At 34.5% G+C, this 72,089-nt stretch overlaps 5 protein-coding genes across 14 annotated transcripts in view; 4 read left to right on the top strand and 1 right to left on the bottom strand.

Moving 5' to 3' along the window:
* LOC105203197 (protein sprint) overlaps positions 1-13,241 on the top strand; it is a 228,264-nt gene extending 215,023 nt beyond the window's left edge. For 5 of the 7 annotated variants that reach the window (XM_039454557.1, XM_039454556.1, XM_039454553.1 and 2 more), the window contains 2 exons: positions 4,525-4,717; positions 12,920-13,239. In XM_039454557.1, the coding sequence (XP_039310491.1) occupies positions 4,525-4,717; positions 12,920-13,188 (462 nt within the window). In that variant the 3' untranslated portion in view covers positions 13,189-13,239. Of the gene's footprint in view, positions 1-4,524; positions 4,718-5,733; positions 11,331-12,919 lie in introns of those variants that run through there. The other 2 variants (XM_039454559.1, XM_039454560.1) reach the window with 2 other exon arrangements.
* A 100-nt stretch (positions 13,242-13,341) lies between these two features.
* LOC105203194 (dynein heavy chain 10, axonemal) lies at positions 13,342-14,116 on the top strand. Its single transcript, XM_011171962.3, has 2 exons — positions 13,342-13,678; positions 13,770-14,116. Exons 1-2 carry the CDS (start codon positions 13,603-13,605, stop codon positions 13,901-13,903), a joined length of 210 nt encoding a protein of 69 aa, XP_011170264.1. The 5' UTR covers positions 13,342-13,602; the 3' UTR covers positions 13,904-14,116.
* A 5,457-nt stretch (positions 14,117-19,573) lies between these two features.
* Positions 19,574-69,134, top strand: LOC105203196 (all trans-polyprenyl-diphosphate synthase PDSS2). 4 transcript variants are annotated; one of them, XM_039454266.1, is made up of 10 exons: positions 19,579-20,488; positions 43,153-43,211; positions 44,854-44,907; positions 44,992-45,093; positions 45,207-45,423; positions 46,397-46,660; positions 57,291-57,446; positions 64,776-66,174; positions 66,935-67,224; positions 67,666-69,134. In XM_039454266.1, exons 3-8 carry the CDS (start codon positions 44,882-44,884, stop codon positions 64,932-64,934), a joined length of 924 nt encoding a protein of 307 aa, XP_039310200.1. In that variant the 5' UTR covers positions 19,579-20,488; positions 43,153-43,211; positions 44,854-44,881; the 3' UTR covers positions 64,935-66,174; positions 66,935-67,224; positions 67,666-69,134. The 4 variants fall into 4 exon arrangements, with proteins under 4 accessions (XP_025994705.2, XP_039310201.1, XP_039310200.1 ...); XM_039454267.1 differs by lacking the exon at positions 43,153-43,211 and having other exon boundaries at positions 19,575-20,488; positions 57,342-57,446; XM_039454265.1 differs by lacking the exon at positions 43,153-43,211 and having other exon boundaries at positions 19,580-20,488.
* On the bottom strand, positions 23,043-24,131 carry LOC113004250 (proteoglycan 4-like). Its single transcript, XM_026137076.2, has one exon. It carries the CDS (start codon positions 24,129-24,131, stop codon positions 23,043-23,045), a length of 1,089 nt encoding a protein of 362 aa, XP_025992861.2.
* On the top strand, positions 65,592-67,076 carry LOC113004719. The gene is made up of 3 exons (XM_026138916.1): positions 65,592-65,745; positions 65,817-66,174; positions 66,935-67,076. The coding sequence occupies exons 1-3, from the start codon at positions 65,592-65,594 to the stop codon at positions 67,074-67,076; spliced, it is 654 nt and encodes a 217-aa protein (XP_025994701.1).
* Positions 69,135-72,089: the final 2,955 nt, after the last annotated feature.

The raw sequence follows: 72,089 nt of genomic DNA, 5'->3' as shown, positions 1-72,089 counted from the left end.
ACTTCAAGCATCGTGCGCCGCGAGAAGTAATGTCATTTATACTATTGTAACAATCGCGCAGCGTAGCAAATGTGACATCATTGTGTAAAGTGTAAAGCAAAATAAATTAATACTTGTTAGATTTATAACAGTAAGTAACAAAATAATGTAATAAATTAAATTTAAAATTTTGGCTTCTATCTGTTAATACAGTCAATAACTTTATAAGCTTTGCTGCGCTAGACCGTGTCTGACGCACTAACCAGGGCACAAATTTGTTATCACTAATTGATGTATAAACTAAATTTGCCGATCATAAATTAGTGCATCGGCATGCTTTTTATTATATATCATAATTTATCAACAGATGTCAAAAGAACTTAATTTATTATGATTTGCAATAATAATATCCCATTTTTGTTGTAACATCGATATTTTTTAATTAGAAAAATTTTATGACATTTGTATTCATAATTTCAAAATCAAACCTTGGGTGGGCACAGATAAACACATCTATTTTTTAATATAATCTAGGAGAGACTTCTAAGTGATAAGTCAGGTAGTTTCAGAGTCTACTTTTATGTAACATCTATGCAATTAAAAAAATCAAATAAGTGTCACCTCTTTTATACAAGAACAATATACAGTTAATTTTATTATAGAAATCTTTCTTAACTGAACTGTATAAAAACGTAAAAATTAGATTTCATAAATTATGGTTTCAGAAACATTTCTGGTATGTTTCTGGTTTATAAGAAACGATTTATAGTACCTATGTATGCATACGAATGTATATGAAACGTATATGTACAAAAGCAACACGTGATACTTAGAATATCATAATTTTCAAAGCCAGAAAGCCATTGGTGTTGGTTGAAATTATGTCACACAATAGAACTTGAAGAACATAAAAAATTGAGTTTAAATTGGAAATATACATAGCATCACAATTATTTGCGAGATAGGTTATTTTACATTCCGCACAGCACGCAGTGCATATTGCAACAATATAATATTACAACAATATTGCGACAATATTAAGATATTGCAGTAATATTACAGCGATATTGTAATATTGCAGTGACATTGCAGAAATATTACAGCTCGATATACCACACTGTAATATTGCTACGACATTGCAGCAATATTGCAATATAATATTTCACATTTCAATATTGCAATAATATTGCAGAAATATTAGAATGCGATATACTGCATTATAGTATTGCTATGACAGTACAGCAATATTACAATATGATATACCCAGATAACACACAATATTTATGATAAATATTAATAAATATTTTTCATAAATGTTATAAAAATATTTCATACATATTTTATGTACTGTCACGCCGTTTCCGCGTGACCGGGTGAATGGCACGATCAAAGAATGCGGAGATGACAATTTAATTGTTATCCGTGCTCTCAAAATTCACCTCGCATTGTTCAGATGGCTGGGCTGCGTTCAGAATGAACGTCTAAGTGCACCCAGACATCATTCTATCCTTGTTTAATATTCGGTAAACAACAAAGATAAAACGGCATCTGGGTGTACCCGGAACGCACCCTTGCTCTCAATATCTCGAGAAGTAACTAACAGAAAAATCTATAAGTTGAGCGCCAGACGTGCTCGCCGGCACGTCAAGTCACTAATTAACCAATCACAAAAGGATTACACACGATAGCAGCTATCCGAACGCGCGAGAGTCGGCTAATTCTATCTAAAACAGCAGAGGGGCAGAATGAGGCAAAGGAGTCTCTAATGCTTGCTCTCCGAAGAAATCGGAAGATAGGCGAGAAATTCGAGTCAGATTAGTAACCATGATAAGAGCATTTATTTATTCACGCATGGTTATTACATGGGCGACAGTCTGCTCACAGTGAGTCCGGCGCTCGAATGCTAATCAAAATTAACAATACAGAGAAAAGAGTAAAGTCGAACTCAGGTAGAAATACTAGATGATAGTTGGAATATACTTAATATATATGTCATGTATTAATAAAATTGGATCTTGCCTTTACAGATCCTTCTTGAATCTAAATGTAAAAGCCAATCGTAATAATTAAGGAATTTGCTTTTTTTTCACCGAACGCAGCCATGATGATCGAAAAAAGAGCAATAACAGAAAACAAATTATATATATGTAAATTTTTAATAATAATTTAATTTAAGATTGGATTGTTGTTTTTATTTTATTTTAACTTGTTTTAAAGCCCATGATCAGACCTGTAAAAATAGCTAAAAAATAACAATTGGAACGTAAAAATTGGAACGTAAAAAAACATTATTGACATAAAAAGTACATGGCAAAAATTAATTTTGCAACTAATTTATTTATAACAGCTATAGCAATTAAGAAAGCGTCATATATGTTTTTTAGTAATTTTTCTCGCAAAATGGATTGGTGCAATCAGATTTCCTCTACAGTCCATTTTTAATAATTTGTTTATAACAATTAGTTGCAAAATTAATTTTTGTAACATACTTTTTACGTCAATAATGTCTTTTCATACTCTAGTACTATTTTCAATTGTTATTGTTTGACTATCTTTACTAGTCTAGCTAGAGCAAGAATAGGATTAATTACTTATGTAGTTTATTTTAAAAATATCTAAAGCTAAATAATCAAAGGGCTAGTGAGAGTGTTTACGCGGTACTCAACACGCCAGTTTCTTCTTGTTCAAATCAGCTTTACTTCAAATATAACTTTTTATTAACAATCTCACAAGTGTACGTTCAGCTCAGTGTTAGGGTACTAGGTTATCGTTCCGAAGATCTTAGGTTCGAATCCCGCTGGCGTCGATGCGTTTCAAAAATTCATAAAATAATGCATTATTGCTGTAATATTGTTGCAATATATTAGCGAAAATTAATCACAGGAATATTACTGCAATATCTCAGAAATATTATTGAAATATTGCAGTGATATTACTGCGACAAATCTTCGCAGACATAATATATTGCAATAATATTATAGCAATATTACTGAGATATTGCAGTAATATTCTTATGACAATTTTTTGCGGACATAATATATTGCAGCAATATTACAGCAATATCTCTGTAATATTTTTTAATATTATATAATATTATAGAATATTACTGCAATATCTCAGTAATATTACTGAAATATTGCAGTAATATTGCATGCTAAATAAATTTTTGCGAATATAATATATTACAGCAGTATTATAGCAATAATACTGCAACATATCCTTGTAATATTAGATTAATATTACAACATCATAACAATATTGTAGCAATAATACATGCTGTGCGGGATATATCGATAGTACAACGTGTGATGTATCATGTTTTAATATTACAATATAAAACATCTTATAAAATTGTTATATTTAATAACAAAATTATATCAGACGCAAAGTAGCTTTCTACTCTCCCCTTTACTTCTTCCAAATATATTCATGCCAATTTTCTTCTCTTTCTCTCCTCCAATTTGAATTCAACCTCTTTTCAAAATTTCACATTCTCCTCGCTGTTCTGTTTCTCTTTAATTTGACCTTGAATAGTTGCTTGAAGGTGACGTGAAAGACACCTTCAATTTTTTTAATGGGATTACCTACTTTTTATTACATATTCTTATAGCTTATCTCGAGACCTTTCCAAAACAGGAACGTTTATTTTCGTTGAGTACTTTCCTAGTTATGAGGCTTGAAAGCTACGGTGTACTGTAACTTTCAAGCGTCATAACTCGGAAAGTACGTAACAAAAATAAACTTTCGTATAGTGTTTTGGAAATGTTTCAAAATAAGTTATAAGAATATGCAATAAAAAATACAATATTAGAGTATCGGTAGTTCTCCAATTAAAAGGTATCGGTACTTCCCTAACATTCTATATTTTTTATTCTATTTTCTTGTAGTCGATTTTGAGAGGTTTCCAAAACACTATAAATAAGTTTACTTTTGTTAAAGATTTTCCGAGTTATAACGCTTGAAAGTTACAGTATACCGTAGCTTTCAAACTTTACAACTCAGAAAGTACTCAACAAAAATAAACTTTCTTGTAGTGTTTTGGAAAAGTCTCGAGATAAGCTACAAGAATATGTAATAAAAAGTAGGCAGTCCCATTTAAAAAATTGAAGGTGTCCTTCACGTGACCTTCAAGCAACTATTGTAGGTCAAGCTATAACATTTTATCTCCTCCTCGAAACCGTGCAACTTTTGTTTGAAACATTTTTACTGAAAATGCTTCATTAAAGAATTATCAAGGTGCGTTTTTTAAAATGGGATACCCTGTATATAGTTTTATACGTTCAAATAAATGATTGTACGTGAAAAATGTTTGGTCGGGTAAATAAAATACTTTGATGATTAGCAGTATAAATTTTATTTTATTAACAGTTAAGTTATTTGGACAAAAAGTTTACATTGTCTTTGTAAATGCAACATTCTATAAACATATCCTGGTGCTCAAATATTTTTTGAGTTATATAAAAAGATTGAATTGTCTTAAGAGAAAATTAAAAAGGAATAATTTAAATTGCATGATTTTTTCATAGAAATATTTTGTTTGTGTAGGGATGTGGAACACCGGACTGTTCGTCTGTATTGCGAATCTTAGTACCAGATGAATTGCATGGCTCTTTAAATACTAGAACACTTCCGGTGCGACCTAATATGAATACCAGAGAAATCTGTCGTATCCTTGCGCATAAAATCAGATGCACAAATCCTCAGGATTATGGACTCTTCAAATTGGTGCAAGGTGAAGGTGAGTGTATTTGATATAAATCAATATAATGTATGAAATATTATAAATTTTACTTTAATTATTACTTCTCCAATTACCACTCGTTGAATAACAATTACAAAGCGAGCTAATTTAAGATATTGAATCAAGAAATATATAATCAAGGAATATGTGATTTATTAAAACATATTTGAAAATGGAAATTACTCAGAGAAACTAGTTTTAGCTTTACCAAGTCTTTACAAAGGCTTAATATTTTTGCGGCTATGATACGCGGTATCCGAAAGATATATGATATTTAAAGAAAGCGCGATGATCAAAGATGTGCGGCGAAAGGAATATGGCGTTAACGATATGCGATCTTCAAATAAATGCTGTGTATGATAAAAACTAGCGAGTATCCAAGTTTTTCAAATTTTTGTTTCTTTATCTATATGTATATATTTGATTATGTATGTACATACCTATACAGCACAGAAGGCTGCAGAAATATTGTTGCAACATTGCTGCAACGTTGTAACATTGCTGCAACGTTGCAACAATATTGTTGCAAGTTTTGTGTTGTATGGGATACACGTATATGTCGTGCACAATTCTTTGCAAGTTAACTTATGGTACTAAATAATCTCCTTTTTCCGAAGCAAAAGCTTCATCTGTTATTCTAAAGATAGATGTATATAGAAAGTAACAGAACCAATTTTGAAAATTCAGATTTTTTTTTTTTTTTTTTTTTTTAATAATAAATGTTTTCTTTCAAAAGGCAGAGAATTAAATTGTATGTGTTCACTTAATACATTGTTATCGATTATTTTTACTTTTACATTACTCTTTTTATTACATTTATTTGTTATTATTTTTATAATGTTAACATTATATAAATAATTGCATTAACTTTATATTATTCTATTAGTGTTACTTATTATTCATTTATGATTAATAATAGTAAATTAAATGTTAACATATTAATTTTCTGAATGATAATATATTTCATGATTTTCAACAATTGCATGTATATCTTTTGGTGAAAATTGTTTTAGAAACGTTGCTCGGAGATCATGAATGCCCACAGGAACTCTCTCACTGCCTTTTCGCCTACAAGCGGATTGATGCCAAGATAGCATGGCCCAAGACCAGCTCTTAAATGTAGCATAATATTCTACTAATTTAATATTAACTACTAGACATCACTATCATGAACTGATATATCGCATTATTTTTCAACATATAGGTAGTATCTTAAAAATACTTGTGGAAGTTTATTGAAAAATGTAGTATTCTTTCCACAAAAGCCATCTCTTTCAATATTTTGAATATTGAGCATATGATATTTAATATCATATGCATATTCAAAGATATTTATTAAAAGTATTTTGACAGAAATACTTTTAACACTGTCGTTTTCATGAAACGTTTGTCATAAAATACTAAATGTGAATAAACGAAAATTTTTGTCACGCAAATGTGAATACTTAACTGCAAAAATGATGTGAGATAACTTGAAATAAATGATTGTCAACAGTAAAAAGAAAAAAGTAATTTTATATAACTTTAGAAAGGAATCTTACATAATATGTGATGTTTAAATGATAATTTTTTTTTATATTTTAACCCTCAGACAAAGAAGTCAAATTATTGGAATATCAAAATTAGTAATAACATTTTAAAAATAAATCTATATACACATAATACAGAGGAGAAGGTGATATTATGACCGCACAGATGTAGCATTCGTATTATATCTGTTAGTAAGCAAATTCTAGTATTTACTTATAGAATCATTTTGTTTAATAGCCTGCTGTTATGTAATGACGCTAATATGCCAATATACAATAGCCGACAACTAAGGCATTTTTACTTTCAAACATTTCGAAACTTTTCAAAAGTAACTAATATTTAATTACACATACTTCTTCATTCTTTTTAATCTTGAATGTATTATCATATAAATGCATGTACATTCGAGTTTTTTTATTATTTGAGTTCTTATTTGGCTGTACACAGTTCGAATTATGTAAAGTTAAACAATAACGTAGGATTTTACTAATGTGAGCCGTTATGTATACTGACATTTCAGTAGACCTAATGCAGTTTTCTTTAGTTTTCATATTCAAAGGTGTTTGATAAGTTAATTGTAATTTTATTGCTTGTTTATAGTTTACACTTATTACAGATTTTCAATAATCACTATACGGAATGTTTGTGTTCGTACAATACATTGACATATATTATGTAATATTTTCTTTTTATTTTGACTAAATATATAATTTCATAACAAAACACTAAATTTTTAAAATTAAACTCAATTTTTTAAATTTATTCTGACAGGCCGTATTACTACCTCTACTCTTCTTTGACCCATTATACAGTGACGCTATATTTTTAAAAATAATATCCAACATAATAAACATGTTATAACTTCGAGTCTAAGATTTGTTAAAAAACAGTTTGATGAATACAATGGTTAAATTTTTAATTATTAACAAATTTACTGTATAAGTGTAGAAGTGAGTAGCCATAATAGCACTTTCTCTTTTATATCCTATTCAAGTAAATCAATTCTTTAATTATTGACTCTTCTAATTCTGCTAGTCCTTTTTAATAAGATCATGTATACAGGAAATTAATATCAAAAACTTAATAAAATGTATATTTGTACACGCTTTTATATACTTTAATTTTAACATCTCTTTATTATTTAACAAAATTTTTATAAAATTTATGACATCTACTGAGGGTTAACATGTTTAATTAAAATAAAAGTTGAACTGTGCGAAACAAATTATTTACGACCAAGCGTCTATTCATTAAGCAATTCAACAGAATTGACCAGCGATTGAATAATATCAAATGTAAAGACAAAAGGAAGAAAACGTACAGCTGTGTGCATGTGTGTGCAAAACTAAACATTGAACACATATACATTTTCAATTGCACGCAGATACACATGCATGCGTGCAAACATGCACGACATTTAACGCACGCACGCACACAAACACACACACACACACACACACACACACAACATATATGAAAAATTGTATTGTATTTAATCAGTATTCAATGTCTCGTGGACGTCTGCAATAAAAAAAGATATTTGAAATTGAATATCCTGTCCTGAAAGAACAAGGTAGGATCTATAAGTCCAGAGAACATTCAGAAAAATAGTAATATTTATGTTATTAATTTATTATTAAAATTATCTTTCATTATTATTAATCTTTTATTTTATTAAGTTATTATTATTTATTTATTCATAATTATATAACTAATTGTTATTTCATTTCAGCTTTATTGGTTATTCAGACGATATGTTTAATGGTAAATTAAAAGACCAGGTTTATTTTAAAGAGATAATATCAATTAAAAGATATTTACTTTTTATTTGAAAAACATTTTTTATGCTCACTTTATCATTCTCAAACATTTGATTTCAAGAAATGAGTTTTATTATTAACATATGTATAATAGTATAAATGAAAAAACGCAGAAAACTTTTTATCAATCTTATGTTTTTAAGAAATTCTTCATCATTTTCCACATGCATCAAAAACTTCTTATTTATAGTTTATTAATCATCTATTCTGGAAATTTAGAACTTCTATTAGACGTGAAATTTCCATGAGATTTTTAACAAACATTTACTACATCAACTAGAAATCCATAATTCCGTATTGTGTACGTCCATTTATAATTTCCATTAAACATATTTATAAATGTCTATTATATGTGAATTAATTACAAATGTTCATAGAAATTTAATGGATGATTGATACATGGTAACTGTTAGTTTAATAGATTCTTTACTGATACGCTTTAAAATAACATTTTATTTATTGTATTGGTTTACATTTTATTTACTTTCATCTTTCAATCTAATTTTTGGAGCTTACCTTCATAAAAATTTATTTCATTACTTTATTAAAACAAATAAAAAGACGTATAATGCTACGCTTTTCATTCCATTTTATATTATTTTTAATTATGAAGAATAGAATCTATTTGTAGACGGTATTGCGTACTGCTTGTTCGTGTCTATTTATTATGTCGACAATAGATGTTTAATAGACATTCATGAATTTTTAAAAGACATTATGTGTGGATATTATATGAATCTCTATTGAAGATCTAACTTCTCCCGTGGAAATAGACGTCTCATGGAGTTATGAAAATTATGTTGTGTGTGAGCATCTTTATATTAACAAAATAAATAACTCAATATAAGGCTTTGCTAATTAAATTCAATAAGTAAATAATATTATCAATAAGAGCCACTTTCCTTCACAAAATATTTGACTTTCTTAACTAACGATTGACAGGAATGTTATTCAAACACTGAAGCGTATACATTCAAATTCGCAAACGTTCCGACTTATATTTCGAGTTTTTTTCAGTGCATTACTGTCGCTAATTTCGCGTATTTACGTGAATCATCGTTCGATGGTATTGTGAGATGGGTCATAGATAATGGAGTAACGTTCTTGTCAATTTTTAATTAATTATTCTATACACGGAAAATTTGTACCGGTTTTTATTGGCAATATTACACTAATTGAATTTATATTAATATTTGAATTCTTTTACACATTTTCTTAGAATTTTTTCGAATACTTATTTTCTAATACTTTAAGGAAGAAATCAATTTTTAAATTAATTTAATATTGCAATAAAATTTGGTTTATAAAAGTTAAAAAATGTACTTATAATAATAAATTAATATGTATGTGTGTATGCGTGCGTGCGTGCGCGCGCGCGCGCGTGCGCGATGATAATACGCCGATGATCTCTGGACTTAAGACCGACTTTGCAAATATTAAACTTTGTATATGTACATAGGAGAGAGTTGCTATACCAATCACGTAAATTATTTATCTCAGTATTTTATATTTTTTTACTTAATATAAGTAAACGTTTTAACAAGAAAAATGTGAAATAAAAGAGTAAATAATGTAGATAAAAATTTGTTTCATCTTTTATGCGTGTTAATAATATTTTAATGAATCAGATACATTCATGCTTATTCATCTCAAGTTTTATTCTAGACTTTTTATAGTGCATAAATCTTATTTGAAATAATATAAAACGCATCGAATGAATAGGCATTTTACATCATCATGAATACAATTAATGTTAACTATTTATCAGTTTATCCAACTGATAATAATCATGCTATTTTACTTAATTTTATATCTTCATAAAGAAATATTTATCATAGGAGATTTTATACTTATTGTACATATTTCTAATTACTTAAAAGATTAAATCTTTTATTTATTATAAAATCTATCGGTTATTTTTATAAAATTTATCAGGTTTTTTAAATCAAAGACAAATTTTATTGGAATATACGATATTGATGTAAGACTGATATGTGATAATAATTAACTTGATAATAAACTAATATGAATTCATGTGAGTAAAAATATCAGGGGCAGAAATTAATTTAAGCCAAATTTATTTCGACGTTTTTTCTTTTCATTGCTCTTGATTAGTTATGATTTATTTGATCCTTTTTGGATAATTATATATAAAATAGATATTAATTAATAATTACATTTTTTTATTATTTTAATTATTAAATTTGACATTTTCAAAGACGAAACAATTTAAAAGACATAATAATAAATTTAAGTGGGTTTGGCAACTCTTCCCTACTTAATATATCATATATATATACATATATATACATAAGAAAGAGACAGAATGATACAGGACACTTTCTCTAACATACGACAGGGCTCAAAAACGTGTTTTCTATATTATCGAATAACAAAAATGATTAACGGAGGGACTTCTGGACTCGTGTGTGGAGTTTAGAGTAGACAACAAAGAAGATTAGCTTAGATGTTCTATTTTAAGTACTTTCTACAAGACAAAAAATCGTAAATTCTAAGATAAGCGAATCATATTCTTAGACAAATTTTATGTATTTATTATTGCAAGTAGTAGACAGATTTTTATGCGTATATTTTTGTGATTTCTTCTTTATTGATTACTCTTTTTTTCTGCAAAAAATTTGCTAGGCTGATTTTTAAATTTAGAAGACTATGTGATTTATGTGTCAATAATGTTGACAGATAAGAAATGATAATAGTACATATGCAATAATGTATAATCAGTGATGTGAAATTAAAAAAATAAATATTAAGTATTTTTTTAATTCGCCAGATCGTCGGCAAGATCTTATAAATTTACAAAAATAATACTAAAAATATTTTGCTACAGAGAATCGTACAAATCAGCCTCGCATTTGTTCATTGTCTTTACATAATTTATATAATTTACATACTCATTATGTATTTAATAATAATTAATGATTTATAAATGTACATTTTTTTATATAATTTATTAAACGCATTTGTTATCTAATATAACGTGATTTTTACGTAGATGTGTTTTTACCCTTATGATGATTAACATGATAGTTTTAATGTTGATAATATGCTTCTAACATGCTAGTCAAACCGATACATAAATCGGGAAGGTTATAAAAAGATACGTTTAAATAAATAACTTTATTTGTTAAGAAATCTGTATTATTAATTAATTATTATTATTACGCACTTGTCATTAACGATTATAATTATTATTATAACATGTAAGTCTATGCTCAATAAACACTTTTCTATTAATCGAATATAGATTTATTTATTTTGGAAACCAATTTTATTAACATCATTACTTTTATTTTTAATAAATACGTGAATTAATGATATTTCCAAGTAAAGATTGTTTTTGAAAATTTATTTTGTTATTTAGAGGACAACCAACAATTATAGACTTTAACGTCATTAATTTCGCTGAATTTTAAATGTCATAGTATATCTCTCTTTTGTTCCTTACTAATTCACGATAATAAAAGTCCGATGTCCAATAGTTTACGAGATATTTTTAAAAATTTATGTGTTTGTAAGTTTGAAAGTAGTCAATGCACACTGAGATGAAAGGTTATTAGTTTTGTAATTAACCAATTTTCCCTGCGCGGATTAACTCGCCAGGGTAGTCTTGGGATCAAGCGTCTTGGCCTCTATTGAGCATTCTTGGCGGCTATCACTCTCGCACCCATCTCTCCTTGCCGAAGCTGGATTCAAGCGTGTTTGGGCTCTGGCAAGAGTTTTTGCCCGACCGGCATCCGAACACCGATCCGATCCCGTCGCAGTGGCTAAAGACAAACGGGACAAAACGTCTTTGCCTCCGCCGAACGTACTCGGCATAGCCACTGCATCCCTGCACTAAAAGTAATAACGCGTCGCAAAATCGTCGGATTAAAGGGACAAACAGCTGTTCGTCCCTCGCGTCTCGCTACCGCACCGGCGACCGTGAACTCTAGCGTGACCCAATTTCGCATAAACGCGTGTAGAAAAAGCGGACCGCCCGTCGAACCAAACAATAGCTCGCACCGAAGACTTGCACCGCGCCATCGAAAAGCACACGCAATGGGATTCAAAAATTTTGTGCATTTATGTGTTTACCGATACCAGTGTATCATTCTTTTTATGACAAAATTATTTCAAACATTCATGTTGCTACCATGATATAAATACAAGGGTATGCTCTTCCGATGGACGAGTTTAGAACATTCTTGCGCAGCAGCCTGCTTACGTCACATTTGTACAGCCTCGGCTACGTCAGATCACTTCGGCGCGATAAAATATGGCTGCAGCAGGCATGTAATGACACATGGGTTATCATTGACATCATAGAAGATGAAGGTTTAAAATACGTCGCTGGCTACGTAGCCTATAAGCACTAGATCTGTTTTTAGTGTACAAAAAACGTATGTAAAATTGCAACTCGATGAGTCCAGCCATTTTCAAGTATTATGGTTATATGTTTTTTAAAACATGATTTTAATAAAAAAATCATTTAATATTACTTTTTAACAAAATTTACATAAAATTTAATTCAAAAAATTCTTTCCACAAAAAATTCATAAAGTTAAGTCCTGTTTAGGTATGCAGGTCTTTTAAATTAAAAATCTCAAAAAGATACATTTAAAATAAATTTAATTAAATATTAAATAATTTTATATTAATAGTGAGTACAGAAGTTTTTGTTATTATCACTAAAAAAAAAATTAAAAAAAAATTTGTATCCTAATTATTTTGAAATTACATCGTATTCAATCGTATTTGAAATCACATTCTTAATTTTATAATTAACAAATTGATTGCATTTTATCGATAAATTATCACATGCTATAAAATAAAATGTTGAATTTTTTAGCCGTGAATGTCGTCGACATCAGCAAAGACGAATTTATCAACAACGTAGCGAAGGAGATTCTGACCAAAATTCCCGTTCCATACGATATTAGTAAGGTCAGGAGAAATTTCGGCGTGTCTGTGACCGACTACGATCGTTCTATTTTAGGAAGTGGAGAGGTTCAACGAACTGATAGAATTACGAGGATATTGAACCAACTGAGAAAGGTTGATAAACCTTCGAAGTTCAAACTTTCAATGATCGTAGATTTAATTGCTTTAAGTATTTAATAATTATTTAAATAATACGCACAGATTTTACATTATTTTTATTAATCATCTATATTAAAATCTTATTTTATAACACTTACTTTATACAATTATTTTATTCCGAATTTATATATTATAATATATATAATATTATAATATATATATTATAATATTAAAGGAAGAGATTATATAGTTCTAAACATCTCATAATATATTCGTAATATTTTTTCACATTTTTTATGGTAATATTATTTATAGATTGTTCTAGTTTATAGATCCTTCTCTATAATTCTCTTGAAGTCATTATCAATTAAGACTTGCCTAAATAAAATTTGAAATAAAATTTATAAGCCACCACTGGCAAAATCGGAGTAGTGCTGGAGAACACTTCCGGCACTTTATAACGGTATCCTGTCTAGAGAATGGACCAGACTGATGCCACACACGCGAAAGAATCTTGCCGGTTGGATAAGTCACTTTCAAAAGAAGATTAAACCAACACACAAATTGGGTACGATTAAGCGAAACGTCGTCATGAATTTTCATGACTTCGCGATTCCGTATTGACTTCGTCGGTACTAACGAAGCTCTTCTTCCACTAGTCCGGCGCGAACAAACTCTAGTTGTGCACGTCCCGGAAACTTATTTGGTAGCTCTGATGCAAATGACTTACCGCAAGAATAATTGGCCCGGGCAAAAATGCCACTACGGATTTGGCAAACCGTTGGTGACTTGACTGTCTCTCGTTTTTGCTAACTGGTGACGGCTTATTGTTTATTCTATACATTGATACGCCGAAGATGACTCCAAAGCGAGTCGAAACGTTCGTTTGATTGATTTTGTTATTTCAAGATGAATAAATAATTATATGAACATTAATAATTTTGATTGCGCACCTATATCCGCACTGACTTTCATTAGCTCTATTTTCAATTGTGTGTTGTTTTAAGTATGCATTTAATATATATATATATATATATATATATATATATATATATATATATATATATATATATATATATATTAATAATATATATACATACATATATATATATATATATATATATTATATATATATATATTATATATATATATATATTATTAAATATGTTTATTAAATGTTGTCATATGTATAATGGACTATGTGTATACTTTGACACATAAATATGTAAAGATAAACATCTATTGAAAATATATTATTTTACGTCATTTATTTCTATTTATTGTATTTTACACTATTTATTGTATTTTTGTAAAAAAAAATTTAAAGTTTCTGTCAAATAAATATCAAATAAAATATATTATCTTATTAATTATTAAACATTTAATAAATTGCGTCGAAATTTATTCCCAAAAGCAACATTTGCGAGAAGTTTTACTCTGTTATTTCATTTTCAAGAAAAGTACTGCGGAAACGCATCGTTTGTTCGTAGATATTTACCGTAAACATGCTACATCGAATACTACTTATAAAAAATGGTTTCAGCGATTTAACAATAGTAATTTTGATGTACGTGACAAAGAACGCACCAAAAATTGAAAATGCAGAATTGCAACCATTACTCGAAGAAGTTGTCGTTATCGACTACACTGATACGTTTAATCAAACTTTGAAAGAAAAACGACCGGAATGGGGCAATAGGCACCATAAGCTGATTCTGCTACATGACAACGCTAGACCATACGTAAGAAAAATTGATCAAGAAATATTTGGAGGGAGTGAAGTGGGAAATTCTGCCTTACCCGCCGTATTCACTGGGCACTGCTCCTTTAGATTTCCATTTGTTCCGGTGTATGCAGTCGGCCCTTTCTGGAGAGCGATTCAATTCTTATGAAGGTATCATAAAATGACTTGATGAATAAATCGCTTCAAAAGAACCAGATTTCTTCCTTCGAAAAATTTATTACGTGAAAGGTGAGAGAAAGTTGTCGCTTCCGATGGACCATACTTTGAATGAACTCACTTTATATTGTTTTATTTAGACAAATACCTCTTTTTCATTAAGAAAGGGAGACTTATTCCCATAATATAAGTATTATAAGTAATAAAATAAGATATTTATGTTAATATGCTGCTTCTATGTTTTTCTTTATATTCTATGTCTATACTTTAACTGACAATGAGATATTTTATTAAAGTTTGCGATAATCTTATAAGAAGTAAAAATTTATTTTTTTCCTTTTTCAGAAATGACTAATCAAATTGATACCAAATTAATATTAAAACGAGCAGAAAAATCAAAATTAATTATTTCAAAATTGCGACAAATTTTTTTAACTAAAAAGTAAGAAGCCGAGAGAAAAACTAAAGAAAGTTCAGCAAGAATTCAATATAAATCAAATTGTGGCATAAATATAAATACTATACGAGAACCTAGAAATAACGTTAATTTACAATTTTCTATCAATTATAAGTTGTCAAACATTTCTATATCATCTGAAAATTATAATATTGTGTACTTTATTGATTTGGAGATTTCGAGATTTGAGAAAACTGTTGATATAGATATTCTACAAATCGCTGCAAAGTTTCAAGATAATAAATTTAATGTGTATCTCAATCCTTCATAAGCTACTGATGATAAAGCATCCAAAGTCACAGAATTAAGGAATATACTTGGAAAGTCTTTAATATTTAAATGACAAGAAACCATGTAAAAAAAACGCGCTTTGCATTTTACCTTGAAAGTGATATGGAAACAAATGTACTGCTATATATTATCGTTTTGCGGATTATACTTTGTTATCTCTGTCAAGCTAGCAGATCTCGTTTTGCAAATGAGCAAAATCGAACGGGACCAAACTTAAGAACGATCGAGACCGGGTCGCCGCGCCGGTTTAACTATAAATAAAAGTAAAGATGTTTACACAGTACCAGTTTGTTCTAATTTCATTTTCCGGAATTTTAGACTCACACGACTTACTTATAAGGCGTAACATCGCACGAGTGTATAACAAAGCAGTTCTGTGAACGTTCTGATAAAACAGGGCAGCTCGCCCTATTTTAAAAAAACATTATTGACATAAAATGCACGTTGCAAAAATCAATTTTGCAACTAATTGTGATAAAATTATTAAAAATTAACTGTAAAAAAAATTGATTACGCTAATCGATTTTACGGGAAAAGTGACTAAAGAAACATATATGACTCTTTCTTAATTGTTATAATTCTTATAATTGTTATAAACAAGTTAGTCACAAAATTGTTTTTTGAAAAGTGCTTTCTATGTTAATAAAATTTTTCATGCTCCGGTCCTATTTCCAATTGTCATTTTTTTGCTATCTTTGTGTATACTAATCTGGCCGTAGGCAAGGACAGTTTTAATTATTTTTATAGTTTTTTTTTTGCATAAAATATGAATGATTTAAGAAAGAGTCCTATATGCATATTTTTTTTAGTAATTTTTTCCATAGAATTTCCTCGGTTGGCGCAATCAGTTTTCTTCTACAGTCAATTTTTAATAATTTGTTTATAACAAGTATTTGCAAAATTGGTTTTTGGAAAGTGCTTTTTATGCCCGTAATGTTTTTCATGCTCTGGTCTTCTTATTTCCAAATCTTATTTTTTTGGTTATCTTTGTGCTGGTCTGGCCATAGGCAGAGTATTAGTTATTGTATTTATTATATTTTATTATTGTTATTATTGTTTTTTTGGATAAAACATAGATGATTTAATAAAGAGTCATATACGTTTCTTTAGTAATTTTTTCCATAGAGTCGATTGGTGCAATCAATTTTCCTCTACAGTCAATTTTTAATAATTTGTTTATAATAATTATTTGTAAAATTTATTTTTACAAATGCTTTTTATGTCAACTAGTTTTAAAGAAAACAATGAAAAATTTGATTTATAATGATTTTTTGAAGTATATCTCGCGTAATATACCAGAAAGAGAACGGATAATGATGGCATTGTAAAGGAGAAAATGCAAGATTGGTCTCAAAATATTCAAGTAAAGTATTTCAGTCCGGCATGTCTGTATCTAGAGGCGCACACCGCTTTCCACGTTCCACAAGTGCCATGATTTGTTGACTTAGATCAGTTTTATGGTTTTTGAAATGATACGACAGTCGTCCTGTGGACGTCTCATGACTATTCACGAAGCTGTAACCGCCGTCCGACAAGAGATAAAGCCGAAAAGAAATCTTCGTTCGAAGTGGTAACCAATAAAAACGACACTGCGAGATAAATAATCGCCTAAATGCGACGTACCGCTCCATGTAACGTACGGATTTACATCTCCGGTGGGTATCCCGAACCGAACGGATGTGTTTTTGAGAACAAATTCCTCGAATAGTTTAAAATAAATTTTAATTTGATAAAATTTATGTAGCAATAATTGTACGTAAAACATTGTAATAATTCTGCGGTTACTTTGACGTCAAATTGAATATAAATATAGAATAAATTCTTTGATTCATGGTCGTAAGTAAATAATTGGTTTCATGAGAATAATTTTATAAAATTTTAAAAAAGAGAGAAAACGGAGGAGGCTATTTAATGTAAACATATATTGTATATATAATAACTTTATATATAATTTCAATTAGCTTACTGTAATTGTGTCCTTAATGAACATAGACAGCAGCTCGTAAAGATAATGATAATGTAATACGAATGGATCCTTCATGCTCAGGCGTTTTGCCACACTCCATCTGCGTATCATGAATTAACACCTCGTTAAGTTCCAAAGAATACTCGTACAGTCATTTACACATTAGCCTGCTCTATCTTCTCGATGCGTGTACAATTTATAATAGGCATAACATGCGCAGTTACTGAGAATGCTGCTTTTTTCCAGTTTTCCATTTTCTTAAAATTTTGAACGTGTCCGTGTATATGGGGGAAAGAGAGATAAAATGGTAGCCATAAGGAGTTTTTTAAACTTTTAGGTAAACATAATTTCTATTTGTTTTTTTAGATTCTTTCAAGCTTTAGTCATTATTTGTAAAAATTGAAAACTGTTAAGTAAATTAAAAAATTAATTTAATTTAGAGAGATTTTTTGAAGACGTGTCAATTCTGTCATTGTGCCTCCATGTGTGGATAATATAATGAAAAGTAAAGTTAAAGTAAATGTACTTTAAAATGAAAAGATTTATTGTATTTTGTAACGTATTAGGGAGAGGGAGCGGCGGTCCACCTCGGGCGTCATCTTAGCAATGGCGCTAAAAATCAACAGTACTTTTCCTCGTTACAAGTAAAAATTTAGGATTAAAAATTTGTTTGTAACAGAAGGTAAAAGTTCATAAATCAGGAATGCCCAACGTCCGACCAGCAAAATCCGTTTTCAGCTTTTTTCTCTCCGCGCTTAAGACAATCGAATCGCGTGGAGATAAGCGAAGAGCACATTCTAATCCGTTCGATCTGCAACGATTCAAAAATGAAGAATTTGTTGGCCCGAACAAGGTAGATCTCACTTGACTGTTGATTTTTCAAGAATAAAGTAAACTCAACAATTCTGTCCGCTGTAGAGTGCACATTTATGGATTAGATTTCTGCACTAGCATATTATAGTAATCAACGTTCTACCGTTTCTAAAAAGTTAAAACAATAAGTATTAAAAACGTTTGTTATTTCTAAAGTAGTAAAATATACAAGAAAAATAAGAATATTTTTTAAACCATATAATGTATAGGTAAATGAAATAAATATCCTTATACATTAAGTTACATCAATGCTTCAATAATAAATGCAACTTTATGTATAAAAGCATCTTCGTGAAAGTGTTGTTTATATTATAATAAAAAAGAAAGTAAACACCTCTTTTTGTTGTGCTCAGGACAAGTAAAACAAACATTATTTTTTATAGTTTTTGAGATGAGAAATTCAATGGTGCTCGTTAAAATTACATCTTATGACAGTAATACACACTGACAATGAGTGAATCGCACTGTGTACCATCGATACACGTATACTGAAAAAAAGTCTTGTTGCATCATTTAAAAATCTGATAATTTTAACCAATACGTCTGTTCGAAAACAGACGAATCAGAAATATTGTAGGAATTACCAGATTGTAGTAAAATCTATCCAACGTCCTGATTATAATAATTAGAGTCCTATTGTAATAACCAAAAATTCTGTTTGGTTTCACCGGAAACACTCAATCATACAAGTTTTATTAATATAATTAGATTATTTTCCTCAGTGTAGTGTAGCGTTTAATTTTGCAAGTGACTGCAACGTTATGCGTTTTCTCGATTTAACGTATTATAATTTTTATGTTTCCATCATGTAACGTAATTTTAATTAGCACCAACGGATTTCTCGCATCAAAAATATTAAGAAATAATGTTTATTTTACATTCCTAAACAAAATAAAAACAGGTTTTTTCATGACATCTTTCTTTAACACATTTCAAATGTTCCAAATAGTCTAAATTTTTGTTAATTTAACATAAAATAAATATGTTAAAAAATAATACCAATATTATGTGAAGGATTAATATAAGAAATATAACAATTTCAGCAAATCGTAAAAGCATGCTTCTTTGGTAAAATTACTATTTATAATATGTTAACATTATTTTTATAATATTTTAAACATATTATATTTTATCATGTTTATAATAATAATAACGTCACCAAGATATAGAAAATGTCATGCAAAATTTATATAAATTTATTAGCATACTTATGACATTAATTTATTCAAATTAAGATACACAGCAGCATTAGAAAACTGGAAAAGGAAAGTACAAAGTATGGGCATAGAACTTAGCGAGGGATGCATTTATACATTATAATTTGCCGATGATTAAGTAGTCATAGCAAATTATGTAGAAGATGTGCAATATATGATGAGGAAGCTTATAGAGGCGTATACAAGTTAGGGCCTAACGGTTAACTTGGGCAAGACCAAGTATCTCTGCGTGGAAGAGGAACAGAACAATTTAGATCTGGAGGACGGATAAAAAATATCATGCTCGTAGTCAGAACTACGAGTACCTGGGGGATCACATTTGATAACACAGGTACAGACGGAAAAAAAATACAAAACAGAATAGTTAAAGCAAAGAAAGTTATAGGATGCCTTAACAGCGTACTTTACTTTGGAGTAAAGAAATATCACAGAAGAGAAAATATACATAAAGCAATAGTTAAAAGTACCCTTCTATATGGAGCATGGAGACTGACGGAGAAATTTAAAAAAAGGGTGGAAGCGGTGGGAAGACGGTGGACACTACCGTTAAGCGCGATGAGCTCTTGACGCTCTCGTGCGTCACGCTACGACGCGCATTTAGTGCGCATTAAACAGCCAGCTGTGCCGTGTCGCGGACGATTTGCCTGCCCCATCAAGGATCTTTGTTAAATTAGGTAAGTCAATACGTTTATTTAATTAAATTAAAGTATAATTTTATAAAATTAAATCAGTTACATGAACAAGAATCTGACTCAATTTAGAATTATGTTAAGATTAAATTAACTTATTATTAAATTAAAAATTAATTTGAAATTTTGAAATTTATATCAAATTAGAAATTTGTAAGATTTAAGAGAAAGTTAAATTATAATTAAAATAATTATAATGTAGATTATTAAAGAAATTTAATATTTTATTTGTAAATTGACATTATATATAATAACAAAAAAACATTGTTGTTATGAGGGAATGTATTTTTTTCTTTTACAATTTTTTTTTATCCAATTAAATTTTTAACTTGGGGAAAAAAGTTGATAAATTGAAATTTATGTGTTTCGAAAATAATTAATTGAAATTAAAAATTGAATCATTTAAAATTAAATTAAAATTGAGTCCCTTTAACCAAAAAACTGTAAAGAAACTGAAATTGACGCATACTTTACATCATATCTCAAGTAGCAAAATAATGTAAAAGCGACGACAAATTTTGATCATAAAATGACCAATGAACATCATTTAAATTTGTCGTGAGAAACCCGAAAATACCGTCAATATGTTACAGCCACTGAACGTCATTTTCTGACGGCAAAATAAGACCAGTATATGACGTTAGATAACAATAAACTACAATAGTTATTTGTCGTTTAGACGTCAGAATGACGTCAAATTGCAACAACTTATTACACGAGGCGACCTCTTGATAGTTACAACATAATTAATATTAAATAATTACGATAAGAGAGCATTCATGATACATGTAGAAACGAAATGTACAAAGAAGGAAAGTAGCATCAAACAAAAGCTGCGTTGATATCCATTCTGCAACTAGTGATTGGTTTTTATTTCTCTGTATTTTTTTTTTGCTTTTAATATAAGTACTCCTTTATTGTGATTATTTAAAAGCATATTATAATAATTGAGATATTTTTTTTTTTACTTTAAATAGCAAGTTGATGTCTTAATAACAATTTGAAGTCTTGTCTGCTTTTTCTTATAATGTTAACGTGTGCTCCCGAAGATACCTTTAAAAATAATATTTAATTTTTTAAATAAAATAGTATTTGGTTTTATTTAAATAATTGAAAAAACGGAATAGTGCTTAGTATTTTTGTTTATAAATTAATATGGGAATTTTCAAGTTATATTTTTCCAAGCATATTAAAACTTCTTTATTTATAATCTTTATTTATTTAGAATATTTATTTATAATATTGTTAAATCTATATACTGTAACGCTGGTGGTTTTCGTGCGGTTCGGGTAGGTGTCAGGATACGGTTGCGGATGAGCTCGCCGGATTGGTCGGGTTCGGTATAATAATCGCACTCGGTATTTAGCTGACAAACATAGGAGATCTTTATTTAGCTGCAATATTTACACATAGCCTTATGGCTTATTGAGTCTAGCGCCTCGTGGCGAGTGGACCTAGCCTAAGCGGGGACGCGATTGGCTCGCGCTAGTCGCGGCGGCCAATCGCCGTTGAGCTGTCGGAATCGCTAGTTTGGGTGACGGTGCACGGACGACGACGCGCTTGCTTAATGAAAACGTTAAGCGAGAGCCGGGATTACATTTATACTAAAAGAATCAAATTGTGATGTCCGTAATAACACGGGTGAAATGGTAAAGCGACACGTAATAAATCTACTTACAAAAGATACATAATAAGAACTTAACTAAACGCGGTGTTTTTAAACGGACACGGTGTCCGGGGTGGTCGGGGAGTCGCGGAACGCGGGATTGGAGCGTCGGCGACGATTCCGCGTCTCGCCCGAGCCGCCTCGTGCAAAAAGAGGCGAAGTTCTCGTCAGGACGCGGATGCCCTGACGAGGCTTTAGGTTACGAGAGACTCTTCCCTGAGGGAGAGGACGGATGGGATTGGCTAGGGATACCCAGCCTGCGGACTCGACGAGGATGCTCGTCGTGGGCGGTGATTCGCCGAGGATACTCGGCTACGGAGCACGGCGAGGATGCTCGCCGTGATTGGCTGTGTACGGTGTTCGGTAGGACAGGATTAGCCGAGGATACTCGGCTACGGCGAGGATGCTCGCCGTGATTGGTGGTGTACGGTATTCGGTATGACAGGATTAGCCGAGGATACTCGGCTAGCCGGAACGACGAGGATGCTCGTCGAGGGGAGTCAGGATGAGGCGAGTATTCTCGTCCTCTTGGGAGTCGGAGTGCGGTCGAGGATACTCGACCTGTCGGATTCGGCGGACCGGGAAGATCTGATCTCGGCGTTCCCACTGCCGGCTTATATATCCGAACGCACGGTTGGGCGGACCAATCCGTGCGTTCGGTCGGCTGGCCCGGAGTGGGAGCGTTGCCGAACGCCACGGGCGGCGCGCGTGCTGCTGCGTGATCGCAACGATAGGTTAGCCCTGTGCGCGCACGTGGCGTTCTGCCGGTGTTTTGCTCGGGTGGACGGAGCGGAGTGGCAGTGCGCGCTAGGTGGAGGGGCGTTTCGTTACAAACCATCTCCCCTTTCGCTTCTGAGTGGCGAACTTTGGCCACTACGCCGGGAATTCCCGCACGTAGTGGCACTGGCCATCCCGACTAAACCGGAGCGTGAAACGGCGGTTGGCGAGGCGAACTTTGTACACTCGCGATACCGTGGCCGCGTAATACGGTACGTACACCGTTAAATCCTCCGTCACGCGCACGGGCATAGGCGGTCGGTCAGGGCGGTTGCCGGTTCTGCGGGTCGGCTGTGCCGGTGTCGGAGTCTTTCCGTCGTTGTTCGGTGCGGTTGCGGTGGTCGCGGTTCCCTGCGTCACGTTGTCGGGTGGGGCGCCGGCGGGGAACTTGGTGGTCGTATCCCTTGTCGGTGCTTCGGTGGCGTTGCCGCATGGCGCTGGGCCGCTGGTGCCCTTCGCTTCGGTGCTCCTAACCCTGGGCGGTAGTGCGGGATCGGCGATTTTCCGCGACGCCTTGGTGATGGCGTGGGCCTGTGGGTCGGCCGTCCTTGGTCGTACCGGTTGCCCTGGCTTGGCCGCGGGCAGTGGTGAAGGTTCGCGGGACGTGGCAGCTGGTGTCCTGCTCGCGGACTCCTCCTCCAGGTCTGACAACGGGTCGCCGAAGAGGGCGACCAACGTCTTCTTCCGTTGCTCTGCCGGTGCGGGTCGCCGTCTGGGTGGCGCGGGTTGCTGCGGGTTGCCGCGATGCTGGCTGCCGTTGCTCAGCAGGGACGGCTCGGCCATGAGTGCAGCCCATTTTTTCGCATTGGCTGCGGAGGATCGTTGGATCCGTACGCCAATGACCGGTGGTGGTCTCTTCGGGGCCGGCCGGGCCGTAAGACGCTTCGCCGGCTTTGCTTCCCGTATCAATCCTTGGGACGGTGCACGAATGGCCAGGACCGGTTTGGCACGAGATGGCTTAGCCGGTGCCGGTGAGTCGGTCGTGACGAGGGGCGAGTTGATGGACGTGGGCCGGTCTGCTGCCGTGGCGGTGTTCTCATCGGCGCTCGGTCCGGTCGGCCGCTGAGGGGGCGACGGGAACAGTCCTGGTGCGCTCGGTGTCGTCTCCATCATTCTCTTCCAGAGCCCGTCGAACTCGGCGTCGTTGCTCGGTACGTCTAGTAGTGCGTCCAGAATTGCTTCCATGGTGGATTCGGTCTTTCTGCAGGTTCCTGGTTGCGGTGGTCCCCCTTATATACCGGGCTGGATTGGGGGAGGTAGCTCCTTCCCTTCCGGTAGTCACGCCGTCCGGGCGTGATCGGCACGAGCCCCGCTGCTGGCCGGTTCGTCGTCTGTTCCCGCAGCATCATCGTCGGCGTCGTCTGCTCCGGATTTGTCGGTCCCGCCGTCGTCTGTCATGGCGTCCATCTCCGTGTCGTCTGCGGTCGCGTCGTCTGCTTCCGCGTCGTCTGCTTCCTCACGGTCCGTCTCTGCGTTGTCTGTCCCTCGGGTCTGTTCGTGCCGATGACCCGGCTTAAGGTCCTGCACATGTATGTGACGATGCCACTTACCGCGCTTGTCCCGCAGATCGACGACGACTGGAGAATGGATTTTTCGGACCTCCAATGGTCCGATGTACTTGGGCGCCAACTTTGAATTGAAGGATTTGCCCTTGTTCGAGAGGGGATGGTCCTTCTTCCAGACTAGGTCCCCTATGGCGGGTTTCCATGCCCGTCTCCTTAAATTATAATATCGTTCTTGGCGGTGGAAGGCTCGGGCGAGGTTTGTTCGGACTACCTCGTAGGCCTCCTGGAGTCGTCGCTGGTTGGTGGCTGGAGCGGCCGTCGGTGCGGGTCTCCCGTCAGTGTCCCGTGGTGGCGTCTCGAGCTCCCGCCCGCAGTTCAGATAGGCGGGCGTGTAGCCGGTGGCGTCGTGGACGGCGGTATTATATGCAAATTGCAGCGCCGGGATGTGCTGATCCCAGCGGCGGTGATCCCGGCCGACGAATTGTGCGATCATTGTTTTTACCGTCTTATTGGTCCGCTCGACGGGGTTGCAGTGAGGAGCGTGTACTGGAGCCGTCCGGTGGCGAATGCCCAGGTCGCGTAGCCGTTCGCGCACGTGCCCCGCCACGAATTGTGTCCCGTTGTCGGAGATTAGGATCGCGGGGCAACCGTGGCGGTAGACGACGCGGTCCGTGATGTTCTGGGCGATGGCGGTGGCGGTGGCTCGCCGCAACGGCACCAGCTCCACCCACTTGGTGAAGCGGTCTTGCAAGACCAGCAGCCAGGCGGCTCCGTTGGTGGACCGTGGGAGGGGTCCTACCAGATCGGTGGTGACCTGTTCCCAAGGCGCTTCCACGTGGGTTGCGTGCATCAGTCCGGCCGGTCGGACCTGGGCAGTCTTGTGCGCCTGGCAATTGGCGCACGCCCGTACGTGACGCGCGATATCGGAGAACATTCCCGGCCAGTAGTAACGTTCCGCGGCTCGGGCAATAGTTTTGGCGATGCCGAGGTGACCGGCGGCAGGGTGGTCGTGCACCCGTGCCAGCACGGCCCCTCTTTCGTTGCGAGGTACGCATCGCTTCCACTGCGTCTCGGCGGGTTCGTCTTTAAAGTTGGTCGAATGGAGTATACGGCGGTATAATCGACCCTGTCGGACCTCGTAGTCCGCAAAATCCCCCGGTCGGTCCCGTACGCGGAGGAGCTGGCGGCGGTACCATGGGCACGCGGGGTGTGCTTGGTTACTGCACACGGCCGGTAACCTGGATAGTGCGTCGGCGACCCGGTTCAGCTTTCCCGCGCGGTACCGGACGTCGAACGTGTACTGCTGGAGCTCGAGCGCCCATCGGCCGAGTCGGCCGGTGGGAGAATCCAGGCGGCGCAGCCACTGGAGGGCCTGGTGGTCAGTGATGACCGTAAACTCATATCCCTCCAGGTAACCGCGCATATGCCGGATGCCCCACACCACGGCCAGGCACTCGAGCTCGGTGGCACTGTAGTTCTTCTCCGCGCCGTTGAGCGACCGGCTGGCGTATGCGATGACGCGCTCCCCCTCGTCAAAATGCTGCGAGAGGACGGCGCCAAGACCGTACGTGCTGGCGTCGGTCTGGAGGACGAACCGGCGCGAGAAATCGGGGCACGCGAGGGTGGGTGCGGAGGTTAGCGCGCGCTTGAGCTCGCGAAAAGCGGCCTCCTCGTCGGGTCCCCACGTCCATCGGGCGTTCTTTCGCGTGAGGCGGGTGAGTGGCGCGGCGGTCTCGGAAAAGCTAGGTGTGAAGCGGCGGTACCATGACGCGAGTCCCACGAACTGTCGGATTTGTCGTACGTTTGTCGGGGTTGGCCACTGTGCGACGGCGCGAACCTTGTCGGGGTCGGTGCGGATCCCCTGGCCGTCCACGATGTGGCCCAGGTATTTAAGTTCGTTGAGACAGAACTGGCATTTTTCCGGATTTAACCGGAGCTTAGCTTGGCGAAGTCGCCGAAAAACTTCCCGCAGGTGCCGTAGATGGTCGGAGAACGTTGCGCTGGTCACGATAATGTCGTCTAGATAGACGAACACGTGAGGTTCCAATTCGGGGCCCAGTATTCGGTCGAGCAAACGTTGGAACGTCGCCGGAGCCGAATGCAGTCCGAAAGGCATGACGGTGAACTGCATTAGGCCCCGGCCCGGAACGGTGAAGGCGGTGATTGGCCGGCTATCGGGCGTGAGCGGAATCTGCCAATAACCTTGCTGTAGGTCGAGCGTAGTGAGGTATCGGCCCCCGCGCAGCTTGTCTAGTGTGGCGGGGATTTGCGGTAGCGGGTACGCATCCCGCTCGGTGACTTCGTTTACCTTCCGAAAGTCAATACAAAAACGGTGTTTCCCGTCCTTTTTCCGCACTATAACCACCGGGGAGCTCCATGCGCTGGTTGATGGCTCGATAATACCGGCTTCTTCCATTTTGCGGACCTCTTCATCGATGATGCTTTGCATCGCCGGGTTGCGCGGTCGGTACCGTTGTTTGATCGGCACGTCTGTTTTCAGCCGGATCTGGTGGCTGGCCTGGTCGGTCGGTCCTCGTACCTCCTCGAACTTGGCCAACTCCATGGCCAGGAAGGCTTGGAGCTCCCGCTCCTCTTGTGCGGTTCGTTTTACCATGCCCGGGGTTACTGAGTACGCCGCGGGTGGCGTTTTTCGGAGCTGGAGAGGTGGCGGGGGTATAGCGATCTGTAGTCGGGCCCACAGGTCGGTTCCTATGAGCATCGGGCTGTCTAAGGATGGAAGGATCTGGAAGGTGTGTTCGAGTTGACGGCCGGCGATTCGGAGGCGGAGTTTGACGCGGCCTGGCGTGGTGGCAGTGGTGCCGTCGGCTAGGTGGATTGCCTCCTCCTGTTCCTGCGGCCATATCCGCATCTCTTTGGCGTACCCGGCGACCTGTCGGTTGATGATGGATACTTCGGCCCCGGTGTCCAGTAAAGCGGAAATCCGGTGTTGTCCCAGGCGGACCGGTATATGGGGTCGTGGTGTGTACTTTATGTGGACTCGGGCCGAGGAGTGGTTGCGTCCCCGGCCGTTGCGGCGTTTCCCGCCCGAGGATGACAGTCCTTCGTGAGAACGCCGTCCTTCCCGCACTGCGAGCAAAATTTGCGTGCGGGTCTCCTGCATTCGAAACGGCTGTGTCCGCGCTGTTTACAGCGCCAGCAGGCGGTTGCGCGGTCGTAGGGCGGGGTGTCGGCGGGTGTAGCGGTGTTGACTTTCCTCCTCTCGGCACGGGTCTCGCTCTCCCGGGCTCTGGAGATATCTTCAAATTCGGCGGCTTGGTCGGCCAGGTCGGCGAGGTCCGTAGCGTCGTTCATGCGTACGTACAATTTGTACTCTGCCCGCAGGTTTTCGTACAGGCGGTCTACCTTTTCTGCCTGGGTAAAACCCCCGGCGCGCCGCATCATCGTAAGCAGGGCGGTCGCGTACTTGGCGTAAGCTTCGTTGGGTTGTTGTCGGCGTTCTTGTATTTCGCGCATCAGTTTAGCTTGATACCGTCGCGGTAGGTAATGCCGTCGTAGGGCGCTGGTGAAGTCGGTCCACGTTTCCCAGGATTCTCGCTCATTTCGGTACCATGCCAGAGCATCCCCCTTTAATAACTCTGGAAGTCCGGCCTTCATCTGGTTGTCGGTGTATTGGTATTCTTCCTGCAGTTCTGTTACGCGCTCTAGGAATGACAGAGGGTCGCGACCGTCGAAGTGGCAACCCCATTTGCGTATTTGATTCATAATCTTACTATGCGAGTGGGACTCGCTTCCGGTGACCGGTGGGGACGGGCTCGCGGTTTCCGGCGCGGGTGCGCCAGCGGACTGGTTCGGATTGGTCATCGTAAGGAAGTGACGGGTTACGCGGTATCGTAACTCGTCAAGTGTACCGGTTGTCTCTATTTGATACGTTTGAGCTAACAACTCGAGCTGGTCTCGCGGTAGCTGTTCGGTCCACTCGGCGAGAGGCATTTATCTCCGGGTGCGATCATCTGTTTCAAAACGGTCCCTGTTCGGGCGCCATGTAACGCTGGTGGTTTTCGTGCGGTTCGGGTAGGTGTCAGGATACGGTTGCGGATGAGCTCGCCGGATTGGTCGGGTTCGGTATAATAATCGCACTCGGTATTTAGCTGACAAACATAGGAGATCTTTATTTAGCTGCAATATTTACACATAGCCTTATGGCTTATTGAGTCTAGCGCCTCGTGGCGAGTGGACCTAGCCTAAGCGGGGACGCGATTGGCTCGCGCTAGTCGCGGCGGCCAATCGCCGTTGAGCTGTCGGAATCGCTAGTTTGGGTGACGGTGCACGGACGACGACGCGCTTGCTTAATGAAAACGTTAAGCGAGAGCCGGGATTACATTTATACTAAAAGAATCAAATTGTGATGTCCGTAATAACACGGGTGAAATGGTAAAGCGACACGTAATAAATCTACTTACAAAAGATACATAATAAGAACTTAACTAAACGCGGTGTTTTTAAACGGACACGGTGTCCGGGGTGGTCGGGGAGTCGCGGAACGCGGGATTGGAGCGTCGGCGACGATTCCGCGTCTCGCCCGAGCCGCCTCGTGCAAAAAGAGGCGAAGTTCTCGTCAGGACGCGGATGCCCTGACGAGGCTTTAGGTTACGAGAGACTCTTCCCTGAGGGAGAGGACGGATGGGATTGGCTAGGGATACCCAGCCTGCGGACTCGACGAGGATGCTCGTCGTGGGCGGTGATTCGCCGAGGATACTCGGCTACGGAGCACGGCGAGGATGCTCGCCGTGATTGGCTGTGTACGGTGTTCGGTAGGACAGGATTAGCCGAGGATACTCGGCTACGGCGAGGATGCTCGCCGTGATTGGTGGTGTACGGTATTCGGTATGACAGGATTAGCCGAGGATACTCGGCTAGCCGGAACGACGAGGATGCTCGTCGAGGGGAGTCAGGATGAGGCGAGTATTCTCGTCCTCTTGGGAGTCGGAGTGCGGTCGAGGATACTCGACCTGTCGGATTCGGCGGACCGGGAAGATCTGATCTCGGCGTTCCCACTGCCGGCTTATATATCCGAACGCACGGTTGGGCGGACCAATCCGTGCGTTCGGTCGGCTGGCCCGGAGTGGGAGCGTTGCCGAACGCCACGGGCGGCGCGCGTGCTGCTGCGTGATCGCAACGATAGGTTAGCCCTGTGCGCGCACGTGGCGTTCTGCCGGTGTTTTGCTCGGGTGGACGGAGCGGAGTGGCAGTGCGCGCTAGGTGGAGGGGCGTTTCGTTACAATACTATATTATCAAAAATGATAAAATGATAAAACAAGAGTAATTTATGTTTTCATGTACATATCAAAAAACAACTTATAAAAATTTGAAATCTTACTGTGTATATTAAATTACCTTTATAATTTTACCATTTTAGTACCCGTGTTAAGTACTCTGTAAAGAATATTTTTAATAAGATGCGGTTTAGTTTTTCATAAAATAATTATTTTAATGAAAAGGGTTATGTATATACAAACCAAAAGTAATACGCCAGTAAATAATTTTATTGTTTTAAAATATATTTTTTATTTTAATATAATCTTTAGCTATTCATATAAAACAGAAATAAACACAGATTGAAAGTAGAAGTATAAAACATAACATGACATAAAAATATAATTTTTATCATTTTTTAATAGATATACGAAATACTAAATAAATTAAAATATTTGCAGAAAACCTGAATATTAAGTTTTTAAAATAATATATGCGTGTCTAAGTATATATGAATTAAAGGAAAAGAAATCTAACAATTATTTTTATTACTTTTATATATGTATCAAATTGAATGAATTCTTTTCGGACTAATTTAACGTTTATGAAATAACCAATAGTATTTAAATATCAAAAATTGTTTTCATATTTTTCAAATATTAAGTAATTACATTTAATGATTTAATTACAATTTTATAATGTGTGTTTGTCTACATACATTGTGTACATACATACATACATTATATAATAAATATGTATAAAATTTATTCAATTAATTTGATGAATTAAGTAAAAAATCCAAAAATTATTTTCTCTGAAAGAGGTACTCATTTTGCGATATTTTTCAAAAGAATTGTCACAAATTCACGGGATAAATTTTTTACACGAAATATATTTATAACCTCCAAATTAAAAGGATACATCTAATATGAATAATATGATAAAAATTGTTTTCTATAGAAATACAAGATATTATTATCGCATCTGAATAAAATATTATGAATTTGGATTACTTTTTTGCTTTTTGTATAACAATAGCAATCTGCATTACGATATTTCCACACATAAAAAATAAAACTTTTTAATTTTATTTTTTTAAACATTTTATATGTATAGAGGTCATTAACAGAAGATAGCCTTGAATTATATTCTAACAATAGTATCTTGATCTTCGTGATGTGAAATATTTTGATTGAAAGTATCAATTTCTTTTAAACGTCTAAAAACTTGTAATAGTTTATGAGAAAATCTAATTAAATGTTTAAGAGTATTCAAATAATTTTTAAACGGGAATGCTGAAAAATTATCTAAAGGTCCAAATTTTTCAACATCGTTACTTAAATAACACAATATATGAACGTTATAAATAAGAAACTGAGTGCCGTAAATGCTTTCGCAATGTTCGATAAACATATTTGCTCATCAGCTAACTGAATACCTAATTTATTGTGTTTCTTAGAGCATAATAAAATAATGCCACAATAAAATAAAATAAAAATTTTCATAAAATGCAATAAGTATAAAATGCCTTTTAGTGATAAGGGACCCAAATAAAAAAAAAATTTTTCTAAATTCTGTAGCTTTCCAGCGTGCAAGCTCAGCTACTTCGAGATTTTCTATTAAACTCAATAGGAATAAATTTTCTATAAAAAACTAATTTCTCAGATAAAAGATTTACTAATCGACCAAGTAAACGAATATTTAAATTACCACCTACCCACATATTCAGAAGCTTTTTCGTTACGCCTAAACATACGGTATGCACGAAATCAATTGGGAATTTTGTTACTAAACCAATTGAAAGTTTTGAAAGAAGAGGAATACCTATATGATGATCTTTATCATTACATAACTGAAAATCTAGATCTGTCCTTTTTGGAGCTACAGTACTTTTATAGATAATTCTATTTTTAACATAGTCTCCAATTACTATACATTTAATACAAGCTGAATAACCGCCATGTGATTTCGTACATTTTATGTAAGCTATAGCTGGAGCGTCACAAATAAAACTATGGACCTTTACAGTATATATCTATCTATTTTTAAATAAAAATCTTTCATGAAGTAATTGAAACAATTCGTTTATGAAATCTAAGAAAATATCAAGTGGTGAAGGTTTAGAACTAGCACGATAAATAGCAATAGCAAAAGGTTTTCCTTTTGAACAATTTTTTACTAAACTTAAAATAGGCCATAACTGAGTATTGCTACTTTTAAAAAGAGAAAGTCCACCTATATTAAAACTAACATTTATTTCGTTTTTTTGTAACTGTAATAGTGTACATCTAGAAACAAATTGTTTTAATGACTGTAATGAGCCTATGTAACATAATTCTCCCTTTTCTAATTGTCGGCTTGGCACAAATAAATTTATTTTTAATAAAGTGCGACTAAGGTGAATGTCTCAATTAGTAACCATGTCCTAGTTAATGACTAGGCACATATATTTATTAGATTTGCAAGAAAATTTTGCAATACGTATTGTCAGGATTAACTTTTTAATGTTCTAATTTCAAAGTAGTACATGTTTATATGCATTTTTATCCATTTTTTAATTTTATTTTACTAATTTAAGCATATTAAATGTGAGCGCGTTGTCATTGAAGTGCATGTCATGTATGTAACGGCCGTTGGCTTATAAGATACGCGAAATTCATGACGCACTTGCGTCAATTAATGTGTGTATTTAAATTACATATTTTATCAGAAATAGTGATAAAAGTGACCACTTATATTATTTGGACGTAGAAAAGGTTAACAGTAAATGCAAATGTATTACATAGCTAGTTAAAAATAAAATAATTGTGATGACCACTAATACGTACACCGAGAGAAAAATTATTAAAGTCAAGAAATCTTTTCCTTAAACATATTTTTTCAAGTTGAAGTGAAAATACTTTTGAGAAAAATAAAAATTTATTTGATTTCAAGAAATAACGTTATTAGCTTCTACTAAGGTAAATAAATTATTTGTTGAAATTATTTATTTAATTGAAATAAATAACTTTTTAATTCAAAGAAATACTGATGGAATCATAAGAATTAATTTACTTGTTTTTCATTTAAAAATATATTTCTTTCATTAAAAAAAAAATTTTCGTTGCTCTGCCAAATTATTTCTTTGATTCTAATAAAAAGAAATAACCAAGAAATTTTTTTACATCGAAGAAACTTTTATTTGACCGTATAGCAATGCACAAATTTGTTTCATACAAACAAATTTTCTTTGACTCGAAGAATCTTTTCTTTGGATGTACCAAAAAACATACGTTTCAAAATAACGACCGACTATATAAAATAATTTAAAATATAATGTGGTTTTTTTATTTGCTTCAAGAAATAATCTTATGTTATTGTTAAATTTTAGTTTATTTAAATATTAGCTTGTTTTGCGGCTCTCCAACGTTAAAAAGTCCACACAGTAAATGATTTCACAGTTCGGATTGAAAAATAATTGACAAATTTAAGATGCACTATATTTTCGTTATGATACTTTTACAAAATTACTTTTTCTTATCAAGAATTGCATTTGTCTCATGCTCAGATAAATTTTTGCATAAAAGTCGCAAATTTATTCACTTTAACCTTTAAGTACTTGGGATTGCAATATGATACTTTGCTTGAAGTAGTCATATTGCAATCGCAGTCACTAATCGGGACATAGGTTACTAATTGGGATAAAAGAAAATAAAACAGTTACTAATATGTATATACATTTATAAATAGCAATAAATATGTTATTTAATGAATATGTATAGCATTATAAAATTATTAGCAATGATTTTCTGGATAAAATGATAGAGCTTTCCTACAATAATAAGAATTTCAATTAAAAATCAAGTTTTATTTATTTAAATCTCATCTGTAACTTTCATGATCTTACTTGTTTATTAATAGAAATATTCACCTTATTTAATGGTAATTCTGGATGAAAATAGTAAAGGATTTTTAAAAGATTATTAAGGACAGCTTGAGAAACACTATGTTGCACAGTAGCCCAATGTCTTAATAGAAAAGGCAAACTTTCTCTGACATTATTTTGAGGTGCAATTTCAATTACAAAATTATCCGCGATTTTATTTACAGAATTATCTAGGATTTTAATTGCAGAATTATCTACAATTTCATTTACAGAATTTCTGCAATTTTAACTATAGAATCATAATAAATTATTAAATAGTCTTTTTTCATTATTGAATCTTTCATTCAAGCAATCATTAATTTCAGATTCATCAAAATATTAATTAATTACAGGAATATTTTTAATTTTTATGTTTTCGAATTCTATACTATTTTCATTAAAATATATACCATTTTCATATATTAATTTTTATCTTATTATTAACTTGCATTTACTGTTGTATTTCTTTCCAAGTATCTCGTATATCTATAACTCTTTGATATAATTGACGAGTGTTTACAACATTTTTCTTTTTGTATCGAATTTTCTCAGTCATTTCTAAACAAAGCCTACACTTTTTTCAAAATAAGAATCTTATTCTAATTTTGTTCGTTCTGTCCTTTTTTAAGTTAATTTTCCATCTATCAGAAGCATGCTTTAGCCGTATCTTAATACTATCTTCTATATATATATATATATATATATATATATATATATATATATATTGTTATGCCCGACGAGCGAACACACAAAAACACTCCCGCGAGCACACAGTACGAAATAACTACACTCTCTCTTTTGTACAAAAGAACACTGACTTTAATTAAGTAATTATGTACAATTTACTGGAAGCGGAATTATCCAAATGTCGCTTGACAGCTACGTGTCCAGAACAGAACCAAAACAACAAAACGCCGGTCGCGCTTCTTCTGTCCGATCGATAAATCTTCCTTTGGCTAGCTTCTCAAGCTTGGCCGAACGGGCACAACAATATATATATATATATATATATATATATATATATATATTAAGCTGACATAACCAATGCAGCACAATCGAATGAAACACGAATAGAAATTTTTTGCTTTTTTGTTGCTAATCTGTTGCTCAATTTCGGATTTTATTGCCTCAGCTAATTCGGAGAAAATAGTGGCTGTGCTGACTTAAGATTAAAGATAGTACAGCCATTAAAAAAATAAAAAAATAAATAAAATTAATTTGTTGCTAATTAGTTACTCAATTAGTTACTCAACTTTATTGCTCCATCCCCAACCCCTGAAAAATGACTCCAAACAGTCGTACGTTAGCATAATACAATAAATTTGATAATTAATGAGATATCTCGATTGATTACAATTTTCCGAATTTGTTGCTAGCAATTTTCAACAAATCCGATTTTGTTGCTTCACCCTCGAGTCTTTAAAAACCACCGCTCTATGTCAGCACAACACTGCAAACATGCAAAATCGTAAGATATCTTGACTGATTACGTCTTCCCGATTTTGTTGCTCGCAATTTTCAACAAATCCAATTTTGTTGCTTAAGTGCAAGGTCAAGGGTGAAGCAACAAAATCGGATTTGTTGAAAATTGCGAGCTACAAATTCGGGGAATCATAATTAATCAAGATATCTCATTAATTATCAATTTTATTGTATTGTGCTAACAACTGGGTTCATTTTTCAAGGAGTGAAACAAAGTTGGGAATTTAGCAACTAATTAGCAAAAAATTAGTAGAAGAAGAATCTGTAGTGTAAAAATTTTTTTTTTAAATGGCCGTGCTAGCTTTAAACTTAAGTCAGCATAGCCACTATTTTTTCCGAATTGATTGGAGCAACAAAATCCTGAATCGAGCAACAAATTAGCAACAAAAAAAGACAACAAATTTCTATTTGCGTTTTATTTGTTTGTGCTACATCAGCTTAATGAACGTTAAATATTATGGACTTTAAAATTTGGACGGAATAGTTCTAACTTACTTAGAGCGCGTCATACGTTTTATTTTCCTTAGTTAAGGCGGTGCTGGAGATACAGTAAAACTCATTCGATATCGATACTGCAGATTTTTCTTCGATTGAAAGTCGAGCCATTCGCGAGTCATGCGCGAGGAGAAGAGTAAGGGGAATAGGCTAGTGCTCCTTGTCAAACACACTAATATGTCTTTGTTCTTTGACTTTAGCGCTATCTAATGCAAAATCTCTCAGTTACTATGTTACACAATTACTGCTCTTTTACTATTTAAACTGCTTCCACACGCCAATTTACACATGAAATTTCCAAAACGAAATTTCTCTGATACTAAAGCTTCTAAGCATATTCAAAAAGCACAGTTTTGTTTTTTGTTGTAATTTTGAGTGCAAACCATGCTTATTTTATACGTACAAAGTCTCAAATTTCTATGCATGGCAAATGTTGAATAACATAACTATATTTTTATAATTTTTTTTTGTTTTTTATATCAAATTGTTAGTATCGCACTTCGTTATTATCTGTATTATACTTTTATTCTGTAAAAATTTTTTAATTCGTGTTTTTAATAAAAAAATTTGTTGATCCGCGTATACAGACGATTTCAGCATCACTTTCCGTGATGAGATTTATAGGACTAAAGTTTCAAATATCTATTTCGTTGTCGTATTATAGGTATATTTACGAGTATGTAATTGACATATAAAAAAATTTATTTATAGTTATGAAAGTTTATTGCTCCTATCCTAAAAGCTTTTTGACGATATTAAGGAATGCTTTATCTAATTAATTCTGTATCTTTTACGAGTTTAATGCTATTCCTTTGTTCTTTAATGTGTATCATTTCGGAAACAACTCGTTTTTGATAATTGATTGATTAAACGAACTTACCTTAAGGCGATACTGGACTGACGGTGAAACTCACTCGACGTCGGTACTTCAGATTGCTGCAGATTTTTCTTCTACGAACTGTGGGTCGCGCGTGAAGCAAAGAGTAAGGGGAATAGGCTAGCGCTCTTTGTCAAACGCACTCATCTTTCCTTGTTCTTTTGACTTTAGCGCCTGTAATGCAACATCGAAGAACTAAACTAGTGCTCTGTTTCACTCAGTCTCACTCTTCACCGATTCTTACATCGATTCTGCACGCACACATAAACACGATATTTTTGATTGGAAATATCTTTTATACTAAAGCTTCTAGGATCGTTTTGAAAGCACACTAACAATCTTACGTGTAATTCACAGTATGCTGGATGGTTATTTTGTAGGTACAAAGTCTAGAACTTTTATACACAATATACATTGTCACGAGACTACTACAGAAGCACATAGTTTTGCAACTTTTTTCCGTTTTTCGTGTCAAATTGTAGCCAACGTATTATGTTTTTGTCAATACTTTAATTGTAGAGAAGGATTTATCATTCTGTGAATTCAATAAAAAATTTACTGAAATTAAAAATAATAGTGTTCAGTCGGTATCTCCAGCATCGCTTTAAGTGAAGTTCTATCGCAATTGTATGAAGCGTCTCCTCCGAAAGATCATCATGTAGTACCTTTCTTTTACGCCGTGGCGCCACAAGGTTTGCAGTAAGTTTTTTAACTACTTACCGCTCTATGTTTCCCGGACTACCTAAATCGGTCTTCCATCTTCATTTTTTCAAAGAAATTGCCGTGTGTTAGGGTTATTCGAAAGGAGAATCTTTGAGAGAGTAATTTAGTAGGGTGGGACTGATCTTTCGGAGGAGACGCTTCTTACAATTGCGATAGAACTTCACTTAAGGTAAGTTTGTTTAATCGATCAATTGTATTCCGCGCCTCCTCCTCAAATCACCATGTAAATGTTTAAAAATACGGCAATTAGAGGTGTTGAACTGTGTGGTACTGTTATTATTATCTATATAACTGTTAATTTTATTTATATATTTATATATATTACAACTTTTACTGTGTTTTTAAAACTGCTTTTGCAAAAGAACTAGGATCCTCCTTGATCCTGCGATCATAGAACTTTGCGAAGGTTTTGGAAGATGAAGTCCAACCTGCGGTGCTTTGTATTAAATCGATGTTTATGCCTTTTCTTTTGACTCCGGAGGTAGATGCGTGACGTGTGCTGTATGCAGTGAATATTGACGTGTCTATCCCGCTTTTTTGGAGTACGTTTTTTATCCATCGACTCAGCGACTGACTTGTGATTGCTTTGTATGGCTTCATTCTTGAGATAAAAAGGTTTTTTATGTTTTCTGCTACGCAGATAGTTGGGTCGTGTGAGAAAAAAGGTACAATGAGGTTTGGTTGAAGTTTTTTGGGGTCAGATGTCTGGAGTTGTGCAGGGATTTTGATTTCTATTTGGTTATTTTTTTTTCAATGTTTTGGATATTTATAGCTGTCAAAGTTTGTATCCTATGATCCATTATTAATGCTAGTAATACCGCCACTTTCTCTGATAATAATTCTATAGAAATTTTTTTGTTCGGATACCATTGTGCGATTAGTTGAAGAACAGTTTTGGGTCCCAAGTTGTATTATACTTGGGCTGTGCTGGCCGGAGTTTGAAGCATCTTTGCAGAATTGTCTAATTGAAGCATCTTCTCCTATATGTGGTTCTAGGATTAATGCTATTGCCGATCTCAAGGAGTTGATGGATCCGTAGGCGACTCCGTTTTGAAACTCACTAGTGAGGAAACGTAGGACATCTGGTATTGTAGCAGGATAAAACAGGTGTTTCTGTCTGGTAGCAAAATATCCACCATTTCTTCAGTGCTGAGTCGTACTGACGTAATGACAACGCGCTTAAGGAAGCAATACAAATGTTGAGTGTTTCTGGTGTCATATTTCTTAGTGCGTATGCCTGCTTGATGAGATTCCGCTCACCAGAAAAAGTTGGGACCATAGTGGGTGAGGGTCTCTGTTAGAAGATAGTAAGAGACTGAGCTTGGGTTTAAATATGATGGATTTAGATTCATTTGCATAGACCGAGGAAACCAGGCTTGAGATAGCCAGTTTGGAACTACTAAAATTCCTTTGGCATTATCATTAATAATTTTTTTGAGAACTTTTGGAATTAGTGCAAATGGCGGAAAAGCGTAAAACAGGTTGTTACTCCAATCTATGATGAAAGCGTCTATGGCAATAGAACCTGGGTCTTGTCTCCAAGAGATATATTTCGAGCATTTATTGTTAACTCTACTAGCAAAGTAAATATTCGGTTTGCCGAACGCTTTACATAGTTGTTCAAAGGCCTCCTGTGAGAGGCTGTATTCGATTTCTGTCTCTAAACGTCTTGACTCTTTGTCAGCGACAACGTTGTCTTCCGATCAAATATATACGATGCAAAGATCCAAATATTACGGCGTTCGCACCAAGAACAAATTTCTTTCGCTATTTTACTTAGATTTTTAATTTGTATACCCTCTATTTTATTGATATAAGAAATGACAGTGATATTATCGATCCGAAGTAGGATCTTACAATTTTTAAATTTTTTAACGAAGCATTTCAAGCCAAAAAATGCTGCTTGTAACTCAAGGTTATTAATATGATTGACGCTCTTCTGCGTTCCAAAATCTGTGAGCTCTTTCGTTCTTATAGCTAGCGCCCCAGCCTGATTGAGAAGCATCCAAGAAAATTTCCGCGACAAATCTCGGACTCAATATGGGATTGAAAACATATGCAATGTTTTCTTCCCACCATTTAAGATCATCTTTTACTCTGTAAGTTAATTTCATGAATGCTTCAAAATTATCTTCGTTATTTTTTAGCGCCAAAAATGTTTTCGCGTTTGAGATCTTTTACGTGTGCCCAACCGTATTTACTTGCCAACATGAACGGAGAGTGCCTATCAAGGAAGCAATTTCACGAATTTTATAGTTCGAGCCTATTTTAAATTTTTTCAATAAGTTGAGAATTATTTCCCGTTTTTCTTTGGGCAATTCTAACTTTATCTCGTTCGAATTTAAGATAAAATGTAGAAATTTTAGTTTTTTACTTGGCTTTAATTGATTCTTGTCTTTATTTAAATAAACCCTAGTTTTTCTAATAGAAAACAAGTTTCTCGCACACTTCTGTGCATCTTTCTTTGGTTTCTCCCAATAGAAGTATATCATCTAAATAAGTGACCGATATAAATCCTCGCTCTCGTAACGATGTTATTACTGGTTTCATCAATTTAGTAAAGACATACGGTGCAGTGTTTAATCCAAAGGGCAAGCAATTAAACTCGTATATATGATTGTCGAAAGTGAATCTTAAAAACTTTTTGTATGAATCTGCTATTGGAATAAGGTAGTATGCGTCTTTTAAATCTATTGTTGCCATAAACCAGTTCGGCTGAATGAGATCGCAGCCTGTCCGTATGTCTTCCAATTTGAAGTGTTCTGTCTTAATAAATTTATTTAATTTTTTCAGATTTATTTAATTTTTTCAGGATGAATCGATTGGAACCGTCAGGTTTGGTGGTAAGGAAGATATCAGAAAGAAATTGATCTTCCCGTTTTTTGCCTGGTTGAATTGCTCCTTTTTTCGGCAATTCCTGTATTTGTTCCGCCATTTGTGTTTTCTCCTTTTTTGACTAGCCTGGTTCGACCGGTTCAAATGTTTGAACTGGTTGGGTAAAAAAGGGGATTGTATATCCCTCAATCTATTCAAGGACGATTTTGTCCGTGAAAAGATTTTTCCAGATTTGGTAAGAACATTCTTAGACGACCTGCTAAAATACTTGCCGTTAACATTAACGGTGTCTCCTGTGTCGGCTGTGATTTATGTGACGACTGGGGCTCCTCCTCCTCGCTGTAGGGACATATGATCTGCGAAATCCCCCCGTCACTTTTTGTGGATTCTTCTGACAGAGCGGGGGGGCCTTTAGGTTTTTTGGTGTTTTAGCGGCTGTTGATGAAGCTTTTATGACTGCTTTCAAATTTTTAGATGACTTCTCTAAAGATTTTACTGTTTTCAGCGTCTCTGTTAAGTCATTTCCGAACAGCCATTCCCCTGGTTTAGTCGCCGTCAACGTTTCTTTCAGAGTAGGGTTTAGTTAGACATCAGGATGAGCCGTCTAGTAAGTGTTGTATCCCGTTGTAGATCTACCAGAATACGGATAACGTCGCTTAGCGTTCTGATTATTTCTTCCAGATCGATCGTTTTATTTATAGATAGTTTAAAAAGAATTGGTCCCAATGCCGTTAAACAAACTGACACCTTTTTTGTTTATTTGCAATGCGTTTATCTCTGGTGATAATGGGTTCCGATAAGGATGCCTTTACTTCTTTATTAAGGATGGGAGGTTCGTATTGCACACAATTTTTTGGTGTAAGATATTTTTCATACAGACTTTTACGATCTTCTTTGGGTAGACCTTCTTTTAGAACGTCATCCCATCGTGCCACTATATCAGCGTGAATTGGTGGGTTGCGTCTCTTGTCTAGCCGTTTACTCATGGCTTCCAGTACCTCTTCCCCTTAGAGCAGGGTCTGTCGCATCTGCCGTTGTAGTGGGATCCGTCGCATCCGCCGTTGTAGCAGGGTCCGTCGCATCCGCCGTTGTAGCAGCCCAGCAAACACAGTAAATAATAGTTATATAACTTGTGTGTGTCACGTTATATAACGAATTTTTACATTCTAGTAATATTGTAGTTATATAAAATTGAATTGTTGATATTACAACACAATAACTTATAACAGTCATATAACTGCCGTTTATCAGGTTTATATAACAAACATTTTATTTTAATAATATAACTGTTATAAAACTGAATTATTAATACGACTCCTCCCTGCCAAAAATGTGCGATTAAAACCGATTAAAACGGAATCCTTTTTAATTGATTTTAATCTGTTTTAATCGATTCAATCCACGAGCGGATTAAAAGGTAATCGGTTTTAATTATATACGAATCGTAATTGATTTTAATATCGCTTTCGTGAATTATTTAAGTGTAATGCATAATATATAAATTTTTTAAAATTTTAATTCATTTGCATTAAGACTCCTAAATACTCTCAGCGACCACGTTTCAAAATCCTGACATTAGTAGCGAGAAATGATATGCTGAAAGGCTAAAAATTCTTGCGTGCTATTTTTTAAATAAAAAGCTATTTTGATAAAATAATATTGTACATCATTTTTACTAATTTGTAAAATTGTTCGGAAACTATTTTTTTCTTGACGGTTGCCAAGAATTATTAATTGCCAAAGAAAAACATAGCTTTCGGACAATTTTACAAATTTCTTAACGTGATTTATAGTATTGTCATCAAAATATCTATTTAAAAATGGTACATAAGAATTGTTAGCGTCTCAACGTGTCACATTGCATTAAAATTTGATTTAATTATAATTTATGAAATTCTGTAATTTTGAATTAAAATGGATTTAACAAGTGAGTTCTGGCGCCACCACTAGGTGGCCACGCCGTGGGAGATTTTCTCGTGAGTCGAGTGCGGCCACATGCGTTATATCTAGGCGTCACGGCGGCCGACTCCCCAGCTCATACTCTCATACTTCAGTGAGACTTTTAGGAGCTGATTATTGTAACCTCGAGACGAATACTCGCTCTCACTTTTTTCAAACATGATGTGTATGTGTGGAACGCTGTTCCATATAAAATTTTATATTTTTATTTGTAAATAACAATTTGTATTGTTATTTAATTTTGTACTTAAATGAAATGTTTAATTCAAATTTAATCTTTTTTTATAATCCTTGTTAACGAAAAAGATACAAGAAATGTTTTTTGTAAATTAAACATTTATTACATTTACATTAATGTATTCTGTTTTAATAAATCTATCTGGGTTTTGATTAGGTTTTTATTTTCAATCGGTTTTAATACTATATTTTCGGTGCAGAAATTCCGATCGATTCGGATTACTTTTTTTTTTATCGGTTTTAATCGTACATTTTCGGCAGGGCTGTATAACAAATATGATACAACTGTTATGTAACTGTTATTTTTCTTATGAGTGGGAAATTACAACTAACATGGACATTACATGTAACGCGCATGTTATATTGCGTGTTACTTTCGATTTTATTTTATTAACATTGCTGTTATGTAACTGTGTTTGCTGGGAGGCTCCTTCGGGGTATCGGTTGTCTTTGAAGAGGATTTTGGAAAATCATTTTATTGCCAGTAAAATCTCTCGTGATTCTTCTGTGGCGGAAGACGTTTTTGTTTCTACACCGCGTTGATCAGAGTGTGACCAACTTGGTGACCGACTATTTGATCGACTTCTATAGGAATCCGACGAGCTTAATTCGGCGTAGCGGCGGTCTTTATTTCCTATAACAAATGTGAAAAAATAAAATTTTCCTTGGATATTTTATGTATTTATTATTATTATTATTATTTAATATATAAATGATTTTATTGTTCTTAAATTTTTTAAAAATTTTTTGAGAACTTTTTTAGTCATCTCGACTAAAAAAAAGATTTGGTGACTTGCACCGTTCTCCGCCCCACGCCGGTGTGATAATCTTGTCATCTAGCAGAGCTTATATCTTATTTTTTTCTTTAATCGTTTCACTTTCTTGGCGAATTTATATTCTTTATCCTCGCTAGAGGATTTTCGTTTGTGTTCCATATTCACACACAGTTCTTTGATCCTTGTGGTTTTTCTTTAGCACAAAGAAAAAGAATGAAGATGGAGGACCAGTTCAGGGAGTCCGGGAAACAAAGAGCAGTAAGTAGTTAAAAAACTTACTGCAAACCTTGTGGCGCCACGGCGTAAAGGGAAGGTACTACATGGTGATCTGAGGAGGAGGCGCGGAATACAATTAGCCTCCCTCTCCAAAATCGTTACATATTTCCAATCAAAATCACGATCACATTGAATTATGTAATTAGAGATCGCAATGTTTATTAGAGTCTAATTTGATATTAGGGTAAGGTTGCCGAAATTGCACCACTTTTGACATAAAGGCTTATAACTAAGAAATTATAAAGAATATCTTTAATTTTTTTACATCGTAATGAAGTACAACATTTCTCCTTTCATATATATTTTTTTCAGAATTTTATGTATTGTCATAAATTTTTAAATAACGATTTTTAAGAAGCTTTCAAATAGTGCGATTTAGGTAATTGGTCTCCTAAATCGCACCACAGGTTAATATTACTCTTCCTAGAGTAAAACGACACTTTTTCTGTTAGATTCTTTCTTCTCGAGCAAAAATGTGTTAGATAAGCATAATTTTATTAATGTTGGAGATAAATACCGTAAATTAAATATAATTTCAATCAATGTCATCATATCAATAATTTTTCAATAATATTGTAATAACATTGTTACATTATGGCAATATTGGTAAAATGTATGCTTGTATGATTATTATATTTAATTTTATATATATATATATATAGCCACGATCAAAGCAATGGTGCGATTTAGGAAACTAAGACATAGTGCGATTTAAGAGACTAAAGCATTTGGTAAAATTTTCTTTGTTTAATTTACAAATAAGAATACAAAGTTATTTGAACTTTGCTAATCTAATTTTAATAATATTGTGATCATTACAAATTATCGAAATTTTGATTATTTATTTTACCTTTTTTGTGATCGAGCTACAAAATGTGTTGAAAAATAGCAACGAAGTTACCATTTTTCTAAAAATATTAATTACAAAATTTCTGTTGTTCTTAACGTGTTGAGTTTAATAGAGGATAATGATAATATTATGTAGTTATCAAATAATCATGCAAAGAGTGTACAAGTACTGTACACAAGTTGAATTTATACGCAAGGTGCAATTTAGGAGCCGGTGCGATATCGGTAACCTTACCCTATTTCGGTGTTCATCGCGTCTTAAGTTGTCTTTTTGACTGACCAACGTACGTAACGTCATAATTTTTGCACACCAACCTATAAATAATGTTGTTATTTTCAATGTACGGGATGTTATCTTTATGTATTTTTAGGATTTTATTTAATTTGTTAAGACAGTGATATTCTACCAAATAGTTTTTGCTTAATTTCTTGGTTATCGTATTAATTGTATGTTGTAAGGTATGACCAAACAAAAAATATTTTTTTTGGGGAATTGATACATTTGATGCATTTTCGTTTATAGAATTACCATCTAATTCATTAATTTTATTGGCGTTATTGTTAATTAATTTTTTAATCCTGCGGTTGATTTTAACGAATATAGTTTCTAGCGGATATCTGTTATTAGTTAAAATTTGAATGCTAAATTCTTCTTGTGATATATAGAGTGTGATAAAAGTACCGCACGGTCTATCAGGTTATAAATCACACTTATGTATTTTTTGGCACCGAGGGTGATTTGAAAAGTAAGTAATTTATAATAATTTCTTTGCAGTTTTTCGGGTTTCGGCGGGATAGTAGAGATGCATCCGGCATTGAAAACAGTCAAGTAAGTATCACAAATTGTAATTATCAACAATCCTTTTCCAAGAACAGAAATTTCACTTAATTTACTATTTTGTATTTTTTACAGATCTATTACTAATAACACTATATTTGGACTTATTTTAATATTATTTTCTAAAGCTGGCCACTTACCTATACAGGAGAATAAAGCTGCAGATGTAATACGCAGGTATACTATACAAAAAAATGTTAACACTCTTCATATAAAAAATATAAAAAATATAAAAAATATTATATTGAAGGAAAAAAATATTTATATTAAATAATATAAACATGTTTCAGGCAAATGAAATTGGCAACAGTTATGGAACTATTATACGCTAATAACAACATGATAAATAAAGGAATATTTAATACACTACAAACAACTAAAAATAATAGATGTCTAAAATCTTCAGAATTGAAGAATATAACTTTCAGCAACAAAATAGCATTATTGTTTGCTGATGACTTGTTGCGTCATGCTTTAACCCAATTAGCAGATCTTAAAAATCAAGATGTAATAGTTGTTATATTACTTGTATATATTGTTTATCATTATCCCAGCAAACAAAAATGAATTGAAATAGCTAGAAATAAATTTATTTTGACATTTTCGAATTTGTACTTTAGATTTTTCACATTTGTTTTTTTACGTTTAGTGGAAAAAGCAATTTTTCAACTTATAGAATTTATCCGGTTTTTGCCTTTATAGTTCCTGCCAAATCTAAATATATGAACCAATTATATTAAAGAATTTTACAACATTTACAAAGCTGTTTTTTCCGCTGAATGCAACAAACATTTTAAAAAATGATCTTATAAGTAGAGCCACAATTTTTTGCCTACAAAAAGTGAACTGAAGTAGATAAACAGTTAGCAAATATTGTGATATCGAATATATTTGATACTCATCCAACCTAAGTAACAGAAACAAAATTTATATCTAAACTATTTGTGAAAAGGAAGAAAATTTGTTTCTTGCGTTTATTCAATCATATTTATTATAAAATTTAACTATTTAATTGGCTATAAGACTTAAATTTTCTAGAAATTATAGTTAAATGCTGTAAATTTTATATGTGACAATTCTTTTCAACAGATACAAAAAATAGCGAGAAACCTAGCTCATCTATGTCAGCAAAATATTTTTTTGATTGTATGTAATACGGATATCTGTATCTACATCTAAATTCAACATGATGAATAGTTTATTTCGTTTTCTAATTCATTTAAATAAAAAAATAATATAATAAATCAAGACATGAATTTATCCTAATTTAAAATAATTAGCACATTTCCTATTTCAATACATGAGTCGGATTGAATCAAAAAATATTCTGAGGCTCTAAAACACAAACTCGGATAAATTAGAATAAGTTGCAATTTTCAATTTATTTGATTTTATTTTGTTTACTGGGATTGTAAGAAAAAAAAATATTGTTTTTCCAATTTAAAATTTTTGTAATTTAAAAAATATGTATATTTTTCAGATTTTTTGCTTAATGATGTCCGCAATGGCAGATTTCTGTCAAATAGGATTTATAGGACGCAAAGATAAACAAGGGTTTCCCATACCGCCGATACCACTTAAGGATCGTACGGATTATGCTGTGACAGAATGGACGCTTTTGAACATTCATGTTGGATCGCTATTTGCAAAAAGTTGCCAAAGTACATTAAAAATAGCTGGGCATAACAAGGAAATGGAGGAAAATGGATTTGAGTTTGGGAAACATTTGGCTTTAGCTTGGCAGGTGATGCATTTTAAACTCAAATTTACATTAGTCAGGATTGGGAAGTAACTTGTAACAATTACTATTTTCGTTACATTTTTACGGTACAAGCGTTACTTTTTTTATGTTTTGTAATACAATAGTATCAAACGGTAATATAGTTACATTTTTACAGTAACGAATGCAGCCGTTACTTTTATCGTTACTTTGGTTCAGAGTTCGGCAAATAATGCACTTTTCAGTCAATTTTCAGTTATCGCTATTCCCTTTACTTCATCAACCTGCACACAGTTCAAATGTAAATCGGCATTTGAATTGCACGGAAAGTAGTGAGATAAGAAGAAAGCTGTAAGCTGAAAATCGACTAAAAAGTACATTTCTTGAGAAGCTCTGCTTTAGTTTCTTATTATCTATTCAATAGCATGCTGATCGCGCATTAGAGTCTTGATACAAATATTCCGAATGAATATTTTAGAAAATTTAATTGGAAAATGTTCTTAAATATGTGATTAATCATTAAATTACTTTAAAGTTTATTTTTGGTATTGATCAATGATATTTAATTAATTATCACTTATAATCAATCACAATCATATGTTATTATGAATCGCAATAATAAATTGTAATAAGATTTAGTATAAAAGAATCATATTCCTAAGTGTACATGAAATGTTTTATCACGCAATGTGTGATGAATAGATTTTTTCTTATCTTTTCATATCAAAGATATTCGCACGATTTGAATAAAAAAAAAAAAACATAATCGATGCATTTTCTTCAATTTTTAATATGTTATATTTTCAGTATTTCTGACAAAAATTTAATTAATTAAATAATTTTTTTTTACGTAAATTGTACGGGATTATTTCATGACTAATAATATAACTCAGGACTCTTGAAATTAAAACAGCAAACAATTAAGAATAAGGCTACTGAGAGTCAGCGAAAGTGTACCTATAAGATGACGGTCCTAATTATGAGTTAAGTTTGCAAAATTAAATGTTTTATAAATATATATACATAATAATTAAATTATAAGAATGTTTTTTGATTTTTTAATTATTTTATAATTATTGTAATATAAAGTTATTTCTTCAATGATTGTTGATATAAAAAAAAAATTAAAATGTTATTTTTTTTTAATAATTCCTTAAAGTTGCGATACTCTTATTAGGTTGTATTTAATATATTGTAATAATATACAAGCTGAAACAATATAAATTTTAATATTATTAATATAAAAATAGTTTTACATTAAAGAAATTTTATCTTAGAAAGGAATAGAAATACATATTTAATAGAAATTGTCATTTAAATAATTATTTTAAATCAAAATGTACCCATAATTAGGATCAAGCTTAGATCTTGTGACCTAATTGTGGGCCATGTCTGTTCAAGTTTGTTAAAACCATAGAAACCGAAAAAATTACATTCCAAAAAGGTTACCAGTTTTGTCAAAAAGAATAAACTAGTGACGTTTACTAAGTACAAGCTCTTATTAATTATTTATAGAATTTATAAAATCATTACAAATCAGTATTAATATATAATAATATAAAATATAATTACTTAATTTTTGTTTATTTAATGCTGTGTTTAATTTGTCATTAAAGTGCAATTTTTATTGATATTAGTAATAAATAATCTATAATTTACTATTAATAATAAATAATATAATTTATATTAAATTTCATAGCTTGTAACATTGTGTTGATTATATAATTTCTGTGCATATGCTTTTCTTATTGACTTAGAATTGGGACTAACTTATGATCCATTATAGGGACATAAAATAATTTGTCGACCCATAATTAACAATAAGACCAAAACATCAACATCTTTTAATACTTTTTTAAAATTTACAATCGGTATATTAAATATCTAATAATTTTTCTATGATATTATAACATTTGATCTTTACATTGACATTAAACGTTTTTTAAAATGATTAATCGTTAAATTTATATAAATTAATAAAAATAATTCTAACCTTAAATCATCCATGACCGTCACCTTAGGTGCGCAATCAATTGTTAATGTTCTTATAATTATTCATTTATCTTATATCTTATATTGTATATACCAGGGTGTTTGTTAATGGTTGTCTCCACGTTTTACTATAAGAGCCCGAGTAAAAATGTTTCATGTATAATTATATATAAATATATATATAAATATATATGATTATATATAATTTATATCTTATCATGTATATCATCAAGTATAATCTGATGTGAAGTAATATTTGTCCATATATGTAAATATATGACTCCATATTCAATCTTATATGATCATATACAGGGTGTCCCAGACCACCCGTCTCACCCGATTTTTTCGTAAACGCGACATTTTAAAGAAAAATGTTTCAGACAAAAGCTTTGTGACTTTGAGGGGGACATAAGATGGTGTCATTGGTTTGACCTAGGATAGTCGTTTGAAGATCACGTGAAGGTCATCTTTAATTTTTTAAATGAAAACTCCCACTTTTCAATGCATATTCTTGTAGCTTATCTCAAGAGCTTTCCAAAACGCTATAACAAAACGTTTTTTTAATCAGTACTTTTCGAGTTATGAGGGTTGAAAATTACGGTACCGTCGGCATTAGCATTACCCAAGGTGTACCGCGTGGAGGTTGCACGGTCGGATTTACACCTCTGGTGTGTGTGTGTGTGTGTGTGTGTGTGTGTGTGTGTGTTTGTTTGTGTGTGTGAATGTGTGTGTGTCAACAGAGATAAGGACCCCACGGTTTGTCACTCTCGTAGCATTAATCGACTCAAAACCCTCTCTGCTGTACGCGTGCGCGCGCGCGCGTGTGTGTGTGTATGTGTAGCTGATGTATTAGGCCTGGTGTTCGAAATGTTCACTGTTTGCTTCAATGCAAGCAAGTATTCTTTTCTCGAAATTATTTGTTGCATGAAGAATTTCATCAACATGTAGAGAACGAATAGCGAGACGTATTCTACAAATCATATCATCTCTTGTCGTAGGGCGTTCGCGGTATATCAGATTATTTAGTCTTCCCCACAAATAGTAATCGAGAACCGTGAGGTCCGGTAATCGTGGTGGCCAATGATGTGGGCCATATTTGTCTATCCATTTATCTGGAAACATTTTGTTCAACCGTTCATGGGCAACTCTAGATGTATGCGCTGGACATCCATCTTGCTGGAAAAACATGTTTAGGCGCAATTGTAGATCAATATTTTCAAGCAAGGGCGGAAGATCATTTTCAAGGAAATTGGCGTACCGAATACCGTTTAGGTTCACCTCAAAGATATGCGGTTCAACGACATGTTTTCCAATAATTCCGCATCAAACATTGACTTTCCAAACATGTTGATAGTCAATTTTTCGGAACCAATGAGAATTTTCTTGTGCCCAATATCGACAGTTCCATGTATTTACAGAGCCGTCACTTGAAAATGTGCATTTATCAGAAAATAAAATTTTCTGATGAAAGGTGCGCGATTGTTGACAAATCCAATTGCAAAATTCAAATCTGTACAGGGGCGTTCCTAGGGTACTTGGCGCCGGGGTGCCACACTAAATTTGCCGCCTCTACTTATATCTTTTTATATTCTTTTATATTTCAATTTAAAAAATAATATGTAGTTGTTTCTAGAGAACAATAAAAACAGCGTATTTAGGTTATTATAATTTATTGCATCGAACAAACGTGACAAAATAAAATTCGAACAAACTTTAAAAATAATTTTATAAAACAAATAAAAAATCTAAATATATTATACTAACAGAATAAAACTTATTCATTATATAATATATATTAACATTATATATGTATATATATTTTTTATAGATTCTATTTATTCTATTTTAATTAAATTGCACTTTCCTTGACTTTTTAATTGAAAATTCATTAACAATGTCTGTTATATCTAAGTTTCTTGAAATTTCTCGCTCTATACTTATAATAGATAAATTTGTAAGACGTTCTTGTTTCATTGTAGAACGTAAATAATTCTTAACAATTTTTAATTTTGATAACAATCTTTCTCCGGTAGCTACAGTAACAGGCATTGTTAATAAAATTCTCAAAGAAATGGATAAATTCGAAAAAATATTTTTTTTAATCATTTGATAATAAGTATTGTAAAATATCTAATGCATTCATATCAGATGCAACATAAACTGACAAATTTTCAATTTCTTCATATAAATCAATAGCGTTTATATCAGATTCTACATTAGAAACAGATAATTTATTTTGTAAGTCTATACAATATTTTAATTTTGTGTCTTTCTCTAATTTTAAGAAGAAATTAATATCGTTTAAAAAGTTAAAGTGTCATTAAGAGAATTTAATTGTTCAAATCTTTCTTGTATCTTAAATATTGTTATGTCTAGTAAATTAAAATAAAAATTTGCTTTAAAATGCTTTTCCGGTTATTCAATATTTTCATCTTTACTTTCATAATCAAACATTCTCTTTTTCTTTCGAGGTCAAACATTAGCAATAGTGGGAAATGTTGTTTCGCTATCTATTTCCTCGGCTATTTTTTTAGCTTCCTGTAACATCATTTTAAACCCATTTTCAGACCTACATTCTTTAAAATAAGTGTCAACATTTTTTAACATATTTACGGTATTAGGTAAAGCCACATCCTTCTTTTGCATCATTTTACTTACAACATTAATTTTTGTTAAAACATTATACCAAATTACTATGGAACATATGAACTTATATGAGCTTATTTTCATTAACAATGTATTTGCAATTTCTTGTACTATTATCTCTTGTAGAATCGATATACAACTTATATAATGCATCATAGATATTTTCCAAATTATATCTCAATACTTTAATGGCATCTATTCTACTCTCCCATCTTGTTTCAGATAATGGTTTTACTGTTAAACTAGGATGTTCGTTTTTTAAAACTTGCCATCGATGTGTTGAAGCCGAGAAAAATACATATATCTCTTGAACAATAGAGAAAAAATTTACAATTTCAAAAGAACTTTTTGCAGCATCATTAACAACTAAATTCAGACTATGTGCTGCGCAAGGCACAAAAAAAGCTCTAGGATTTAGTCTAAGTCTAAAATTTGTTTTTGAAGACCATTATGCTTCCCCTTCATATTGGCACCGTTATCGTATCCTTGACCTCGCATATCATTTATTTCAATATCGTGATTTTTTAAAAAATTGACTATAAACGTCGTTAATCCTTTGCCAGTTGTGTCAGTAACTGGACAAAATCTTAAAAAATGTTCTCTTATTTCTACTAATTTTGTTTTTTCGTTTAAAGAAACAAATCGAACAACTATTGTTATTTGTTCTTCTTATGTCAGGTGTACAGTCTAAAATAATAGCATAATATTTGCAGGACTTTAAAGAGTGTATAATAGTTTTTTTTATTTTTTCGCCTAATAAGAAAATTATTTCATTTTGAATGTGGATTCCTAAATAATGAGGCATAATTTTATTGTTATGTTCGATACGATTAATGTGTTCGGCCATAATGCTATCAAACTGGGATATACTTTCAATTAATTTAAGAAAGTTACCATTACCTTCTTGGAACAATGTATTATTGTGTCCTCTTAATGCTAAATTTTGTCCTGCTAAAAACTGAATCGCATAAATAATTCTTTTAATTACAGAAGTCCATCGCTTTCTTTCTAACTTAATTAACTTTTCATTTTCGGCATCCACGGTTCTTCCACTTTCAATTGATTTTTTTAAATCAATTAATGATTTTAAACTGCTAAAGTGACCTTTACTTTTTTCATGTCTTTCTATAGTCTGGGACAAATGTCTCCAGTCGTTGTAACCGTAGCTTCGTTAAAAGCATTTATATTATGATTAAATAGTTTACAGCAATAACAGTATACCGAATTTTTGGATTTTGAATACAGTAACCATGTTCTAGGAATTATTTTATTATTACTAAGTTTTTTTCTAAAATATTTTGCGGAAAAAGATCTATTATTATTATCTAATGGAAAATTAAAATCTATAAGTTGCACTGGTCCTATTTCAATTAGACTAATTTTAATTTTGTCTGTTAATATTGTAGGCCAAAGACCGGGATCTTTCAATTTGTCTTCTTGATCAAATCCAGATTCAACAACGACAGTAAGGTCATTTGACACCTCTTCATGAAGTTTTAAAAAAAAATTTTCTTTCTCAGCTAATGATGAACCTAGTTCGCTAGTAATATCAGTTTCTTTTCTTTCTTCTGGTTCCATGTCAGGGATCAAATTGGTTGATGTCGAAGGTGTTGATTGAAAAAAGTTTTAAAGAACTTGTTGTTTTTCTTACTTTTTCGTCTTTTTCTAATTTTCTTTTCCGATATTGGGCTTCAGATAATTTTTTCCGACTGTCAGACATCTATAGTATTTAATCAATATTTAACATAATCGTATAACATAGACATAGACTAATGTAATTATTAAAATTTTTTGACAATATTTACATACAAAAATAAAATACGAAGTTTTGTAAGCTTAAAAAATTTAAAATAATCTATAATAAGTAATTAAATAATAAAAAGAGTTTAAACAACTTACCTTGGATTGGATTGTTAGACAAGCGAAAAATTACTGCGAAAAACTATATGAAAATAAATATATCGTTCACTTTCAAAGTTTACTCACTGCACAAAATTTGGATATACTACTGTATCCAAAAAGTAAGGTGACATTGCATTTATTTCGAAAATTCTTTATTTATTCTTGCAAATCAATTTCGTCCCCTTCAAAGTAATCCCCCCCTGATATAATACACTTATTCCAACGGATTTTCCAATCTTCGAAACAGTTGTAATAATCGATTTCAGGAATGGCCTTTAGCTCCTTCTTCGCAGCGGCTTGAATCTCTTCTATCGACTCGAAACGGTGTCCCCGGAGCGGCCGCTTGAGTTTGCTGAATAGCCAGAAGTCGCATGGAGCCAAATCAGGTGAATACGGTGGTTGTGGAACGATATTAGTCGAGTTTTTGGTTAAAAAATCACGAATAATCAGCGCAGTGTGTGACGGTGCATTATCGGGGTGCAAAAACCAAGTGTTGTTTCGCCACAATTCCGGCCTCTTCTGTCGGATAGCGTTACGCAAACGACGCATAACGTTCAAATAATATTCCTTATTGACTGTTTGGCCCGGCGGAAGGAACTCGTAATGCACAACACCACGATAATCGAAAAAAACAGTCAGCATAACCTTGATTTTTGAGCGACTTTGACGTGGTTTTTTCGGTCTCGGCTCACCTTTGGCACGATATTCACTCGATTGGTCGGTTGTTTCGGGATCGTAAGCGTAGATCCAAGTCTCATCTCCAGTGATAATGCGTTTTGTCTTGTCAATGTAGTCGGGAAGCATTGCTTCACACACTTCAACGCGGCGCCTTTTTTCCAAAAAATTCAATGATTTTGGTACCAGTCGAGATTTGACGCGTTTGAGAGCCAACACATCCTTCAAAATGGAATTGACCGAGCCTTTTGATATGCCAATCTCATCAGAAATGTCTCTAATGGTTAAACGACGGTTTTCCAACACCAAATCTTCAATTTTTTGGACGTGAGCTCGTCGGTTGCGGTTGATGGTCGCCCAGAACGCTCCTCGTCTTCAACACGTTCTCGACCTTCATGGAAGTCTTTGTACCACTTGTATACATTTTTTTTCGACATAACCTTATCGCCAAAGGCATTCTGCAGCATCCGCAACGATTCTGCAGCAGAAATTTGATTCCGCAAACAAAATTTAATGCAAATTCTTTGCTCAACAAATGTAGACACGGCAAAAAACGAGAAATTCACTTTTAGCAGCTCACAAAACAATGCGTATCTCAAACACTAATGGATATTTTGACGTGTTACTTCTCTTGGATGTCAAAGACAGTCCTACCAACCTAAAAAAAATTTTATTCCTCCAAATCCGTGCGCGCGGGAGATTTAAAATGCAATGTCACCTTACTTTTTGGACACAGTAGTATTTATATTTAACAATAATTTTAGTTAAATGTTTACAAGGACTCAATAAAAAAGTTTTTTAAATAAACAATTTTCTAAGAGGTAGGACTTGTTTTTGAAAAAATTTTGAGTGTATCGCCCCCTTAAACGTGGCGCCCGTTTGCCTTGCACTCTTTGCACACCCGGGTTGGGACGCCCCTGAATTTGTATCTAAAATCGTCAATCGTTAATGCTTGGTGAAGAGACATTCTGTACGGATGTAGCTTGTTTTCATGGAAAATTCGCCAGATCGTGCTGCGACTAATTCCAGAATCTCTTTCTGTACCTCTTAATGATTGGCAGGGATGCAATTGAGCGGATGCAAGAATCTCCGGCATCCTTTCATCTCTAACTTGGCGTCAAATTCGTCTACCTTTATTGTGATCCGGTTGAATAATACCTTTATTGGTAATTCGGTTAGCTAAGCGAGAAAAAACTTTGTACGAATGAGGAGTGCGATCTGGGTATTGTTCTCGCCACAATCTTGCAGCTGCTCTAAATTGACCATCACATTCACCTAAAATAAGCATCATATCACAAGCTTCCGCGTTTGAATACGACATGGCTGATAAATAAGAATTTTGTTACACTTTACGTGACAGTATCAGACATGAAAAACGTATATGACAAGACAAAACGTTTTTAATCGATTCAAGGCTGACGTTGTTTTGAATGAATTTTTGCGGTTGTTCGTGCGTAAGAAATACTTGTGGAGAGTTTTTTCGTTATTACTGACGAAATTACTGAATTAAAAGAAACGAAAGAAAGAGAATGTGCATGTGTACGTGTGTTAGACTAAAGACTAAACTAAAGGGGAGTCAAATATTTGGTCCTCGGTTTAATTAACGCAGCGCGTAAAATCGGATATTTCCGACAAAATCTACTTTCTTTCCGCCATTGCTTGAAAATATTCTTCTACAATTGCGCCCAAACATGTTTTTCCAGCAAGATGGAGCGCATACATCTAGAGTTGCCCGTGAACGGGCAAACACAAACACAAACACACAAAACACACACATACACACCAGAGGTGTAAATCCGACCATGCAACCTTCACGCGTTACACCTTGGGTAATGCTAATGCCGGCGGTACCGTAACTTTCAACCCTCATAACTCGAAAAGTACTGATTAATAAAACGTTTTATTATAGCGTTTTGGAAAGCTCTCGAGGTAAGCTACAAGAATATGCATTGAAAAATGGGGGTTTCCATTTAAGAAATTAAAGGTGACCTTCACGTGATCTTCAAACGACTATCCAAGGTCAAACCAATGACATCATTTTATGTCCCCCTTGAAGTCACAAAACTTTTGTCTGAAACATTTTTCTTTAAAATGTCACGTTTACGAAAAAATCGGGTGAGACGGGTGGTCTGGGACACCCTGTGTATGTGTGTGTGTGTGTTTTTATATATATATATATAGCCACGACCAAAGCAATGGTGCAATTTAGGAAACTGAAACATTTTGTAAAACTTTATTTATTTAATTGACAAATAAGAATATAAAGTTTTATATCCCCCATTTTATGTCCCCCTTGAAGTCACAAAACTTTTGTCTGAAACATTTTTCTTTAAAATGTCACGTTTACGAAAAAATCGGGTGAGACGGGTGGTCTGGGACACCCTGTGTATGTGTGTGTGTGTGTGTTTATATATATATATATATATATATATATATATATATATATATATAGCCACGACCAAAGCAATGGTGCAATTTAGGAAACTGAAACATTTTGTAAAACTTTATTTATTTAATTGACAAATAAGAATATAAAGTTATTTGAACATTGCTAATCTAATTTTAATAATATTGTGATTATTACAAATTATCGAAATTTTGATTATTTATTTTACCTTTTTTGCAATCAAACGAAATGTGTTAAAAAATAGCATCGAATTCACCATTTTTCTAGAAATATTAATTACAAAATTTCTATTGTTCTTAACGTGTTGAGTTCAATAAAAGATAATGATAATGTTATGTAGTTCCCAAATAATTCTGCAAAAAGTGTACAAGTATACCTAAGGACTTTGATTCTGTCCATGGGGAAATTTTCCAAACAGAGAAGTCGCTATTTTTTTACACTTACACTTCATGATTAACGTAACAACCAATAAGCTCTAGTCGTTTCATTAATCATGAACTGCGAGTATGTAGAAAGTAGTGACTTCTCAGTTTGGAAAATTTCCTTATGGACAGAATCAAAGTTCTTGGGTGTACTGTAGTTGAATTTATACGCAAGGTGAAGCGATTTAGGAGCCGGTGCGTAATCGGCAATCTTATCCTAGCATTTTCAACCAGGCGAGACGAGGGGCATATTTAGGGCCGAACTTTATTTAAATGAGATTCAAGTTCGTTGAATCTAACACTTATAAAATAAATAACGTAATATTAAATCTAATAACGTAATTTTGAACCTAATTATTTAATACTTTAGCATTACAAAATGTAACAAAAAAGTAACGAATTGTTATTTTTCAAGTAACGGTAATGGTAACGCGTTACTTTGTGAAGTCAGTAACGGGTAGCGGTAACGAGTTACTTTTTTAAAAAAGTAAAAAAGTAACACGTTACTTTTTAAGATAACGTTTCCAACCCTTCATTAACTTTGTATAATTTGTACAGTACTTTTATAAAATGTTAATTGCATATATCTTATGCATTAAACTCCTTATAGGCTTTGTCGGACTTGCGTTTATGCATCAATAAAGATAAGGAAATTTTGCAGAATTTGTGTGCAGCTCCAATTATGTTCCATGTTGAACATGATCCGTCAATTTTAATAGAGCTTGAAAAGGGATTGGAATCAGTTGAAAACGTTGATTACTTAAAGGTTTGAAATAAATCACAATCTTCTTTTCTGGACTTTTTTTGGACTATTAGAAAATATTAGAAAAGTCTCCAAATCTGCTTTACTATGGTCTAATAGGTTATGAACACAGTGCACGTGTGGCGTGTACAGTCGTGGACAGTATAGTTGCGACATTTTCTCTTCGATAGTTTTTGGAAATACAGCTTTCCTCATCGAGTGGCGAAAGTAATTGGTTCTTACCCGTGGATCCAAGTAATTACGTTCGATGAGCAAGACAACATTCCGAAAACCATCGAAAAAATGTGTCGCAACTATACAACTATACTACCCATGACTGTACAAAATAAATAATAAGATTTAGCGTCCAAGGATTAAAAAGTAAAGATTAGAAAATGCCTTTGGAAGGCATCATGCCTTGACGAACCGACATGGAAGAAACTATGCATACGTGGTGTGATCAAAAAGTAAGGTGACTTTTCATTTTTATAAAAAAATATTCATTTATTCATCCAAAATTATGTTATCCCCTTCAAAATAATCTCCCTCTGATACAATGCATTTGTGCCAGCGCTTTTCCCAACATTTCTGAAATGCACTTTTGGGTATTGCCTTGAGTTCCTCCAGCGATGCAGCCTTAATCTCCTCAATCGTCGCAAATCTTCGTCCTTTCATAGGCCTTTTCAATTTTGGGAAGAGGAAAAAGTCGCAGGGGGCCAAGTCTGGTGAATACGGTGGCTGAGGCATGATGATAGTATTGTTTTTGGCCAAAAAAGTACTCACTAGTAACGACGTGTGCGCAGGTGCATTATCATGGTGCAGAATCCATGAATTTTCTTTCCACACTTCCGGATGTTTTTTTCTTATTGATTCACGCAAACGCCGCATAACCTCAAGGTAATACTCCTTGTTTACCGTACGACCTTGTGGTAGGAATTCTTGATGCACAACGCCATGGTAATCAAAGAAAACTGTGAGCAAAACCTTCACATTCGAACGAACTTGCCTTTTTCGGTCTTGGCTCTCCTGGACTCTTCCACTGGGATGATTGGGCTTTGGTTTCGACGTCATAACCATATACCCATGTTTCGTCACCAGTTATAACCCTTTTGAGCAGATCAGGATCATCATTGACGTCGTTCAACATGTCTTGGGCGATGTTCATGCGATGCTGCTTCTGATCAAAATTAAGCAGTTTTGGAACGAATTTCGCAGACACACGTGTCATACCCAAAACATCCGTTAAAATTGATTGGCATGAGCCAAACGATATGTTAAGATCATCAGCTATTTCTCTAATCGTGATTCGACGATTTTTCAACACAATTTCTTTCACTTCCTGAACATTTTCGGTTTTTGACGTGCTGGGGCGTCCAGAGCGAGGTTCATCGTTACCATTTTCTCGGCCCTCTTGGAATAACTTATACCATTTATAAACATTTTTTTTGCTCAAAGTTGACTCACCGTACGCCACTGTCAACATTTCGAGAGTTTTTGAACACTTAATACCATTTTTTACACAAAAATTAATACAAACTCTCTGCTCCATTATTTTCAACAGCAAAAAATCGCCAAGCACGCAAACACGAGTCTAACCTTTATGCCTCTCACATAAAAACAACACATGCTATGTAGTCAAAACTGTGAACATATGATCGTGACGAGTGTACCAACACAAAAAAAAAAAAATTTTGAAATTAGAGTGTACAGAGCGCGCGAAATTCAAAAAGTCACCTTACTTTTTGATCACACCTCGTATTTTATATCTAAAAAATTACATTTTGTCACTTTTTTGTTTAAAAGTAATCATTATTTTAATCACTATTAATAATTATTACTCTTTTTTTGAACTACTGTTTTGATGGCAGCACTGATCATTATCCAACTGCAGTTGTGGAAGAGTGTGTTCCTACAAAATTATGGTATTGTTACGCTCAGTATGGAAGGTTGGGTCGGCGAGCGGCTATCTTAATGTCGGGATATATGACAATCGGTTGTCGTCGTCTTTGTCTTGTTCCTGGATTTCTTTAACAATCTGTCACAGATTTCTATTAATGACCGTAATTTTATTAAGTCTGTCTCATTATTTCATGAGCGCATGTGTGTTTCTGTTATGCGCGAGTGTGAACCGACCTGTCCGGTCGTAACATTTTGGGAACTCGACCAGAATAGGACGAACTAGATGAGCTTTTTCTTTCGAATATATATACACTTGCGAACGACCTTCGAGTTATGGCCTTAGTACTGTCCCTAATAGCACAGGGACGTCCATGGGACGTCCTGTCGGGACGAGCGGGATATCCTGGGGACTACCTGTTATAGTTCCGAAACATCCTGTGCACGTCCTGTGGACTGCCAAATGAGCGCTTCATTCTTGCTTATGGACATCCTGTGGACGTCCCATCGGGAGTCCTAAGGACGTCCATTCGCAATCCTGGGGATATACATACGCATTTCAGGATCATTTTAGGATATTTAAGGAATATTCGCATAAATATATTATATTATTACACTACATAATTCCAATGAGCAAAACAATATTTTAATAACATTTTAAAAAACATTTTTCGTAAAAAAAAAATCGGGAATTTTTTCTCGAAAATTTCTAAACGGTCACCCATCCAAGTCGCGACTCCGGTGAACGTTGCTTGACCTCCGTGATTGCTGCGAACTGGATCCCTCGTGATGATCTGTGAACACTTTGTTCTAATATGTGTATATAACTGATAGATTAAGTAAATTTATATTATTGAAAAGATGAACTATGTATAATTAAATCATATTATTTATATAAACATATATAAAATTATAGTTTTTCTACTGATATTTACAAATGCGGATTAGCATCTGGAATAACTTTTTTGTTATTATTTGTTTAAGAATGCAACTAGAAAATATGTCAATATAATACAATAACTAAATTAAGTATGAAAAAATTTTTATTAAAAAAAACATTTAAAAAATATTGTCTGCTCATTGAGATGTAGATTGAGGTTTCTTCATTCATAGATCTATTTTGTCTATTGATACCGTTGTAAAATTCTTTGATATAATTAATATTTGCCCTTACTTTTTGTATCTGAATGTATAACCATTTATATTAAAGAATTTTACAACAATTACAAAGCTGTATTTTTCTCTAAACGCTGCCAATTTTTGATGATATATGAACAGCGGCTCTATATCTTTATATGTTTGAAATTGTGAAATTAACATTTAACATTATTATATATCAAAGAAATTTTTTTATTTTTTTTATTCATTAGGGATTAAATATGTGATTAATTATTTAAAAACAATGTATAATTTTAAGTTGATCTTTATGATTCAGAGTAGCTGTCATATGTATCATAGGCCTGCTTTTTATTGCTGAAGTAGTGCACATTCTGCGTTAAAAATAATATTTAGGTATATGTTTAAAATTTGATGAAAGCAAAAAGAAAAAGCTAGTGCAGTCCAATGCAGCAATAAAAAACAAATCCTACTCGTATACTTAATTTTCTGATACAATACAAACCTTTCTTTTTTATTAAAATAATTTTATATGTTTAAGTGTGATTTATAATAAAAACTTTCTTTATATACATACTTAGATATTATGTATAGTCTGGATTAACCCTCCGTAGGCAGTCTTGGTCTTTTTTGTTTAAAGCAAAATTCTTAATCTCAATTTTCTTTGCTCAAATTCAAATCTTTATTAAATAAAAGTTTTAACATTAAAGGAGTTAGTTATTTGATAATGTAGGAATGCGGAAAAGTATTATAACCGTGAATTTTTCTATTTTTCCTTAGCTTTTCTAGTTTGTGTTATATGATACAAAGAGACGATCAAAGGACGTCCTTAGGATCGACTTAGGATTTGAACGACCTACGGACGTTTTTAGGCTCGGCTTAGGACTTAGACGTCGTTTGAATACAGTGTGCTGTGTGGACGACTTAAAATTACGTCTAGTGGTATAATGTAGGCTGTATATAGAATTTCTTTAGTTTATTTAACATTGCTCGGAAAGTCCTGAAATTTTCATCCTAATATAATATCCTAAGTCCGTCCCATTATTGTCCCGGGACATTCAGGACGAATTCAGGATCATCCCGAGGACGTCTTGTGCTGTTAGGGGTTGTACCCAGTTAATAACGCGCATAGCAACAAGAAATTAAGATTCCTATTGTTATGCATACGCGCAGCGGATTCAAATTCCGCATGCGCAAAAGAATCAAAAGACGCTGATGGTCTGTCGGGCTTCTGGCCCGAAATACGATCGCGCTACGTCAGCTACTGCTAAGTCGCTTTTCGGTATTCGGATTTCGGCTAACCGTGGGAGCTGCAGAAACACGATTGGCCAAACCAAACGACAGATTTCTGCATAAATATCATATACCGACAAAATCGGAAAGCGACGTAAAAGTCAATCTAACAGCTATCCGGTGTATTACTCGCCGTGCGTAACTTACACGTCGAGTTAATAACACAATCCAAAGATAAAAATCGATCAATATATACCGGGCCGTCCGGGAAGAAAGCGTACGAGTGACACGTATCGTTACTAAGCAAGTGTAACAAGGAATATTAGAAGAAATATACATTTATATTAACGTTGGGAAAGCAAGTGTTTCATCTTCGACCACCAAGCGGCCCTTCCTAAGAGTCCTAACTCCTAAGGCGCTGTAAACGATCCCGAAATACCTACCGACATGCCTGGATCATCACCGGGCACAACAGTATATACTCCTAGAAAGGGGATGTGCACATGCTCTTTGGGAGTGGCTTCACGGAAGTCGTCGAGCAACCGAATGTGCAGTCTTTGGAAGATGTTGTCGAGCAGACGACAAAAGATACTGAAACGACGGGCTCTGCAGAATTATCAAACTGCAAACTGCGTTGGAAGAGCGTGTTCGATTTCAACTGCGTCAAAGAAGACGAAGCGGTGCAGAAAGTATCTACAGAAACGCATTACCAACTAAGTTCTTCCAAAGATGTTTTCTTTCACGCAAAGAATTATGTATCGAAGTTTTTGCATTTTGCATCGGATGTTTGAATCGTTTATGACGCGTTGCATCTACGTTGCTTTTGCGTTTTTTTGATCAGTTTAAAATGCAAAAAAAAAACACGGATTTTCTTATAGGGCAAGCACGTCTACGATTGAGGATAAAAGAATTCTTGTCAAGCGCATTTTACGCTTATATCTTCTATTAGTTTTTACCGTTTTAGTTGACGCATGGCGTATCGTTTCCTTTTAGAATTTTCAATTTCTTGAGTAATTTAGAGGAAAGGGAAAGTTTGATTTTTCTAAAAAGAGGGAAAATGAAGTAGAGAAAGTTTCGGTTTAGATTTTGAAATATAAAAAAAAGTAGTGAGAAAGTTACTGTTACAGTTTAGAATTTCTTCTTTTTGGAATTAAGATTTCGTCTCAAGCAAAGGAGGAGACGGTTTGAGGTTTTTTTTTTTTCCCTGAAAGATGTTGGTTTAGATATGACACGGACGACGCTTGGTAACTCGTGGCCGGAGTAGAGCAGAAAGTCGTCGTGCTTCCTTGAAAGTTCTCATCTTGGGGAATAGATTCGGAGGACCGTTCTTTTCTCAGGAATTGAAAACGAATTTAGCTTCTCTTGGAATTTCTTCGTTCAGTACAAGTTTCGTTTGCAGCGGATAATGCTACAGTTACCCGAAGCAGAAGCCCGGGGAAGAGCAGAAGGTCGTTATTTTGTTTGAGATTGCTTGGAATGACGCTCGGTAACCTGTGGCAAGGCCCAGGATAGAACAGAAGTCGTCGAGTGGATTGCAGAAGACAATGTTTGGTAACCTGTGGCAGGAGTCCAGGGTAGAGCAGGATGTCGTCATTTTAGTCTGAATTGCGGACGACGCTCAGTTACCCGTGGCAAAAGCGGAGGATGGAGCAGAAGAACGTCTGAGGTTTTTTTTCTTCCTGAAAGGTGTTGATTTAAGAATGACGCGGGCGGCGCTCAGTAACCCGGCAGTTGCCTGGGATAGAGCAAGAAATCATAGTGTTTCTCTGGAAGTCCTCACTTTGGGAATAGAGTTTGTAAGACTGTTCTTTCTTCAGAAGCTGAGAGTTCTTTTTAAGCAGAATCACGGAAGATGACGCTTGGTAACCCACGGCAGCAGCCCGGGGTAGAGTGGGAAGTCGTTCTATTTCTTTGAATCGCAGAAGATAATGCTTAGTAACCTGTGGCAGAAGCCCAAGGTAGAGTGGAAAGTTGTCAGATTGGAATTTTGTGCGCGTAAATTCTGTTTCAAAATTTTGTTTGAAATAAAAGGGAATGAGAGTGTATGACTTTCCTCTTGCAGAGTTTTTGTTATTTGAAATTAGGTACTTGTCGGACTTTTGGTTTTTATTTCAGTTCGAAACCCTCGGATTTAGTTTTAATAAATAAAGGCAAATGAGAGTCAAGTGCGATTAGTGGTGCGCAAAATTAAATATATTTCTAAACCGTATTAATGTTATCTGCATTTAACGTTTTGACTCTGCTTTGGAATCTTCTTTAGCTGGACAAAATCAACAATGTTAACGTTTTCCACATATCGGGATGACAACTTGAAAGATCGGGAGCAGTTTTACGCCCGGATTGAAATTTTGTGTGCGTAAATTTCATTTCAAAATTTTGTTTGAGATAAAGGGGAATAAGAGTGTCTGAACTAAAGTTTTTCTCTTGCAATGTTTTTGTTATTTAGAATTGTGTACTTGTCGGATTTTTGCTTGTTATTTCAATTTAGAAGCTCATTTATGACAATGTACTTTATGAGGAAGATTACTTTCTACAAAGTTCTAGAAACCCAGCTAGTTACTTTAGTTCCCTTAATCGCAACGAAAGGAAAGACGGTCCTGACCGAACGGTGGCGCGCCGGCGAGCTTCCTTCTTCTTCACGTTATGAGTTAATGGCGGACACACCACGCGCACGAGTGTAAAGTCAGAAATATATTCAGTCATTCTCAAGTATTCAGTGTTCCACCCAGTCATTTCATAGCCATCTCAGTTTCCCGGATCGATCCTTATATCAGCAGTAATAAAAGTACTTCTTATTTTAAGTAGACTCGCTCCTCAGTTTTTGATTCAAGTTTTCCCGCGCGCCATAGAAGATTTGATGTTGACTGTAACCAAATAAACGCTCTCTCTCTCTCTCTCTCTCTCTCTCTCTCTCTCTCTCTCTCTCTCTCTCTCTCTATGAATTAGCATGGCCACACATGTACTGTTGTTCTTTCTCTCTGAGCCCTTCTTTTATTTAAGTATAGAAAGTTAGAAAAGTCACAATCGACTATATCAATAATTCCTAATTAAATTAATAACTATCTTTTATTATATTAAATAAAAATTGATTATGAACAATGTATATAGGTGCTTGAAATTGTCGCAGCTGGTCCAGGAATTGGATTAACTAAAACACTTGTGAGGGAACACTCGCAAAAAGCGAAGAAAATCTTGGGCTGCTTTAAAGAAAGCAACACCAGAGAGGCATTATTTGATATTATTGCTGCAATAAATAATTTTGAATAAAAAATGTGTTTTTAAATTTTTATTGGAAACAAGCGTGTGCTACATATTTGTAACATTACATAATTTATACAAATTACATCTTAAAAAAGAAAAATAATATAAGATAAAAATTGTACAAAAATTGCTACAAATATTATAATTTCTTTAAAAGAGAGAAAAAAAATAAAGTTTGAATTTTGATATACTATATATTTTTACGCTCGGTATTGATGGTCCGACGCGTGAAACGAATTAAGGTGCGATTTCACGTAGCTATAATATCCAGATATTTATTCCTACTCTACCGAAATTTCCCATAATTTCCCATTATTCCCCATGAATCTCCATAATAATAATAATTATTATTATTATTACTTTATTTGGCAGGAATAATTAAAGCGCCCACTAGCCCGCACGCGTTTTACTACTGTTTTTTTCTGCCATATCAATGCGCATGCGCGAACAAGGGAGTCTCGATCGGAACATGATATAAATACAAGGGTATGCTTTTCCGATGGACGAGTTTAGAACATTCTTGCGCAGCAGCCTGCTTATGTCACATTTTTATAGCCTCGGCTACGTTCAAATCACTTCGGCGCGAAAAAATATGGCTGCAGCAGGCATGTAATGACACATGGGTTGTTGCTTTTTAAATTTTGTGTGCTGTGCGCTGTGACAATGAGTGCTTGTGCAGTGAAAGGTTGTAACAATTCTTACCGAAAAAGAATAATAATAGAAGAAAAGCCAGTGAAATATTTTAGGTTTCCCAAAGATAATGCAATTGCTGTAAAATGGCGTGAAGTGTGCAAAAATGGTGTAAATATGACTTATGGTAAGAGTCAGTTATTTCATATTAACGTATTAGTAAATTAATAGCTGTAACATACAGTTTATTTTGTTCAGGAAAGATAAGTTCTAAACACTTCGACGCATCGTGCTACGACGAGCCTGCACAGCATATAGCTTTGAATTATTCTCCTTTAAGAGGACGAAAGTTAAGATTGGATGCAATCCCCACATTGCATTTATTTTCAGAATTGCATATGGTTAAAAGACTAGATACATGTGCCGAAGATGCACATAAAACAATATCGGATTATATTACCGAAGCAATACCATCAACGATAACTCTCAAAATAATATCAGAGAGTATTGCTGAAACAGAACCATCATCAACTGCTAAATCTCAACCCGCAACATTGGATAGTATTGCAGGAGATGCAATAACAACAGTTACTACTGCAGATTATTCTACGCTAGTGTAAGTTTAAATTGTATTCTTTATTTCATTATTTTTTATTGTTCAAAAAGTAAAGCAAGCCAAAGTTTGTAAAAAAGAAATTAAATACATTTTTAAATTTTATATTTAATTTATATTTAGATGATTAATTTTTACATACTTCATATATGTATATATTTTATATGCAAATATATTAAACAACTAGGCAAATAAGAGCCAACGCGCGGATGGATTTTGCGTATGCTAAGAAATTTAATTTAATTTTTATGCACAAAGCACATTATTTCTTGTTATTTCACCAAGTATTAAAATTAATAAATTGATTTTAATTTTGAGATTTGTTTAATAAAAGCCCCCGTGTACCCTCTTGAGGATATAGGCGAGAAAAATATCAAGGCGAGAGTCTAAGCTCTTCCAACTGAGCTACTTAGCCTCATATCTCGATATCCCGATATTTTTTCTCGCCTATATCTTTAGGGGGGGTGTAGGGGAGCTTTTATTAAATAAATCTCAAAATTGAGATCAAATAATTAATTTTAATACTTGATAAAATATCAAGAAGTAATGTGCTTTTTGCATAAAAATTTAATTTAATTTCTTAGCATACGCAAAATCCATCCACGCGTTGATTCTTATTTGTCTAATTATTTATTATATTTTGTATTTATGTACCGAGAGCCTTGAATCTTTATACTTAGTATACTTTATATAATTTTGTATATTTTAACAATTGATATGTTATATATTGAGGATTTATATTTATTTTATGAAATACTTTCAGAAAAAATCTACAAGTGGAGTTAGCGAAAACAAAAGAGGCGCTTATGCAGTCCGAGAAGAAGAAAGAAAAACAGATAAAAGAAAAAGTTCAAGAAAATATGTACAGATTACTGAAGCATGTATTTACGCCAGGACAGATTTAAATGCTGCTAAATCCACAAAAGAAACGTGTCGTCTGGTCTTCCGAAGATATTGCAATTGCGATATCATTAAGGAGCGTTAGCCCAAAGGCTTATCGGTATTTGCGTAACGTTGTAAAAATACCGCTCCCTGTCTGACAATGATCCGAAGGTGGGCAAGTAAAATAAAAATAAATGTGGGTGTGTTAACTCCTATATTACATTGCATGGAATTTAAGGGTAGGTGCATGCAAAAACATGAAAAGCTTGTGGTCCTAACATTTGACGAAATTTATTTAAATAATAAAATAGCTATAGAGAGAGAGAGACACAAGTCGTAGGACCACACAAAACTTGTCAGTGTGTTATGGTTAGAAGTTTATTTTCTAATTGGAAACAACCCGTATATTATTGTTATAAAGCGATGACCAAAGATACTATTTTCAATATTATTGCATGTCTTTATGACGTAGATTATACAGTTGTTGCTGTAATAAGCGACAGGGTCCAGGTAATATGGCTTTGTGGGCTGAACTAGAAATCGGGCTTGCACCTAAAAACTTTTTTTTTCAGCACCCTTGTAATGCTGATTTAAGAGTTTATGTATTTGCAGATGCACCGCATTTGTTGAAACTACTACGAAATCACTTCCTCGATCAAGGATTCAACATAGATGATCATCTAATAGATAAGAAATGTATCGAAAAAGTTTTAGCGATAAATGTCAACAATTTAAAAGTCGCATTTGCGATATCGCAGTATCACTTAGATGTAAAAGGATCCGAGCGACAAAAAGTCCTTCCTGCTGCTCAATTATTGTCAAATAAGACAGCTTGTGCGATTGAATGGCGTGAGCAGAAACATTATTTAGAAAATACAAATTGGAAGAAACATCAAATTTTATAAAATTATGCAACAATTGGTTTGATGTTTTTAATTCTTCGAATATGTATGGTAAACACGAAGGCAAAAATGCATATAGCATTGATTTGCAAAAACAAAATGCGATTTTGTACTAAATGACGGATTTCATGCACAAAATAAAAATCGGAAAGCATAAAAAATTACTATTATTCCAAAAAGGCATTATTGTTAGTAATAATTCATTAGAACAATTGTTTATATATTTAAAAGAAAAGTATTCCGATGAAAATTTTGTTATGAAATACGTTATCACAAGGCGTCTGAATCAAGACTTACTGGAAAATTTTTTTCCTTCAATCGAGCTACTGGATGTGCATACGATCACCCCACAGCATTAGATTTTAAATATAGGCTTAAGAGATATATTTTAGGAAAACACTCGACTAATCTTTTTTGTAGAACTTCTAATGTAACGACAAGTGAATCAAATGTGTCTTGCTTCATGTCTCCGTTGGGTACCGAAAATTCTTCGGTACTAGGTACTGAAAGTTCTTCGGTACTTAATGGAGACACGAAACAAGATACATTTGAAGAGCAAGTCTTAAACAATATATTGGCTCCATATATTGCTCAAGAAGAGCCATCACATTTTGCTGAAGAACAGTTCGCACATTATGTCGATGGTGAAAATGATGATTCTCCTCTATGCGATTTAAGTTCGTTCAACATGTCTGTTGAACAAGAGGAACTTTTAAAATCGTTAGATGAGTTGGATGTCATTGACATCATAGAAGATGAAGGTTTAAAATACGTCGCTGGCTACGTAGCCTATAAATTTAAACATAAATATCTTTATTTAGGTACAGAAACATGCTTCTTGCCAGTTAATGTAGCCAGTCTAAATCATTTAGACTGACAGTTTATTTCACGTGGCAATTGTATATATCCCTCTAAAGAACTGTTAGAAACTGCGCGCGTTATGAATATAGAGTTCAGTAAGTTCCACGGTTCGTCACTTTGTAAAGATAAATTTATTTTTAATACATTGGCTGGAAAAATAATAGGTTTAATACATCCTATTGAAATACCTAAAGAGGTAAGAACGCGAACGTACATTCGTGTACGTGAAATAAATCGTGCGATTTCTATACAAAATAGAAATAGACATAAGAAAAAAAAATTGTCAAAATTTGTCAATAATAAAATCACATAGAGAGATATTAATATATATGTAAACAATGGTTTTCCTTTCCATTCATAAATCCCCAATTTTTTAAATAAAGTACTAAAATTTCATTGATTTTTATTTCAGCTAATTTTCACGTTATTTCACTTAATGTGTTTTGCAACAAATACACATACATAAACAATAAAATTGCTATATTAATGCTATTTTAATTATATTAATGCTACCCCACATAGAAATTGACCTCCAGTGGATGTCCATCGCCCTTCCATACCTCCATGGGACGTCTATCTCCATGGTGGAAGTCAGATGGACGTCTATTAGAAGTCCATGAAACCTCCATAGCTCCATGGGATTTTACTTCCATCATGGAAGTTAGATGGACGTCCATTAGAAATCCATGAAACCTCCATAGCTCCATGGAATTTTACTTCCATCATGGAAGTCAAATAGATCTCCATTAGACATCCATCCAACCTCTATAGCTCCATGGGATTTTATTTTCATCATAGCAGTCAGATGGACATCCATTAGAAGTTCATGAAACCTTCATAGCTCCATGAGATTTTACTTCCATCATGGAAGTTAGATAGACGTCCATTAGAAGTCTATAAAACCTCCATAGCTCCATGGGATTTTACTTCCATTATGGAAGTCAGATAGATCTCCATTAGACATCCATTCAACCTCCATAGCTCCATGGGATTTTACTTCCATCATGGAAGTCAGATAGATCTCCATTAGACATCCATCCAACCTCCATAGCTCCATGGGATTTTACTTCTATCATGGAAGTCAGATAGATCTCCATTAGACATCCATCCAACCTCCATAGCTCCATTTTATTTCCATCATAGAAGTCAGATGGACGTCCATTAGAAGTCCATTAAACCTCTATAGCTTCATAGGATTTTACTTCCATCATGGAAGTCAGATGGACGTCCATTAGAAGTCCATAAAATTTCTATAGCTTCATGAAATTTTACTTTTATCATAGAAGTCAGATAGATTCCGTAAAGCATATAATGCGCATGACGTTATCCTTGTTGATCATTAGAAGTTAAACAAGGATAAAATGTTATATTACATATATCATGCGCTCTCTGTACGGAATTTGATCATTATCTCTTTATTAAAACAATTATGCAACTAATTTGTTTATAACAATTATAACAACTATGACAATTAAAAAAGCGTCATATATGTTTTTTTAGTAATTTTTCTCGGTGAATCGATTGGCGCAATCAGTTCTCCTCTACAGTCAGTTTTGACAATTTGTTTATAACAACTAATTGCAAGATTAACTTTGGCAACGGGCTTTTTACGTCATTAATGTTTTTTCATGCTTTGATACTATTTCTAATTGTTGTTTTTTGACTGATTTGGCCATGGGCAGAAACAAGTTTTAATTATTTATATAATTTATATTAAAAATATCTAAGGCTAAATAAACAAAAGGTTAATAAGAGTGTTCGCGCGATACCCAAGACGCCAGTTTTTTCTTGTTCAAATCAGCTTTACTTCAAATATAACTTTTTATTAATAATCTCACAAGTGTACGTTTAGCTCAGTGTTAAGATACTAGGTTATCGTTCCGAAGATCTTAGGTTCGAATCCCGCCGGCGCCGATGCGTTTCAAAAATTTATAAAATAGTACGTAATTGTAATTAGTAAATTAAAATGTTATATGTGAAACAGTGAATACAGATTAAGCTATAAAAATAATAAAATTTGTTTAAAAAAAAATTTTTTTTACCGTCCATTAGATGTCCACTGAAGGTCCGAACTTCCACGGTACACGTCCATTAATAATCTAAGTAACATCTGCTGAGACTCCATAAAGCCTCTACTAATAATCCACGTGACATCAGTTTGTCATCCACTAAGGCTCTATGAACCCTTTATTAATGATCCACGTAACGTCTAATGGACATCCGTTGTTAACGTCTAATGGACGTCCAATGGACGTGCGCAATGCGGAACTGTGGATGTCTAGTGGCCGTCCATTGGATGTTCATGGGACGTCCACTGGAAGGTCCGTACTTCCACGGCAAACGTCCATTAGACGTCCATTGGAGGTTTCAGTTCTATGTGGGACTTAAAATAGTACAATTTATTAACAATTAATTTATTTTTAATTAATAATTTCCATGTATCCAATATTGTTCATAATTCCAATGTATCCAAAATATTTCAATGTATTCCATGGATTCCGATATTAATTTTAGTTTAGCTAATTTATAAACTGATGTGACATACTTCTTATTCATCACTCTGGTGAGAGTCTCGTTTATTCTGTAATAACATTGTCATTATTCACTTAATTATTTATTATATACTTTATTTTACTGATTATCTCAAGTGACAGCGATCATTTTTCAGCTTTCTCTACGTATATTCGATAAATTAAGCATAAGCGCTTCGAATTTGCCGCCTAATGATGACGTATCAGGCTGCAATTCTCATTGGTTGGCTGGCGTTACCATGCGCAAGAGCATACCCTTGTATGTATATCATGGTTGCTACTAATGCTGTGTGTGAATTTCAACAAAACAAGCAGCTGCAAAAGAAAAGGAGATGTCATTAGAAAGAGGACAAACAGACGGGATAACAGTTTCTGGTGACGGAACTTGGAGAAAGAAAAGATTTTCGTTTTTGTTCGGTATCGTATGATAAATAAGGTGGTGCATGGGAAAAGTCGTTGACATTGCAGTGAAATCTGAATTCTGTATGGTCTAGATTGTAAAACGGAACTTAACAAACAAGCGAATGTAAAAAATGGGCTGCATTTCATGCAGCAAACTGCAAAAGATATCACGAAGGTTTGTCGGGGAAAATGGAAGTAGACGCATTCATAGAAACGTTTCAGCGGTCCGAAGAATTGCACAATTTAAAATATTCTCATTACATCGCTGACACGGACAGCAAAACATTTAGGCTGCGGTCCATTTAGTACTTCTGAACGCTTTGAATGCTACGCTCTAAAC

Source organism: Solenopsis invicta, chromosome 10 (assembly GCF_016802725.1).
Source record: "Solenopsis invicta isolate M01_SB chromosome 10, UNIL_Sinv_3.0, whole genome shotgun sequence".
Classification (NCBI taxonomy): Eukaryota; Metazoa; Arthropoda; class Insecta; order Hymenoptera; family Formicidae; genus Solenopsis; species Solenopsis invicta.
Note: the sequence above shows the minus strand (reverse complement) of the source record. Positions and strands in the feature narration are given on the sequence as shown.

Excerpts from the sequence above, each read along its gene's own strand:
- LOC105203194 (XM_011171962.3), top strand. The coding sequence starts at position 13,603 with ATGCCACACACGCGAAAGAATCTTGCCGGTTGGATAAGTCACTTTCAA. Across the intron at positions 13,679-13,769 it reads TAAACCAACACACAAATTGG|TCCGGCGCGAACAAACTCTA; the intron begins GTACGATTAAGC and ends TTCTTCCACTAG.
- LOC113004250 (XM_026137076.2), bottom strand. The coding sequence starts at position 24,131 with ATGGAAGCAATTCTGGACGCACTACTAGACGTACCGAGCAACGACGCC.
- LOC105203196 (XM_039454266.1), top strand. The coding sequence starts at position 44,882 with ATGCATCCGGCATTGAAAACAGTCAA. Across the intron at positions 44,908-44,991 it reads CCGGCATTGAAAACAGTCAA|ATCTATTACTAATAACACTA; the intron begins GTAAGTATCACA and ends TATTTTTTACAG. Across the intron at positions 57,447-64,775 it reads AAAACGTTGATTACTTAAAG|GTGCTTGAAATTGTCGCAGC; the intron begins GTTTGAAATAAA and ends CAATGTATATAG.
- LOC113004719 (XM_026138916.1), top strand. The coding sequence starts at position 65,592 with ATGAGTGCTTGTGCAGTGAAAGGTTGTAACAATTCTTACCGAAAAAGA. Across the intron at positions 65,746-65,816 it reads TGGTGTAAATATGACTTATG|GAAAGATAAGTTCTAAACAC; the intron begins GTAAGAGTCAGT and ends TATTTTGTTCAG. Across the intron at positions 66,175-66,934 it reads GCAGATTATTCTACGCTAGT|AAAAAATCTACAAGTGGAGT; the intron begins GTAAGTTTAAAT and ends AAATACTTTCAG.